The 72,089-nt window shown below is 43.8% G+C and overlaps 2 protein-coding genes across 2 annotated transcripts in view; both read left to right on the top strand.

The window, feature by feature from the left end:
* The window catches only part of ASB12 (ankyrin repeat and SOCS box containing 12), a 6,644-nt gene extending 3,144 nt beyond the window's left edge, over positions 1 to 3,500 (top strand). The window contains exons 2-3 of the mRNA XM_082681864.1: positions 1,969 to 2,818; positions 3,243 to 3,500. Of these exons, the coding sequence (XP_082537990.1) occupies positions 1,993 to 2,818; positions 3,243 to 3,376 (960 nt within the window). The 5' untranslated portion in view covers positions 1,969 to 1,992 and the 3' untranslated portion in view covers positions 3,377 to 3,500. The remainder of the gene's footprint in view (positions 1 to 1,968; positions 2,819 to 3,242) is intronic.
* Positions 3,501 to 20,906: 17,406 nt separating this feature from the next.
* On the top strand, positions 20,907 to 36,632 carry AMER1 (APC membrane recruitment protein 1; the record flags this gene model as incomplete). The annotated part of the gene is made up of 2 exons (XM_082680853.1): positions 20,907 to 21,059; positions 33,158 to 36,632. The coding sequence occupies exon 2, from the start codon at positions 33,258 to 33,260 to the stop codon at positions 36,630 to 36,632; it is 3,375 nt and encodes a 1,124-aa protein (XP_082536979.1). The 5' UTR covers positions 20,907 to 21,059; positions 33,158 to 33,257.
* Positions 36,633 to 72,089: the final 35,457 nt, after the last annotated feature.

The following is a 72,089-nucleotide window of genomic DNA, read 5'->3' as shown; positions in this document are numbered from 1 at the left end:
ACCATAGAAGTGTTTTGTTTCCAAAGATGATTGAGGGGGAGGAGCCAGGGGAGAGGTTGAAGGCACATAGGAAGCTCACCCTTGAAGATCTAGTATATGGTAGCTTTCTTTCTCTTAACAGCCCCATGAGGCAGGGACTATCATTTCTGTCTTATAAATGAGGAAACTGAATCCCAAAGAAGGGAATAGACTTTCCCAAAGCTTACTCAGATAGGAAATGGGGGTGCTGAGTTGCAAACTTAGGCCTGCCTGATTTCTAAAATTATCTTCTTATAATTGTACCCCAAAAGTGAGTAAATAAAAGACCATATATGGAGTTGATGCTGACTTGTGGCAGGGGGGCTAAAGTTGAGGGAGACCCCACCCACCCACCTCAAAGTTTATTCTATGAGGTGTGTATTTGAGGTCCCAGGCTAACAAAGAGGGGTGGAGGTGGACAGTGAATAAAAGGAGGTGTGAGGTCCTGAGCCCAGGGCTGCAGGGTATGGGAGAAGAGGGAGACTCAACCTCTGAAAACCCTACCAGCTTACCCTGATGACATTACCAACTGAGATGAGTGACTGATTTTGGAGCATTAGGAACAGGACTAGAAATGCCAAGGGTTTAGGTTGAGTCAGTCATTGGGCCATGGGTGATTTTGTAGGGCCTGGGGATAATGAGGAGAGAAGAGTTGAGGGTTGAGGCAAGGCTCCAGGCTGGGTGGAACAGAGAGGATGGGAAAAGGCTTGACTCGGAGAGACTGGGAAGCCATAGTTTCCAAAAATATGCTGGCAATCAAAGGGACTCCTGGATTGAAATGGTCCTGGTGGAAAAACTAGTTGTCAACAGAGAGGAGGACTTGTCCTGGAAACCTCAACTATTTCCTACTATCTCTTTGACTATGTTTTACTTGACGTCCCTTTTACTTTTACTTTTAATGTCACCTCTTTATTTAATCAGTGAATGCCATTCAACATCCATTTCCTGAGCAACCCTGTTGCCTGAAGCATGGGGCCTGCGTCTGAGGGGAGGTCACATACGAGGGGCTCTGAAGAGGCTGAATCTCATCTAAAAGGTTGAGAGGTAGAGTTGAGGGCCTGCCCCATGAGACTGATGTCAGAATGCTCAGGGATGACAGCTTGACACCACAAAACACCATTCTGTTGGCTTAGCAATTACCAGACCAGAACCACCTCATTAGTCCACACATTCTGAACCAAGGAAGATGTATCTACCAACACCCCAGCCATGATGTAGGTTCTACTGGGAGTGGAGGAATAATAAGATGGAGACAGTGGCTTCCCTGGTGGCACAGTGGTTGAGAGTCTGCCTGCTAATGCAGGGGACACGGGTTCGAGCCTTGGTCTGGGAGGATCCCACATGCCACGGAGCAACTAGGCCCGTGACCCACAACTACTGAGCCTGCGTGTCTGGAGCCTGTGCTCCGCAACAAGAGAGGCCGCCATAGTGAGAGGCCCGTGCACCACAATGAAGAGTGGCCCCCGCTTGCCACAACTAGAGAAAGCCCTCGCACAGAAACAAAGACGCAACACAGCAAAAATAAATAAATTAATTAATAAACTCCTACCCCCAACATCTTCTTTAAAAAAAAAAAATAAGATGGAGACAGGAGTCCTCACCCTGGAGTTTATGCACTGATGAAGCACAGATAAGTGGAAATGTGATGTGAAAATTCATAGCTAAAGCCTAGTTGTAATCCTTTGGAATCCCTGAGCAGAGTAGGAGGAGATTATGGAAGGTTTCCCAGAAGTAGGAGTTTGAAGGGAAGGCAGAAGAGCATATGCAAAGGCATCAGGCTGTGAAATGGCCTGATCTATTTTGGCAGCCATCTCTGGGGTCTGAAATAAGATGGAGTAGGAGTTAGAAGCAAGGGACCCATGATTGAAGAGCCTGATGGTGAAAGATGGGGGCCAAGCATCCAGGCTTTTGATGGGAGCCCTCAGTCTCTCCTGTTTTTGTCATCCACAGATCTGGCATATCCTCCTGCTCATAATGAGAATAGTTCTGCTCCAATTAGCCAAGGTGAACCTCATGGACATCACCAAAATCTTCTCCCTCCTGCAGCCCGATAAGGAGGAGGAGGACACCGACACGGGGGAGAAGCAGGCTCTCAATCAAGCAGTGTACAACAATGACTCTTATACCTTGGACCAGCTTTTGCGCCAGGAGCGTTATAAACGATTCATCAACAGTAGAAGTGGCTGGGGCATCCCTGGGACACCCTTGCGCTTGGCTGCTTCTTATGGCCACCTTAGCTGCTTGCAGGTCCTCCTGGCACATGGTGCTGATGTTGACAGCTTGGACGTCAAGGCACAGACACCACTTTTTACCGCCGTCAGTCATGGCCATCTGGACTGTGTGCGTGTGCTTTTGGAAGCTGGTGCTTGTCCTGGTGGTAGCATCTACAACAACTGCTCTCCTGTGCTCACAGCTGCCCGTGATGGTGCTGTTGCCATCCTGCAGGAGCTCCTGGGTCATGGTGCAGAGGCCAACGTTAAGGCAAAACTACCAGTCTGGGCATCGAACATAGCTTCATGTTCTGGACCCCTCTATTTGGCTGCAGTCTACGGTCACCTTGATTGTTTCCGCCTGCTTTTGCTCCATGGGGCAGACCCTGACTACAACTGTACTGACCAGCACCTACTGACTCGAGTCCCACGGTCCCGCACCCTCCTCGAAATCTGCCTGCACCATAATTGTGAGCCAGAGTACATCCGGCTGTTAATTGATTTTGGTGCTAACATCTACCTTCCATCTCTCTCCCTGGACCTGAACTCACAATATGATAAGGGCACTGCATTGCTGCTACAGGCCCGAGGTGAGTGTCATGCAGCCCAGCTCTAATAGGCCTCCTGGCTTGGAGGGCCGAGGGCCCCAAATCACCCCCCAAGCTAATCCTTCTGGGATGAGTTGGAGAAAACATCATCTTCTTCCCTGGGGCCCCAGTGGAGAAGAGGTTACAGATTCCTTTTTAGGGAAGGGATCACTAAGATGAGGTAGGGGATAGCACTAGTCCAGTTTCTTCTTCTGGCATTGCCCATGACTGTTTTGTGGCCTTGAACATGCCCTCTCTAGGCCTCAGTGTGTCCCCATAGGTACCATGCATTGAGGGAAGGGAGGGGACATTTCTTAGAAGGGAGAGAGCAATTAGGGCTGCAGTAGCCAGGGCAGGATGGATGTAAGCTTGGGTGGGAGAACTACACTGAGAATTGCTTCTCATGACCTGTTTTTCCTTCCTGTAGCCACTCCACGGTCACTACTATCACAGGCTCGTTTAGTCATCCGCAGAGCCCTGCGCCACGCCAGCCAGCCACAAGCCATCGACCAGCTGGATATTCCTCCTGTGTTGATTAGCTATCTTAAACACCAACTGTAACCTTGCAGCCTGCCCAGAAACACACAATGCCTCCAAAAAACCACCTGGGGACCCAGGTAGCTTGAGGGCACTACAGCTCTACCCACTCGTCTGAAGCTGCTCTCCTGTATTATCCTCCACAATAAAATCCTCAACAAAATAAATCCTGGGGGCTGTTGTGTTGATGTGTGTGTGGGGTGGGGAAGTTCACCGGGGGAACGGGTCTGGTTGGCCATGGGGAAGGATTAGAGTGATCTGGCATTCAACAGGCATAGGAGCCTAGCCACTGAAAGAGAAAACTAACCCAATGGCCTATACATCCCCACTAAGATCCTTGAGAGAATTTGGAGCTGTAATGTCCTAGAAGCAAGTCCTGAAGAATTCAGGTAGGTATAAGGGTAGCATCATCTTGCTCAGCCCTGTATCTCCATTGAATCTCTGGCTGCTATTGTCACCAAACCAAACTTGGGTCCACAGCCAATCTACTGACACCGGGTTGTGGCGAAGTAAAGGGGCTTCACCCTTTTCAGGGGCTGTTGCCCAATACCCTATTTGAGTCAAGTGACCAAGGAGTCTCCCATTCACTCACCTTGAATCATAGGCTGCAATTACACTAGTCTATTTTATATAGGAAACTAGGAAAACAAACTACCAAATATTTGTCACAACGAATTTAACACAGAGAATAATTGGTTACATAGGTGATAGGCAGAGAATCTAAGAAGGACAGGAAGTTACATAGGTGATAGGCAGAGAATCTAAGAAGGACAGGAAGTTAACTCAGAGTTTAGTGACAGCAGGAGGCCAACATCACCCTTAGGTTGGAGGGGTGAGGGAGGAGGTATGGCCAGACTCTAGGGACAGGGGTCACCTGATAGAAAGTAGAATCACAGGCTTATCATGGGTATCCAAACAAGAGAAAAGGAAGAAATACCCTCTCCTTTCCCTCATTCTTGTCCTTCAATCTGCTTTCAATGTCTGTTTCACTGAGGAAAACTAGAAGTCAACTAATATGAGAGCCTGGGAAACACAGCCTGCAGTGCTTAGTCCTCCTAACTGGTCCAGGCAACCAGGGCCTCAATCAGCACATATAACCACCCAAATCCAGATCCAGGCACCTTCAATTTTGCTAAATCTTCATCTTTCCACAGTACCTTCTTTTATATCTCCTAAACCACTATGGGTGAGGATGTGTATGAGCAGTGAAAAAGACACAAGGTGAAGGGGTAGAGGATGCAAGCCCAGATAATCTGTATATGGGGAGTACTTTAGATGTTTGGAGCTTTTCCTGGGAGCTGCCTTGACAGACCCACCCCCCACACCCCTACATAAATATCTCCCATCATGCAGGAAGGGAGGCAGGGAATGGGGTCTTGAACTGACTTGCCTCTCCCCATTCTTACCTCTCCCACTCTCCCTAGCTCCTAGTGCCTAAGAGACTTTAGGAAGGAAGGCAAGAATACTGGACATCTATCCCCATGGTCCTGCCCCACTCAGCTTCCAGACTTTCAAATGCATAAAGCATTTTGGAGAGCAGTGCAACTGTTTTTCTCCAAGGGGCAAGAGAACTGAAGGACTGGACTGTAAACACAGACTTTAGGGCAGTGAGCTGCAGGTCTCTTCTACCTTTCTTTCAATCTGGGTTCCTGAGGGTGAGTTATCTGGGATTGCACTCCTCACTTTGCTCCCCATCCCCTTAGTCAGGGTTTAGGAGATTAGGAGTCAAGCTCAGCAGCTCCATCTACTTTAGGACCCCAGGAAAGTACACCCTTCAAATGGGGCCTGGCCAGGGTGGCCTCCCTTGTGCCATCTGGAACACCAATTCTCTGGTTGACACTTGAAAGTATGTAGATAACTCTGGGCATATCAAAAGAATTGCATTTGACTAGGATGTAGGAGTATACCAAATTCTAGGCAGAGGAAGAGCTGAAACTCTTTGCCCCATTTCCCAGATGAGCAGACTGAGAAACTTTCAAAGTTAAGTGCCCATGTTATTGGCAGCTCAGCTCTCCAGACCTCTCTGAGCTGTTGTTCTTCCAGTTGCCTGTGCTGCTGTGGGCAGAAACTTTAAGGCCCGCTGCCTTGGTTTCTTCCCCATCCAGACAACAGGCCTGGAGTGAAAATGGATCATCTCAAATTCTGATGATGAATCTTCTGAGGCAAATTTCCCTAGGAGGTGCGAGGAGGAGGTTCCTAGAATGAAATGTCACCCTTGGCCTTTAGTCTCTTATTGGCATTGCCCCCAGATAATAACCTAGCCTCCCCAAACCCTCCATTACAACCACCAGTTTCCAGGTAATTTGTTTTCCCAGTTAGATCTTGACTGTAAACTGAACAAGTGGGAATGCAGCTTCCAAGAAAGCTGAATCTTAACCCTTCTCTCCCTCTCTCCCTGTCTCCTCCTAACTTCCCTTTTTTCCTTCTTTCTTCTCTCCCTCTCTCCTTCCCTCCCTCCCTTCCTGGAATTGCCATTAGCCTAGGGCTGGATCTGCTCTGCACATGCCACTGACCAGTCTGCATTCTTTCCTGCAATGGGAAAATTCTTTCCCTTTATTCAGAAAGGTGGCCCACAAAGACAAGATCCAAAGTGCAAATGGTCCACTGTACTGCAGAAACCACAGAGTTCCCCTTCAGCTGCTAACTTGAGGGAAAGGATAATGGAAGAGGTAGTGTTTGATCTTGGCCTTGAAGGGTGTAAAGTGTTTTAATTAGTAGAAAGGAAAGAAAAGGTATTAGTGGAGGGAACTCAGTGAGCAAAGACATAGAAGTGGGAAAAAGCAGGGCAGTTTGGGTAACCAATTTAGTCTGGTTCAAGTTCAATGTGTTTCAACAAGAGCTAGGCTGGGGACTAGACTGGAGAGGGCCCTGAATATCCTGGTCTTTCGGACTTGAAGATTTCAGTCCTTAGAATGGGGCATGCATAGTCATAGGAATGACTTACTGAATGCATAGAGAACATGTTCCCTGATTTCCCAGGGCAAATCTGGCACAATTACATTTTTTACTGAAATATAACTGACATACAACATTATATTAGTTCCAAGTGTACAACATAAGAATTCAATATTTGTGTATATTGTGAAATAATCACCACAACAAATCTAGTTAACATCTATCACCACACAGTTACAATTTTTTTCTTGTGATGAGAACTTTTAAGATCTATTCTCTTAGCAACTTTCAGATAGGCAATACAGTATTATTAACTATATTCACCATGTTGTACATTACATCCTCATGACTTATTTATTTTATAACTGAAAGTTTGTCCCTTTTGACACCCTTCACCCATTTTGTCCACCTCCAACCCCTGCTCTGGCAACCACCAATCTGTTCTCTGTGTGTATAAGCTCGCTTTTTTTTTTTAATTTTAGATTCTACATATAAGTGAAATCATATAGTATTTGTCTTTCTCTGAATTATTCACTTAGCAAAATGCCCTCCAGTTCAATCCATATTGTTGCAAATGACAAGATTTCATTATTTTCTATGGCCAAATGATATTCCAGTGTGTGTGTGTGTGTGTGTGTGTGTGTGTGTGTGTGTGTGTGTGTGTGCGCACATCACATTTTCTTTACCCATTCATCCATTCTTGAACACTTGGGTTGCTTCCATGTCTTGGCTATTGTAAATAATGCTGCAGTGAACATGGAACAGTGAACACATATCTAGTGTGCACATATGCAGTGAACACATATCTAGTGTCTTTGTTTTCTTTGGATAAATACACATAAGCAGGATTGCTTGATCATATGGGAGTTCTATTTTTAATTTTGAGGCACCTCCATACTTTTTTACATAGTGACTGCATCAATTTACATTCCCATGAGCTGTTCGCAAGGGTTCCATTTGTTCCACATCCTTGCCAGCATTTGATATTTCTTATCTTTTTGATAACAGCCATTTTAACAGGGGTGAGGTCATATCTCATTTTGGTTTTAATTTGCATTTCCCTGATGATTAGTGATATTGAACACCTTTCCATGTACCTGTTGTGCACCTGTATCTTCTTTGAAAAAATGTCTATTCAGGTCCTCTGCCCATTTTTTAATCAGGTTGTTTGTTTTTTTGATGTTGAGTTGTATGAGTTCTTTTGATATTTTATATTAACCCCTTATAGGATATATTGTTTGCAAGTATCTCCTCCCATTTGGTAGGTTGCTTTTTCATTTTGTTGATAGTTTCCTTTGCTGTGCAGAAGCTTTTTAGTTTGATGTAGTCCCACTTGTTTATTTTTGCTTTTGTTGCCTTTGCTTTTGTTGTCAAACCCAAAAAAATCACTGCCAAGACTGATGTCAAGGAGCTTACCACCTATGTTTTCTTTAAGGAGTTTTATGGCTTCAGGTCTTATGTTCAAGTCTTTAATCCATTTTGAGTTAATTTTTGTGTATGGTGTAAAATAGAGGTCCAGTTTCATTTTTTTGCATGTGACTCTCCAGTTTCATTTTTTTGCATGTGACATTTTTTTGCATGTGACTTTTTTTGCATGTGCCTTCCACTTCCCAGAGCAGGTAGAGGTCATTAGATGTGATATCATCAACTTTCCATAAATGGTCATCCCAACACCATTTATTGAAGAGACTGTCCTGTCCTCATTGTATATCTTGGCTCTTTGTCATAAATTAATTGACCATATATGCTTAGGTTTATTCCGGCAGCATTAATTTAACCACTCTCTTGTGGGCCCAGAGCATTTGACTGCTTACAAAACATTTACACATCCATTATTTCATTTACTTCTATTATAACTCTGAGGTAGGCAGAACAGTTTTTGTACAGATGTGGAAACTAAGGCCCAGAGAAGGGAAGAAAGTTGCCCAAGGTCACACAGTGAGGCAATGGTAGAGCCAGAACTAGAACCCATGAGGCTTCTTGTCTAAGACAGGGCTTTCACAGGATACCATGTTCTGCCTCATATGTGAGTGGGAGCACTGGGGAAGACGGGGGCAAGCCCTGACTTCATTTCATAGGCCTGGGCAGTGGATATACAGGGCTCTCTCTTACTGAGAATGGTGGCAGCCCTTTAGTTGTCAGAGGCCCCAGCCCTTATCCCCATGATAGAATGGGCACTCAGGAGTAATGCAGCAAGCAAGGAACAGTGGCGGTCCCAGGCACTGAGGATAGGCTAAAGGGTTTGGGGCAAGTCCAAAGTGAGGGTCTGGACATATGGGAGGAGCAGAGCTCTCCCTCTCCCTGCTCTATTTTTTTGGTTATTTCCAAACTCTAAAGGGGTTTCATTGCTCTCCTAGCCTCAGGGAACCCTGCTCTTCCATGTTCAAGCCATCTTCTTGATGAAGATGTAAGACGAACAACCATCTGTTTCATCCTGGTACCTTCTGAGTTACAGTCACAGTCGACATTGGCTTCCAGAAACTAGTCTACTTGCTAGCTCCTACTTTGCCAGTCTCCTCCCAGTAGAGGTTGCCTCCTCCCAGTAGAAAAGTGGAGCCTGGGCTGATGGCAAGGTCTGCTCAAGTGACTCATCCAATGCCTTCACCTGCAGTTCCTTCACCTCCTTGACTCTCACAACATCATCTACCCTCCATTTTACCACCTGCTCCCTTGGTTTCACCTGGAAATGCTGGTCCTCCTTTCTAGCTAGAATTGCCTGTTTCCAGAAGTTACATTCCTGGAAACTTATGGTTTGACCCCACAGAATCTCCCATTCTTTCACACAACAAATATTTACTGAGATCTACTCTGTGCCAGGCTCTGTGTTTTAAGGACTATGTTATCTCCTACCTTCTCTTCATTTGTTTCCCTCCCCTGTCTTCACTTCCTTCTCTGTCTATCTTTGACCCTGTGTTCATTAAATCACTTCAATCTCTCATCCAGTAACACACAAACTTTTGATCAAGCCATTGTACTCTCCTAAGCCTGGACTGATGAACACTATAGAAGAAATAATAATAACAAAAAGGTCTTTATCAACTTTCCCATTCTCTACAGTAACTATTTCAAACTTTGTCCAATAATAGCAAGTTTCCTTGAACCTCCCCAGTTACTGCTTTTCCTCTCACTTTGGGGACTTTGCCTTCCACTTCCCAGAGCAGGTAGAGGTCATTAGATGTGATATCATCAACTTTCCATAACAACACATTCTATGGCATCCACACATCCTTCCCTCTTGTCTTAGTCTTTCCTCCCAGCCAAGGCCCACTCATCTGTAGGGGCTCTGGTTCCCATCCCCAACCACATCCAGGGCCTCCCACCCATCAATTATCCTGTTTCCTATATCTTCACCTTGATTGGTTTTCCCCCTCAGCATATAAACAAGCTCATATCTTTCCATCTTGTAAAAACAACCTGAACCCAAGAACCCCCTCTACCTACTATCTCTTTGCAGACAAACTTCTAGAGCAAGGAAGCTGCATACATTCTCCCTTTCCTTGCAGACCAAATTCTTGACACTCCACTGCAGTCTGGCATACACCCTCATGTCTGCTCCAAACTGGCCTTGCCCACATCACCAGTGACTACTCAGATCCATATCCAATGGCACCTTTTCTACTTTTATCTTGCTGTGCTTCTGGGCAGCATCTGACACATACACTCTTGGTAATATTACCTTTTATAAAACCCCTGTGTCTCCCCTGGCTTCTGGGAGAGTCAGCTCTCCTGGTTCTGGTCTCACCTTGCCAATCCCTCCCTCTCAGAGTTCTGAAAGCTCCTATTCCTTACTCTTCTCTTTCTCTCACACCCTTCATCACCAAGTCTGGCCAGTTCTATTTTCCAAATACATCTAGAACTCAACTACTTCTCACTGCCTCTAGTGCCTCTACCCTCCTCTCACCTGGATCACTGTAGGGGCCTCTGTCCTGATCTCACTGCTTCCTCCTTCCTTGCTGCTACAGCTCCCTAGACATTTCACTAAGACCATGCCAACTCCTCAGCTCAAAATCTGCAAAGTTTAAAGTCTTTAAAATAATGCAAAAAGTCATATGCCATCTGCCTCCCATGTTCTCTCTGACCCCCTCTCCCACCACTTTTCTCCACAATCACTCTACTCTAGCTATACTGCCTGCCTTCTTTTTCCTCTAATATTCCAGCATGTTCCCACCTCTGGATCTTTGTACTTGTTGTTCTTTCCGCCTGGGATGCTTCTCCTCCAGATAGTCTCATAGTTTGCTCCCTCAGTTCCCTCAGATCTTTGTTTGACTTTCACCTTTTCAGTGAGGCCTACCCCAACTGCCCTGTTTAAAGCAGCACCCTCCCACCAATACTCCTTCTACCCCTTTCCTGCTCTATTTTTCTTCATAACATTTATTGCCATCTGACATACTATATACTTTACTTATGTATTTTGTTCATTGTCAGCCCTCATGGAGCTTTCATTATAATGATGGGAAATAGAAAGTTAAAAAGTGACAATAAAAACAAATAAATAACAATAAAAATAATATACCAGAAAGTGGTAAATGCTATGGGTAAGAAAAAGAGGCCAATTAAGGGATTGGAGAGTAAAGGGGTTAGGAATGGGGATTGCTATTTTATATTCAAGTATCCAGGGAAGGTTTCACTAATAAGGTGACATTTGAGAGACATTTGAAGGAAATGAGGCACAAACTATGTCAGTAACTATGTCAGAGCCCCCAGAGCATCTGGCTTTGAAGGCCAGGGGAGGTTGAGTGAAGGAGCTCCACAGAACTGGGGGAGACAGAGAATCCATTCTTGGAGGGTGCACACAAGGTCTCATGCACACCAGGACCCAGAGCAAAAGCAGTGACTTCATAGAAGCCTGGGCCAGACCTACCTGTGGGTCTTGGAGTGTCTCCTCGGGAGGCAGGGGTGAGTTATGGTTCACTGTGGGGACAAGAAAACTGGAGGCAGGGGTACCAGGGTATATTCATCAGTGTGAGTTCTCCTGGAGGTTGCCATTTGGCACTAAAACCTGGCCCCACCCAACAGCCTGTTGGTTCCAGCCCTGGGATGCCAGAGGCCAAAAAACCAATAGGGTGGGAACACAGCCCCACCCATCAGCAGACAGGCTGGCTAAAGACTTTCCAAGCCCAAAGCTGACTCTAGACATGCCCCTCGACACAGCCCTGCCCACTAGAGGGCCAAGGACCAACTCCACACACCAGTGGGCAGGCATCAGCCAATCCTGCCAAGAAGTCTGCACAAACATCTAGACCAGCCTCACCCACCAGAGGCAAACACAAGAAGCAAGAAAGCTACTATCCAGGACACTGCAGAACTGAATCCGCAAATACAGATTAGAACCTGCTCTGGGACCAGTTGTTTCCTGGCCCATGGGTGACAAGAGGGGAGTGTACTGTTGGGATACATAGGACATACTCTACAAAGGGCCACTTCTCTAGGGTCGAGAAACATAACTAACCTTCCACACATAAAAATACAAAAATAAATCGAGACAAAATGAGATGGCAGAGGATGGGATAAAACCCCAGAAGAATAACTAACATGGAGTTACGCAATATGCCCAAGAAAGAGTTCAGAGTAATGACCATAAAGATGATCCAATAACTCGGGAAAAGAATGGATGCACAGAGTGATAAGTTACAATAAAATTTTCACAAAGAGTTAGAAAATATAAAGAACAACCAAACAAAGTTGAAGAATACAATAACTGAAATGAAAAACAAACTAGAAGAAATCAATAGCAGAATAAATGACGCAGAAGAATGGATAAGTGAGCTGGAAGACAGAGTGGTGGAAATCACTGCTATGAAATAGAAGAAAGAAGAAAGAATGGAAAGAAATGAGGACACTTTAAAAGACCTCTGGGACAATGTCAAATGCACCAACATTCGCATTATAGGCATCCCAGAAGAAGAGAGAGAAAGGGCCTGAGAAGATATCTGAAGAGATGATAGCTGAAAACTTCCCTAACATGGGAAAGGAAACAGTCAACCAAGTTCAGGAAGCACAGAGAGTTCCATATAGGATTAACCCAAGGAGGAACCCACCAAGACACATACTAATCAAATGAACAAAAATTAAAGATAAAGAGAAAATATTAAAAGAAACAAGGGAACAGCTACAAATAACATACAAGGGAATCTCTATGAGGTTATCACCTGATTTTTCAGCAGGAGCACTGCAAGCCAGAAGGGAGTGGCACAATGTATTTAAAGTGATGAAAGGGGAAAACCTAAAACCAAGAATACTCTATGCAGCAAGGCTCTTGTTCAGATTTGACAGAGAAATCAAAAGCTTTGCAGACTAGCAAAAGCTAAAGAATTCAGCTTGACAAGAAATGTTAAATTAACTTCTCTAGGAGGAAAAGAAAAGGGCAAAATTAGAAATAAGAAAATTACAAAATGGGAAAGCTCAATGGTAAAGGCAAACATACAGTAAAAGTAGGAAATCATCCACACACAAATATATCTAAACCAGCAATTGTGAGAGGAGGCGAGTACAAATGCAGGATATTTGAAATGTATTTGAAATTAAGAGATCAGCAACTTAAAACAATCATGAATCTATATAGACTGCTATAACAAAACCTCAGAAACCTATAACCAAAACTCTACAATGGATATACACACAAAAAAGAAAAAGGAATGCAAATGCAACACTAAAGATAGTCAACAAATCATAAGAGAGGAGAACAAAAGAAGAAAGGAAGAAAAAAGACTTACAAAAAAATCCAGAACAATGGACACAATGGCAGTAAGAACATACATATTGATAATTACCTTAAATGTAAATGGATTAAATGCTCCAACAAATGACATAGACTGGCTGAATGGATACAAAAACAAGACCCATATATATGCTGACTACAAGAGACCCACTTCAGATCTAGAGACACATACAGACTGAAAATGAGGGGACAGAAAAAGGTATTCCATGCAAATAGAAATCAAAAGAAAGCTGGAGTAGCAGTTCTCATATCAGACAAAACAGACTTTAAAATAAAACTGTGGGCTTCCCTGGTGGTGCAATGGTTGAGAGTCTGCCTGCCGATGCAGGGGACACGGGTTCATGCCCCGGTCTGGGAAGATCCCACATGCTGCGGAGCGGCTGGGCCCATGAGCCATGGCTGCTGAGCCTGCACGTCTGGAGCCTGTGCTCGGCAATGGGAGAGGCCACGACAGTGAGAGGCCCGCGTACCACAAAATAAATAAATAAATAAATAAAGACTGTTACAAGAGACAAGGAAGGATAGTACATAATGATCAAGGAATCAACCTAAAAAGAAGATATAACAATTGTAAATATATATGCACCAAATATAGGAGCATACCATATATAAGGCAAATTCTAACAGCCATAAAAGGTGAAATCAACAGTAACACAATAATATTGGGGGACTTTAACACCCCACCTACATCAATGGACAGATATTTCAGACAGAAAATCAATAAGGAAACACAGGCCTTAAATGACATATTAGACCATATTGACTTAATTGATATTTATAGAGCATTCCATACAAAAGCAGCAGAATACACCTTCTAATAAAGTACACATGGATTCTCCAGGATAGATCACATGCTGACCCACAAAGCAAGGCTCAGTAAATTTAAGAAAATTGAAATCATATGAAGAAACTTTCTCAACCACAACACTATGAGATTAGAAATCAACTACATGAGAAAAACTGCAAAAGACACAAAACATGTGGAGGCTAAACAATATGCTACTAAATAACCAATGGATCACTGAAGAAATCAAAGAATAATAATAAAAAAATACCTAGACACAAATGAAAACAAAAGCACAATGATCCAAAACCTACAGGATACAACAAAAGCAGTTCTAAGAGGGAAGTTTATAGTGATACGAGCTTACATCAAGAAACAAAAAAATCTCAAATACACGACATAACCTTACACCTAAAGCAACTAGAGAAAGAAGAACAAACAAAACCGAAAGTTAGTAGATGGATAATCATAAATAGCAGAGCAAAAATAAATGAAATAGAGATGAAGAATACAATAGCAAAGATCAATGAAACTAAAAGCTGTTTCTTTGAGAAGATAGACAAAATTGATAAACCATTAGCCAGACTCATCAAGAAAAAAAGGGATAGGGCTCAAATCAATAAAATTAGAAATGAAAAAGGAGAAGTTACAAACAACACCACATATATACAAAGGACCATAAAAAAACTATTACAGGCAGCTATATGCCAATTAATTGTACAACCTAGAAGAAATGGACAAATTCTTAGAAAGGTATAATCTTCTAAGACTGAACCAGGAAGAAACAGAAAATATGAACAGAATGATTACAAGTACTGAAATTGAATCTATATTTTAAAACTCCCAATAAACAAAACACCAGGACCAGATGACTTCACAGGCAAATTCTACCAAACATCTAGAGAAGAGTTAACACCTATCCTTCTGAAACTGTTCCAAAAAATTGTAGGGGAAGGAACACTTCCAAACTCATTCTATGGAGCCACCATCACCCTGACACCAAAACCAGACAAAGATACCACAGGAAAAAAAGATTACAGGCCAATATCATTGATGAACACAGATGCAAAAATCCCCACAAAATACTAGCAAACCAAATGCAGTAATCCATTAAAAGGATCATACACCATGATCAACTGGGATTTATACCAGAGATGCAAGGAAATTTCAATATCCACAAATCAATCAGTGTGATACACCACACTAACAAACTGAAGAATAAAAACCATATGATCATGTCAAAAGATGCAGGAAAAGCTTTTGATAAAATTAAACATCAATTTATGATAAAAACGCTCCAAAAAGTGGTCATAGAGGGAATGTATCTAAACATAATGAAGGTCATATATAACAAACCCACAGCTAACACCACACTCAATGTTGAAAAATTGAAAACATTTCCTCTAAGATCAGGAACAAGACAAGTATTTCCACTATCATCACTTTTATTCAACATAGTTCCAGAAGTCTTAGCCATGGCAATTAGAGAAGAAAAAGAAATAAAAGGAATCCAAATTGGAAAAGATGAAGTAAAACTGTCACTGTTTTCAGATGACATTACACATAGAAAATCCTAAAGAGGCTACCAGAAAACTACTAGAGTTCATCAATGAATTTCATAAAGTTTCAGGATACAAAATTAATACACAGAAATCTGATGCATTTCTATACACTCACAATGAAAGATCAGAAAGAGAAATTAAGGAAACAATCCCATTTACCATTGCATCAAAAAGAATAAAATACCTAGGAATAAACCAACCTAAGGAGGCACAAGAACTACACTACAAAAACTATAAGATGCTGATGAAAGAAATCGAAGATTACTCAAACAGATGGAAAGATATACCATGTTCTTATATTGGAAGAATCAATATTGTTAAAATGACTATACTACCCAATGCGATCTACAGATTCAAAGCAATCCCTATCAAATTACCAATGGCATTTTTCACAGAACTAGCATAAAATACTTTTTTAAATTCGTATGGAAACACAGAAGACCCCAAATAACAAAGCATTCTTGACAAAGAAAAAGGGAGCTGGAGGAATCGGGTTCCCTGACTTCAGACTATACTACAAAGCTACCGTAATCAATACAGTATGGTATTGGCACAAAAAACAGAAATATAGATCAATGTCACAGGATAGAAATCCCAGAAATAAACCCATGTGCCAAGGTCAATTAATCTATGACAAAGGAGGCAAGAATGCACAATGGAGAAAAGACAGTCTCTTCAATAAGTGGTGCTGGGAAAACTGTACAGTTACATGTAAGAGAATGAAATTAGAGCATTCTCTAACACCATACACAAAAATAAACTCATAATGGATTAAAGACCTAAATGTAAGACTGTATGCTGTAAAACTCTTAGAGGAAAATATAGGCAGAATACTCTTTGACATAAATCATGGCAATATCTTTTTGGATCTGTCTCCTAGAGTAATGGAAATAAAAACAAAAATAAGCAAATGGGACTAATTAAACTTAAAAGGTTTTGCACAGCATAGGAAACCATAAACAAAACCAAAAGACAACCTACAGAATGGGAGAAAATATTTGAAAATCATTCAACCGACAAGAGTTTAACCTCCAAAATATACAAACAGTTCATGTAGCTCTATATCAAAAAAACAAACAACCCAATCAAAAAATGGGCAGAAGATCTAAATAGACATTTCTCCAAGGAAGACACACAGATGGCCAAAAGGCACATGAAAATATGCTCAACATCACTAATTATTAGAGAAATGACTACAGTGAGGTATCACCTCACACCCGTCAGAATGGCCATCATCAAAAAGTCTACAAACAATAAATGCTGGAGAGGGTGTGGAGAAAAGGGAACTCTCCTACACTGGTGATGGTAATGTGAATTGGTGCAACCATTATGGAGAAGAGTATGGAGGTTCCTTAAAAAAAAAAAAAAAAAAACTACCATGTGATACAGCAATCCCACACCTGGCATACATCCAGAGAAAACCATAATTCGAAAAGATACATGTAGTCCAATGTTCATTGCAGCACTATTTACAATAGCCAAGGCATGGAAGCAACCTAAATGTCCATCAACAGATGAATGGATAAAGAAGATGTGGTATATTTATATAATGGAATATTACTCAGCCATATAAAAGAATGAAGTAATGCCATTTGCAACAATACAGATGGACCTAGAGATTATCATACTAAGTGAAATAAGCCAGACAGAGAAAGACTAATATCATATGATATCGCTTATATGTGGAACCTTAAAAAAAATAAAGATACAGATGAACTTATATACAAAACCGAAACAGATCTACAGACATAGAAAACAAACTTATAGTTACCTAAGGAGAAAGTTGGGGGGAGGGATAAATTAGGAGTTTGGGATTAACTACTATATATAAAATAGATAACCATCAAGGACCTACTGTATAGCACAGGGACCTAGAGTCAGCATTTTGCAATAATCTATAAGGGAAAAGAAGCTGGGAAAAAAAAGATATATATGTTGTATAACTGAATCACTTTGCTAAACACCTGAAACTAACCCAACATTGTATATCAAGTATATTTCAATAAAATAAGCAAGTTTAAAAAAATCTCTGTATAAAGAGTCACAGGCTCTTGTGTGTTTATATGAAAAAATGGTTTCAAAATTAGTTCTATAACTTTGAAGAGCTGTACACTGAATCAGAAGTAGACCAACAATAATAATACAGTAGCAGCAGCTAACATTTATTGAGAGTTTTTGTATGTATCAGGCTCTGTACTGAGTACTTACGTGTAATACTCATTTAATTCTTACCACAACTCTGTGACATGGGCACTCCTATTATTACTTTTTTTCAGAAGAGAAAACTGAAACTCAGAGAGGGGAATTAACCTGCCCAGTTCACACTGCTCCAAAGTGGTATGGCCAGCATCCCAGCCCAGGCAGTCTGGTAGCAGTGCCACTACACTATTTAGCTTGCTTCCATGGGAAGGACAAACTTAGCTAGCTGAGCCTCAATTTAGCCAGACAGCCATGGTCTTTTACACTTTCATTCCAGACCTATCTTTCCAGCCCAGTTTCCAGCTCTTCCTCTCTCTATATACAAATACTCAGCCCCAGATGTCCAGAATCCTAGCTTTTGCTTAACCCACCATACTCTCTCAGACTGATGGGCTTTGTATTGGGCAGGAATCCTTTCCCTACTTTTCTGACTTGACATAATCCTCAAGGCCATCCTCCATGGAACTTTTCTCTGATGCCCTTCCCTACCCTGGAGGGAAGGAACCTCTTCATCTGCAATGCTCCAGATCACCTTTGCCAGACGTCTAGCTTTCAGCTCCTCTCAGAACTCCATCGCCAGAGTCCCCTTTCTCCCAGAATGTTACCACTGTACCCACTCCTCCCAATGCCTATCACCAGGCCTGGCATAGAGGAGGTGCCCATGGAACATTTGGTGAAGAAAGAAATGAGCAGTGTAGTCATGTGAATCAGTCTGTCTACCTGAGTTTATAGAGTTGCCTCCACACAGCCTGCACATCTGTTCTCATGGGCTTTTCACCACAGAAACAAGGTATTAAGCAGCAGAGTGATTATCTCCACTTTGTAGGTGAATAAACTTAAGACGAGAAAGTATTCTTGCTCCCCACCACCAGCCCCTGTAGTGACCAAACAAGTTGATCACGTATCACTCAGCATGTGTAATGGGGGCCTGGAGGGTACCCTCTTCAAGAAGGCAGTTTGAGGTACAAGTTTATGCCCATACTTGGTCTTGCCATACATTGTCCCTGGGGAGGAGTGGGCTATACAAACAAGGAGCTGTGCCACCCCCCCCCAATATCCCTCCTACCTTAATGTGTACATACACAATCTCTACCTGAGACTTAGAAATATCAGGACCAAGAAGAAGGGCACCCAGCTGAGACCTCTTTAGCATGTCAAAGACTACTTTCATTTTCATCAATCCCTATTTATTTTGGGCCCAGCCCAACATCAAATATCTATCAGTCCCAAATCTGACTGGTGTGGCAGAATGTTTGGTAGCTGGACAGAGGATATGGAGGACTAGCTCCTGTGACAGGAGCCGTGCAACAGTGCCCCCTCACCTCAGGGTTATTTCAAGCCCACCACTTGACTACTTTGTACGTCTCTTCTCCCTGTTACCACAGCTGAGACTGTCCTGGCCCTGTGTTTACCTGGGCTCCAGATTTGGAAACTGTCTTCTCCAAATTGTAATCTTTGGTCTACTCCAGTGAATCAAGGTTCTGGGTGAAAAGGGAACAGATGGCAGGCAACCAGAGGCACGAGGCAGTGAGAAAGCCTATGAAGGAGGTGCTGGGAAAAAAAAAAAAGACACCTCCAAATCAGGTCCAATAAATGAGAATCAGGACTTTGCAAAGCAGGAAAGCACAGCACCAGGGAAACATTATAGTCCAGCCATTCTGATGGGGAAACTGAGGCTAGGGAGAAGAAGGCACTTGCCCAACAAAGTTGCACAATGAGTTAGCCACAGCCCCCTCCTCCCTGACATTTATTTGGACCTAGGACTAGGAGAGGAGGTCTGATGTTCAAATACTGATTTTTGTTGGCCATGTATAGAATGTCATGGAAAGTCACATAATATTATAAAAAGAATTGAGTTGAACTGTCCGAGTTGGAAGACATCAATGAGCTTGAACAGTCTTACTCCCTCCTTGTGGAGATGGGGTAATGGACTGGCCCAGAGAAGAAAACGGACTGGCCAAGGTCATACAGCAACTCTGAGGCAGAGTAGGAGCCAGATCCCAGCTCTAGCAGCCATGTCACTTCCTGTGCCCCACACATGCAGGGGCAGCAGTCCTCCTCTTACTAGTTTAGCAGCTGGATCTTTTCAAGGCAGACAGGACCCAATAGAGCAGCAGAGAACACTCCTCCTGCAATGCAAAAATGGCAAGCATTGTTCTCTAACCCCTCCCCTCTCCTCAACTTTACCACCTCCACCCCCAACCCCCTGCTTTTTAGACTTTCACAGCGTTTTAGGGCTGGGCCTTCTGGATATTCTTGAGCTAGTGGTAGAACTGGATTCTTTGTTTCCTCTGCTCACCTGACCCTGGCAGCCACCAATGCCACTTAATGCCCTCAGGCTAGTTAGAGACCACCGAAGTTCAAGGCTGGCCCCCTGCCACATCTGACACATCAGCGGCAAAGCTAGTACAGGCCTCCTCACTCCACCTTCAACTTTGACCTCCAGTCTGGGCCCAGACAAGATTTTTCTCTAAATATCCATATTTTTCAGGGACAGGAAACTGCACAAAGCCTAGCTCACCATTAAAAGGTTGAGGAGGCCACTAGAGACTTTGGGGATCCCCTCAAGTTCCGTAAAAGTTGGGAAATTTGGGTGAGGGTCAATCATGAAAACAGGTCTTTACAGAGAAAAGTGAAAGCAGCCCTGGACTGGGAGCCTGGGTTCTGAACTCCAAATCTGCCCCAGTCGCTGGCAGGGTAGGTGACCTTGGGGAAGCACTTTCTCTTCTCTGGGCAGCAGCAGGCCCTTCAGTAACTGGTGGAAGCTGGACTCTATGGTCTCTTAAGGCTCCAGCGTGCCAAAGAGGCGGAGGAAGCTGGGACGCGGGCGCTGCAATTCGCTTTCCTGGCAGGTGAGTCCCTCGGCGCGGCCCAGGGGCGCGTGCCCCGGGGCCCTGTTTCTATGCCTAAGGATGGGCCCGGCAAGGTGCCAAGGGGCTTTGTAGTCCCCAACCTCTCCGCCCCCGCCTCTCCCCGCCGGCCTCTTGCTCTGGAATAAACTGCCGGGTGGCGGCCAGGGCGCCGCAGCGCTATTGCACCGCGGCCACGGAAATGGGAACGCATGCAAAATCGAAACCGAGCTCCAAGGCTCCAGCGAGCCCCATCCGGGCGGGACCGGCCCCTAGAGCTTGCGGTGTCGCCAAGCAGCGACCAGCCCGGCGTGGAGGGGGGAGTGGGGAGTCCCAGCGAGGGGCTCTGCAGCCTCTACGTCCCCTGCCAACACCACGCCCGCGCTTATTTGCATTTAAAGAGAAACGCACCAAGGAAAACAGTGGGCGAGTCGGGAAACGCCTTCTCACCGTGGCGATTGGGCCATACGCCTGCCAATCAGGGCGCCGATGCCCCACCCTGTGGCTGTGGAGTCCGGGGGGAAGGGTATGGGGGAGCTGCCCAGAGCTTGGGGTAGGGGAGCCGGTGCAGGAGGTGACTGGAGCTGCGGCGGCGGCAGGGGTGGCTGTGGCGACACTCTCAGCCGTGGCAGCCAAGGTTCCAGCCCCGGCCAGGGAGGCGCAAAAGACAATAAGCGGGCTGGAAACCGGACCGGGCCGGGTAAGCATTGCGCGCGGCCAGGAGCCTCCGCCTGCCCGCCGTCCAATGCAGTCTCGCGTGCTCCGCTCTGGCCGCCTGGAGAGGAGCTCTAAGGGCTGGGCTGGTCGGCATCCGGACCGCTCTGCGCTCCCCTTTGAAACCCGCTTTGAGGACTGTCCGGTGAGGGCCAGAGCAGTGTCCCCTGGGCGCAAGCGACCGCGGCTAGAGGCGGAGAAGAGGTGGGCAGGCCGGCGGGCTATCCTGGGCCATGCCTTGGGGCTCTCGGGGGAGGCGGGGATGGGGCCCGCACGTGCTGCCCTGCGGTCTCGGGAGGGGAGCAGCCAACCAGCACTCCCAGCGGTGCATTTGTAGGCCAGGAGCTTTACAGCTTTGTTGTAGCACATTAGCTGGAACAGCTGTGTTACGCGGGTATTGCTCACCCCAGCGGCTCGTCTGCCGCCCCGCCCCGCCCCTCCCCTCCCCTCCCCTCCCCTCCCCTCCCCTGCCCTGCGCATCTCCTGCCTCTCCCTGTCCTCTAGGGACGAAGCCAGCGCGCTAGGCTGGGCCCGACGGGTACTTACTTTGGCGTGGATTGGGGTATCTACATTGTCTGCCTCCTCCCTAGGGGAACTCAGTTGGGCCTGTGGTCTGCTCACTTCCCTTTGGAACGTCGGCCTTGAGGCCCCAACAGCCGCGCCCCCTGCTCCTGGGCCTCCAGGCGCATCTGGCGCCCCCCCCCCGCCTCCGCGGGCAGGCGGGCTGGCAACCCGGCTCTCGCTGTACCTTGCGTTAGTGCAGCAGCTCAAGCTAGTCCTTGGGTTAGAGCTGCAAGGCCGCTTTGTGTCCCCCACCTACCCCGCCCCCCGCCCCTCGCCTCCTCTCCCCTTGGAGGGCACTGGCCGCGTTTTTCTCTCCAGTCAACGGTTTAAAAATAGCGATAAGCATGGTGGGGTGTGTGTGTGTATGTGGGGGGGAGGGTGTTCTGTGCCAGAGGCCGAGGGAGCAATTATTGTAGTAGGGAACGAACCGTTTGGGTGTGTGTGAGAGAGCTAGAGAGGCAGCCAAACCCTCCAACTTCGCAGTTACTTAAAATACCCAGGCTGCCAGGCTGCTGTCATTGTCTGCTGCAGACACCTTTGACACTGGTGACCGCTGGACTTTGCCTAGGCTTTCAGGTGGTGAGGGTTTGTGCCCTCCAGGCGCGCCACAGCCCAGGCGGCAGCTGGACTGGCTCCACAGAGCCGGCCTCGGTTTGGCCAGACTTGTCTTGGCACGGGCCGCGGGGTCAAGGTGAGCCTTTGCCCCTCACACACTAACATCTCCCTCTGCAGCTTTGCCTGCCTGCTGCATTCATCTGGGCTGGGTGGAGGGTGCTGCGCTGTTGGACTCTGCACCCCACCCCTTGGGGATTCCAGCAGAGCCCCCTCCCCGAGTGCAGCTCCGCTCATTCGGCCCCATCCACCGCTGTGTGCCTCTGGCAATAGACTCTAGGCCTTTCTGAGGAACAAGAGGGAGGGAGCTACCTAGGGGCTTGAAAGGCTCTTCTTGGACATTTGACCCACCTCTGAGGGTGGAGAACTCTGTGGGCTGCAGGGCCCAGGCAAAGCCTAGGCACCTTTGAGAGGAGACAGTGAGATCCAATAAATCACTCACTTAAGGGAAGGCTAGCTGGGGACCTTTGTGACACTAGCCAGGACTGCAGATACTACACTACAGTCACCTCCTCTCACTTTGACCAAGCACCAGTACAGTCCCCCTACTTGCAGCTGCGCATCCCCGGCCCAGAGCTGGACATGTCCTCTGCACTGCCTCAAACCAACAGCCATCTAACATACCTGCCCTATATAACTCCCTCCCCACACCCAAACCCACTCACCCTGCACTGTCCAAATTCTCTTCCCTCTCAGCTCTGGGCCTATCTCCTTAGTGCCTTTCCTGCCTGTCTCTTGCAGTCCATGATGACCTCTTCTTTCTCAGAACTCAGAACTCCTCCAGGCTGCCTGCATCCCTTGGGCATTTTGGGGCTTAAATTATAATAGGAGACAAATAATAATTGAGTTTCCCTGCCTCTACTTTGTCTCCCTGATATCATGGATGTTTGGGTTCTTTTGGAACCTCTCAGGGGGGTAAAGGAAACCTGGATCTCAGCCACAATCCCCTCAAAGCCTAGCAATGCATAGCAGTTAATGAATGCTCCGGAAGGACTTGCCATCTGTAAAGCTTTGGAGACCTTTACCTCTCCACTGGCACTTGTCCTGGTTCATATGAAAATGATTAGAAAAATGATACTGAAGGCTCAGATATTTATTGAGTATACTTAATGAAGATTGAGAAGGGGGTGGGTTACATCTAAAATTAAAAGTAAATAAATCATGATGTCTCCCTTCAATAAGCTCAGGACCTGGACTGCCCAGTCCCCAGACTACACTACCTTTGGTTGCTGATTCATGAGTCTAGAGGCAAACTACTATGGAGAGAGATGAGAGATCTGTATATATAGGGGAATTGTCCTGGGAAGCCTCCAGAAATTAGAGGGGTTTGGTTAGGCAAAGGATAGTGGTATAAGCAAAATTACGAGTAGGAGCGGGTGGCTTGCAAGCAGGCTGAGTGCAGTGACAGTCTTTTCTGGTTGATACTGTAAGGTAGAAAGGAGGTTGGGGCCCAGTGGTGGTGGTGTTCCCAAATGCCAGGTTGTGGAATGAGGATCTGATCTTGGGGGAATGGAGGAAGGGGCCATCAAAGAATGGGGAATTGGGAGGTTTTGATATTTTTGGTGTGCAGACATGCCACAATAAAATGGGATTTTAGAAAGGGTTTTAGAATGGGGTCTTAGAAAGGGATAGGAAGAGCACCATAAATTGGGCAGGTAAGAGGCCACCTTTGGATCTGAAAGAACTGGGGGGCAGGCTATCTCTAGAGGGAAACTGTATCTTGTCAGCCTCTCTTTGGCCTTGCAGGGGGTTGGGGGAAAGGAGGGAGCCTGGAGCCTACATACCAACATGGTGGAGGCTAAGTGTCCCTCAGGCCTCTGCTGATCCTTTTTCTCCCAGCTGGACAGGCCTTCACGGAGCACCAGTTTGGACACCTGTGTTTACAGATGGGAATCCTGAGGCATTGGAAAGCAGCAGGGACTTGCTTAACGTCACACAGCATTTAGGGAGAGGCTGCTGCCTCCTGTGCAGTGACTCCACTGTATCCCACTGTCTCCAGCAGCCTCCATTCAACACAAATCAGCACAAATTGCATTAACTAACCCCTCATCTTACCTCACCCATTCATCAAGAGTGAAGGGATGCTAAGTTAGCTTGCTAGGAACTCCTCCCCTGGCATGTCTCTTGCGTTTTAGTCTTGGTCTACAGCCTGTCAGGGGCTGAAAGTTTCAGGAAGGGAGGTAATTGAAAGAAGTTGGCAGTCCAGTGATTCTCTCCTAGTATAGTGGAGGTTTTAAAAATTCCTCAAGAACTGTTACATTTACAATCTCTGAACCAGGGGATGAAGGGAATGAGAGAAATAGCAACAAGTCTGGCTTGCTTGTAGAATCAAAGAGGGAGAAGGGCTTCCAGCCCCCTCATTTACAGATGGGCTATAAGAGGGCATGCCCAGTGTTATTTCATCAGTGCCCCTGCCTCAAATCCTGACCTGGCAGATAGACTAGGTGATAAAAGTAAAGCCCTCGGAGGAGGCGTTTCATAGCCTTCCTGTGTCATTCATTCCTGAGTTACCCATCTCATTGCCAGGAAGTTCTTTCTCAGATCTAACCTGAGCCTCTCATGCTATGCTTAAACCAACTGTGTGTGTGTGTGTGTGTGTGTGTGTGTGTGTGTGTGTGTGTGTGTGTGTGTGTGTGTGTGTGTGTGTGTGTGTGTGTGTGTGTTGGGGGGTGGGGTTGAGAGCAGCTGGCCACCATTGCTCTTCTGCTTAACAATTCATTGGAGATTTCATGGGCATTAAACCATCTCTTCCACCTCCAACTTCTGTTCTCTGAATTAAATAATCACAGTCTTTTCACCTCTCCTTGGTCTATTTTTCAAACCTGTGCGTGTGTAAGTATATCGCGAGCAAGGCAGGCAGGGAAACCAGAACCACTGCAGAGGTGCAGGTGCCAGCCGAGTGAGGGTGCATTGCTCCCCTGCACCTCCCCTTTTGGGATTAGGAGATAATATGAACAATGGAGGAAATGGCCCAAGGGAGCTTGGTGGAGTCAGAGGCAGCCATGGTGGTGCTGCAGGGGGTGGGGGTGGGGGAGCTTTGCAACCTTTTGATCTACATTTCTTGCTGCAGAGCGTTCATTGCTCTCATCTCCTACAGGGTTTTTTTTCCCCTTGCTGGGTTTCGAAGCAGATACTAACCCCTCTTCTCTAGCCAGTACTCCTCAGCCCTCCCTTTCGGGGGGCTGCAGCTCCTTCCGGAGAGAGAGGGCTAGGCCCAGACAGTTGTGGTCCCCCTCCTCTCTGTATATGTATGAAATATTCATAGGCTAGGCCTCCTGCATTCAGAAAGAGTAAAGTGCTGGGTGGGCTTGTAGGGGGTAGAAGTGAGAGGCATGAGGAGTGAGGCTGGGCCACAGTACACCTCTGTTCTGCAGTGGATCCAACCAGCTAGGCGTCCAGGCCTCCCAGTGAAGCCTAAGATACCCAACATCCCATTCCCTCAACATGCCTCCTGACTCAGCAGCCACTAGAAAACTGGACACAGGACCGCCCTTTCCCCAGCTTCTCATGCATCCTGGGGGAAGCAGATCCCCGGTCCAATCTCCCATTTCTACATGGGAAAACAGAGGCCCAGAACAGGGAAGGGATTTATTTGCCCAAGGTTACATGAGAGCACAAAGCTCCTGCCCCCCAATTCTAGGCTTCTTTCTCTAAGCACACTGATCCTGATTCCCCGCCCCCTCCGCCAAACCTCAGTTTCCTTACCTGGTCTCTCACATAGGGTATGGTGCATACAGAGGGGTGGATACATAGGAAAGTCAGGAGTCTCTATTGTTCACTCCACCCAGCTGCTCCTCTGCAGGCTTTCCTCGGCTTCCTTGTCACATCTGTTTCCCTGGGGTTAACTCCTCTCTTGTTCTTCATCTGAACAGGGATGGAAGGAGGTAGTGCCTGTCTTTGATCTCACCCTTGCTGGGTTAGTACTGACATAGTGGAAGCCTTATGATGCAGGCATGACACCTTCCTTGGATACATTCCTCTCTAAGGGGGTTGGGAGCCTGAGAGGGTAGTGGCAAGTAGGTGGCTCCCAGAGCCCCCACCGTTCCAGGCAAGTTGGGTAGGCAGCCTCAGCAGCCTGAGGAGAAAGACAGAGCATCAAGAACATTCACCAGGAAGGCCTGTTTCTAGGGAGAGGCAGTGTCTGGGTGACCACACCTCCCAGACTGGAGAAGCCCCTGTATATTTGAGGCTGAAGCTAAGGGGCAGAGAAATGAGCCTAGGAAACCTGCAAAGGGCATGCAGAGAGCAAGTCTTGAAAGTCAGGCAAAGGGGTTTGGCCTTGATCCTGTAGGCAATGCGGAATATTTGGTAAGTAGAGGAGTGATGTGCTGAAATCAGGATTGTAAGAAAATGAATCTGGCAAGGGTGTGCAGGATGGATGAGATGGAAGTGGGGAGACACGGGGTGGGATTTCAGTGTCATGGCAGGGAGGAACCAGAGGAAACTCTGCTAAGACGCTTTTGTCATCCTCATAGGACCGGGAGGAGTGGGGGGGAATCTGACGAGCTGGAGTGGAGAAGGTAGCTGCAAGAGGCCCTATCACAAGGGCACGTTATTGAACATCTGCTTGGTACATGGCAAATAATCTGTCTTTTACATTTATCATCTCTAATCCTTACTGCAATTCTAGATGGTAGGTAGCATTTTCTTCATTTTATAGATAAGGCGTTTGAGTTTCAGAAAGGTTAGGCCACTTTCTCATATCCCACAGCCTGAAAGAGATGAAGCTGGCATTTTAGTTCTGGGCTGACAAACTCCAGCTAAATTAGAATTCAGTTGAACCAACGTTGTTTGAGCTCCTGCTCTGTGCTAGATATGGTGACTACTGTATAAGATGAAGGAGGGTGCATTGAGAGAAATGAAAAGGCAGACTGAGGCCTGCCAGAATGAATTGCCCAAGGCTGAGTATGTTAATTCATTTAACAGACTAGTGGTGGGGGAATAGGAGCAGGGGCTAGAGGGCCCAGTTTGGGGTCTGTGCTGCATCTAGAGTTGGTGGGATGCCCCCTTGAGAAGAGGTGCCCTTCAGGAAGCCTGCACATTAGGAGAGGAGTGGTTTCAGGGATAGCTTGGGTGGGGCTCTGCCAGCAGCTTTTACAGCTCCACCAAAGAATACCAAGCTAGACAGCCCTTCCTTCAGGTCCTGGAAAAAATGGTTTTGAGAGTAGACTTTGGCTATGGGCTTTAGAAATGGTTGATTCAAATTCCAAATCTCAAAGATCATTTTCCTTAAATAATAGCTCAAATTCTTTGTCCCCGTTTTATCTTTACCTTTATCTTTGTCCCCACTGGCAGGTTTCTGTTTGGACCTTTTTTTTTTGGCCCCTCAAACTTATCTCCCAAGGAAAAGAGGAGTAGAGGAACATATTCCACGGTTTGGGAGTAGTGATGATGGGGTTGCTGATGAGGAGAACAGCCACAGGCTGGGTTGGCAGCTCTTGGATTCTGAAGTCAGCAGGCTTTCTGGAATGTGCTAGGTGGAGCCAAAATAGTGGCAGCCAGTGAGGACTGGAAATGCTTCAGAGAAGGCTCAGCTGGGTTGGGACAGGAGTGTGATGGGAGGGGGAGATGATGGCTCTTGCAGGTGTGAGGGGAACCTGCACAGTCCTTACTCTCAGTCTTCTTCCTTTGATTAGGGGCCAGAATGGTACAGCAGAATGGCATAGAATTGGGACTCAAAGAGGCCTGGAAACTGGTGTGGCTCTGTCATCATCCCACTGTGTGACCTTAGGCAAGTCTTTTCCCAAGCCTAGGCAGTTTCCTTTTCTGTGACAAGGAGTTACCATCCCCTACCAGGCCTGATTAATGGATTTCTGGGAAGGAGAAATGGGGAGTGAGGAAGTAGGGAACACTTTGTAAGCTGGTAAGTACCGTGAGTGGATAAAGGACATCCGTTGATTTGCATTTCCTTTGATGCTGGTACTTTAGCTGAGTTTGAATTGTTGACCTTTCTGGCTTGGGCTAGAGAACCTGGCTACCTGAAATTCCCAGATAATCCAGAGCTGTTAGCCAGTAGCTGATTTGAGGCAACATTTTGAGTTCCTGAATGTCAAAGGTTGGCTAAAAGAACAAGTAAAGCCTCCTGTGAGATAACTGTACAGTCACTCTCATTTACCATTTGGGTAAACTGAGGCCCAAGGAGGTTTGGTGACATACCCTTAGAGCACTGGGGAGCACTTTAGTCAACCCTGACTGAGGTAGTTTTGCTGCTAGAAACTGTCCAACTATAGTTTGAATAAAATACATATAAAACTAGTCGCCATGTTTTTGAGCCTCTGTTATATAATGTATTTTATTTGGTACTTTATATACATCGGTTTTGTTCCTTAAAATAGCTTTAAGAGGTAGGCACTTTCAATAGCATCATTTACCAGTTGGGGAAACTGAAAGAACTTGCTGGATTTCCCCCAGGTAGGCAGAGCTGATTACAGTGCAGAACTGGCTGACTCTCAGGGAGTGGGGGGCTGGGCTTCCTGTCCTTACTACTCCTTCCTTAGACCACCCTCCTCTACATACATGAGGGCAGGATGGGCCCAGAGTTGGCTTGCTCCCAGGAAAACTTCTTGGAGGAGGTCTGGGAAACTATGACTGGTTGAGGCCATGCCTCTGGAGCTACTGCGTAAATCCACACACTTCTTCCCTGAACTCAGCCTTCTCTAAGTTGGCTGAGCTGGCCCCAGGAAATAGGGCTGGGAGCAGAATGTTTAAGACTTGGTGGAGCTGTTACCTCCTTATGGAGAAGGATTCCTGGGGCAGGTTTGTGACTGGTCTCCTGCCTGTATTTTGAGAGGAGGGGAGAAGGAAGAAGCTCTGCCCTAGCTCTGCCCTAGCCTTTCACTGGTCCGAGAATGGCCTGAGGCTGGCCTTGGGAGCAGGGATGCCCACAGCCCAATTCTGGCCATGCTAGCAACAGCTGTAGCAAGTGGCCCCTGCCAGGGACCACAGAGTAGCCTTAGAGGGTTCCCTCACCCACCAGTCCACCTGAAACTTAGACAGCCATACAGGTTGAGGAACCTAAGGGTGGAGGGGCTGTGCATTTAGCAGGACCACTTTCTTGGCAGGAACCATGAAGGGAGCCAGCCTCAGCCTGGGGGAGCTGCAGAATCTGTCCCTTTGCTGTCCCCTTCGCCTTCTGCCCCACCTCACTCTCCTGACCAGTGTACTCTGTGGCCCCGAGTAACGGCAGCATAGCCCACTGGGGAAGGACAGCATTGGGACCTGGTGAGGTAGTAAGGTGTATGGAGAAGGGGCCTGGGCCAGAAGTGGCTAGGTGGGGCTGGGCTAGGGGGCTACTAGCTATGGGTGATTCCTGCCACCTCCTGTCCTACTGTCTTGCAGGGGGATACAGGGAAGAGACACTATGAGTGGGGTACATGGCTCTGGGAGGGACAAGGCAGGGAGGTAGGAGACAGCATAGTTTCAAGGCTGGTCCTTGCCAGCAAAGATAACCCTGGGCCTAGTTAGGAGGAAAGCCTGAAGCTGGAGGAAGAGAATTTCATTCCCAGGGATACAACCTTGCCTAGTTCACCCACTCCCACCACATACACAGAGGGCTTTTTAAACTGCCCTTAATGGAGGACTTTGTATAAATCCAGGAACATGTCTTTAAAATCCCCTCACACCTGGCTCTTCCTCAGCATGAGCCAAGGCAGCTAGTCCCTTGGACTTCCTGTAGTGAATGGCTTTCTCAAATGAGTGGCCTTTTACACATGGTCTACTACTTTCTAAGAAACTGGGATCTGACCTGAAATAATGGTAATGCCAACCTTTCTCATTTGCTTTGCACTTTACAGTTTACAAAGTGCTTTTGGTGTCTATTATCCCATCTAACCTCACATTACTGCAGTGGACTGGGGAGATAGAGGGGGTAGATAGAGGAGATATTTTGATCTCCATTTCACAAGCACCCAAGGCTCAGAGGAGTGCCTTGGCCTGGTCAGGGTCCCTTGGCATGGTATGCAACACAGCCCTGTGGCCCATGGCTCCTTCCACAACATACTGCAGATCCCTGTGACAGGGAAGGGGACAATGTAGAGAGCAGTGGGCTGGCCTCTACTCCAATGGAGCACAGAAGCAATGGCAAGAGAAAGCCCAAAGGGACTACCCTCAAGCCAAGGCATCAAGGTTCTGGAAAGCAGCCCTCTTTGAGATTCAGTCTGCCTAATTCTTCTGTTCACAAGAATTCCAGCTCCAAAACCAGTAGGACAATTAAGCCTTTGATTCACAAGGATGGGTAAGCCCATAAGGTTTTTCACTTAGCCCTTGGTCTTCCTTGATGACTAGTCTTGCCCATCCTTTCCCCTAAATAATTGCTGTTTTTACTCACTCCTGTCTAACAAGGCCCAGATTGAATGCCTCCTTACCAAGGCAGCTTTTCTGAGCCCAGGAGCTATCTTTCTGCCTTTCAAGTTTATCCTGGGATATGATCACAAGGTCTGAAGAATGATACTTCAACACTCTGCTTAAGCAATAATGGGGACTCTTCTCTAAGGCCTGCATCATATTGTGCCTTCAGACTATTATATATAGGTTTTTCTACCTGTTAGCCTAGGGGATCCCCAAAAGCAAGGACTGGGGTTTCCCCTTCTGGCAGCACTGAGCTTAATAACTATCATTTAACCAAATGTTCTGGAGAGGTTCATTTCATGAATTCCACAGAGGGGAGTAGAATTTCACAAATAACTCCATTTATTGCCACCCCATCTCCTCAATGCCCAGCACCATAATGACAACACTGTCAGTAATTTCTGGGCTGAGGTAAAAACATCTGTGCTCTGGAAAATGAGCGATTCAGATAGATGATAGGGCCCTTATTCCCATACGACCCTGGTGCAGAGGACTCTGAGTGTATGTGTGTATGATTGTGTATTTGAGGGGTAGCACTGTCTATTGTGGGCCTATCAGTTACAGGGCTGAGCTGGAACAATGCCATGTTAAAGTATGTCACACAGAATCAAAAAAACAAAAACCTAACTTGAGCAAATGGCAATACAGATCTCTGCAGAGAGGGGATCAGATGAGGTTTTTTTTTTCTCTTATTTTCTGGATAACCAGCCATTATCTTGCTCCTAGTTTAATATTCAGTTCTGCAGAGCCCCTGATGGAAGCCTGGATCACATTGATGATTCAAGTGTCAGGCCAAACAAGGCACAAGGCACAAAGTTAATATTTGCTAGACAAGATCAGGGACTCCAGCAAGGTTCCTCTAATGAGGTCAGAGGTCAGAGGCCAGAGTGTAGCTGCCAGGCTCTCTCCACCTCCAGTGCTGATCCTTAGTTTCACTGCAGGTGAATGTGTGAGTGTTATTACCGTGGCAACCAATCACAGGGCTGATGTGCTGGCTAGCTGCTCTTAGGACAACAGTGTTGCTTGCCTCTCCTTCTCTCTCTCTGGCTCCCAGCAGCTGTTCTGCCTCCCTGCCCTACCCAAGCTCCTTATCTGCTGGCGGCTACCCTACAGAGAGGGGACAGTGGTGAGGGACTTTCCAGGGAAGTGTCATTGGGTTTTAGCAGGCTGGTCACTGATCCAGCTGTCAATCAGTTGTAGTCACTGGAATCAATACATCAGACAATGGGGTTGGGGAGGGGGATATGTTGGGGTAGGTGCTGGCTAGCTCTTCTTTTTATTCCATCTCTGTGACATTTGGATATTTAGAGGATTGGGAGCTTAGACCAGAAGGGTGTGTCTTGCACCAGGTTTGTTTATTTATTTATTTATTAATTAAAAAAAATTATTGGAGTATAGTTACTTTACTATATGTTAGCATATAGAAACTAATGTTTTGTTAGTTTCTGTTGTATAGCAAAGTGAATCAGCTATACGTATACATATATCCCCTCTTTTTTGGATTTCCTTCCCATTTAGGTCACCACAGAGCATTGAGTAGAGTGCCCTGTTGCACCAGGTTTATTTATTTAAATAGCTGTTGAGAGCCTAACTCCCAGACCAGGGACATGAATCATGTGGAGTTGTGCCTTCAAGGAGTTCCCTTTCTAGATAGGGAGCTAGATGGGGGCCAAAGTAACGAAAGGAGCAGAGAAGAAACAGTCTGACTCATGGTTCTAAAGTGGAACTTGGAGGTTTCAGTTGCTGAGGGCCACATTAAAATCTGTTCCGAGCAGGACAATCACTAGAGAGTCTGACCTAGACCTACCCCTCACATAACCACTATGACAGGGAGGTATTTCCAGGTGTCTTGGACAGAGGATACTGAATCCCAGCGAGTACCTTGCCCCAAGGCTACCATGCCATCTTAGCTGATCCTGGATTGCAGCTCTGGAATGTGGGTATGCAAGGCTTCTACTCTGAGCTTTTGCAGGTATGAGCATGGTCCTACAGGCAATTTAGGGAGCCTGGGGAAGAAGGTGAAACTTCAGGTCTACTTTTCTACCCAGCCCAAGGCAAAATGTCAGTGAGAGCCCTGGCTTATGTGAAATTGAGGCCTGGATGTTGCAGAACCCAGTGAATACTTAGTAGGCTATTTTGCCAGATGCTTTTCAAAAATTCTGTATCATAAGAGTTGACTTCCCTTCTGCCTTTCCTGCCTCTCTACTCCACCCCCTTTGATAATCCCTCTCATGACCAATAGTACCATGGGCCTTTTTCATATCTGCAGTTCCCCCTGCCCAGTGCTCCCCTGAGCTTAAGGTGACCTGAAGTGAGTGGACCCAGCAAGTGGGGTAGGGGTGATGGCTGCCTGTTGCTCAGTGTAGGGTTTTGCTGCCTTGGGGCCCAGAGGAGGCTGGCCCAGCAAGTCAAGCATATGGAGTGCATTAAGGTTTTCCCTACATTTTCTCTTACTTTCTGGTTCCACTCAAGCCTGAAACCACAGACACCTGTGAAAACAAACCCAGCCTGGTTGCTTGCTCACCAGTACTGTCTCTCTGTCTTTGTCTCTCTCATCTTCAGCCCCAACTGTGATGCTTCCTGAGTGATGATGTTATAACAGTGCCCAGAAGCCAGAAGGCTGCATTTTTCAGCTGAACATACCTGAGTTGTCCCCACCATCATGGAGACCCAAAAGGATGAAGCTGCTCAGGCCAAGGGAACAGCAGTCTCTGTGGATACCCAGGACCAATGGGCAGAGAAAGGAGCCAAGAGCAAGGCAGCTGAGATGACAGAAGGGCCAGCATCAGAGCAACCCTCATCTGGCCCAGGTAGGCTGAAGAAAACTGCCATGAAACTCTTTGGTGGCAAGAAGAGCATCTGTACCCTGCCTAGTTTCTTTGGAGGGGGACGAAGCAAAGGTTCTGGGAAAGGCAGCTCTAAGAAGGGTCTTAGCAAGAGCAAGACCCACGATGGCCTGAGTGAAGCAGTCCATGGCCCTGAAGACATTGTCAGTGAAGGAGATGGCCTCTCCTTACCTTTGCCTGAGTCATCCTGCCGACTTCCCGGCTCTCAGAGTGCCCATGGATCTTTGGAGGCAGACTCCAGACGCAAGACGTCTGTGGCTGGAGCCACAGAGAAAGCTAGGGCTGAGAAGGCTCCCTTTGTGCCCAAGCCAAAAAAAGGCCTGAAAGGTTTTTTCAGCAGTATCCGCCGTCACCGGAAGAGCAAGGTCTCTGGGGCTGAGCAAAGTGATCCAAGAGCCAAGGAGCCTGAGGGGGCCAGAGACAGGCCTCATGAGCATGTGAGCTCAGCCCTTCTGTCCCACACTGAGAACCTCCAAGCCCCAAGAAAGGAAAATGCCAAATCCCAAGATGTCCCTGGGCCAAAAGTTTCTTCAGTACCAGAGACTTCTCCAGCAGCCACTGGGCAGACAGCCTGCAAAGATCCAGAAAAAACCATGGAGGCCTGTGCCTCAGCACTCCTGCAGCCCAAACCTGCCCCTGAAGCCAGTGGCCCAGAGGAGCCCCATAGCCCAGAAACAGGGGAGAAGGTTGTGTCAGGAAAGGTAAATCCACCCAATGGCCCTGTGGGGGACCAGCTGAGCCTCCTCTTTGGGGATGTCACATCCCTGAAAAGTTTTGACTCACTGACAGGTTGTGGTGACATAATAGCAGAACAGGACATGGACAGTATGACAGACAGCATGGCCTCTGGAGGCCAGAGGGCCAACCGAGATGGGACCAAACGAAGTTCCTGCCTGGTGACCTACCAAGGAGGGGGCGAGGAGATGGCCTTGGCTGATGATGATGACGAGGAAGAAGAGGAAGAGGAGGTGGAATTAGAGGAGGAAGAAGAGGAAGTCAAGGAGGAAGAAGACGATGACTTAGAATATCTGTGGACAAGTTCCCAGGTGTACCCAAGGCCCATTCTAAATCCAGGCTACCATCCCACCACATCCTCAGGCCACCTTGGTTACATGCTCCTTGACCCAGTTAGGTCTTATCCTGGCCTAGCCCCTGGGGACCTTTTGACTCCTCAGAGCGATCAGCAAGAGTCTGCCCCCAATAGTGATGAGGGTTATTATGACTCCACCACACCTGGACTTGAGGATGATTCAGGTGAGGCCCTGGGGATTGTCCGCAGGGATTGCTTGCCCCGAGACAGCTATAGTGGCGATGCCCTCTATGAGTTCTATGAGCCAGATGATAGTCTTGAGAACTCCCCACCTGGGGATGACTGCCTTTATGACCTCCATGGTCACAGCTCTGAGATGTTTGACCCCTTCTTGAACTTTGAGCCCTTTTCTTCCTCTCGGCCACCTGGGGCAATGGAGACAGAGGAAGAACGGCTAGTGACCATCCAGAAACAGTTGCTGTATTGGGAGCTTCGGCGGGAGCAGCGAGAGGCCCGCGAGGCATGTGCCCGAGAGGCTCACACCAGGGAGGCCTACACCCAAGAAACTCACACCAGGGAGGCCCATGCTCGAGAGGCCCACACCCGGGAAGCTTATGTCAGAGAGGCCCGAGCTCGAGAGGCCTGTGGCCGAGAGGTCCGTGCTCGAGAGGCTCAAGTCCGAGAGGTCCAAGTCCGGCAGGAGAAACCCATCATGGAGTATCAGATGAGGCCTTTAGGGCCATCAGTGATGGGCCTGGTGGAAGGGGCATCAGGGGCCTCTCAGACTTCCCACAGAGGAACCACCTCAGCTTTCCCTGCCACTGCAAGCAGTGAGCCAGACTGGAGGGACTTCCGTCCTTTGGAGAAGCGTTTCGAGGGAACCTGCTCCAAGAAAGATCAAAGTACTTGCCTGATGCAGCTCTTCCAGAGTGATGCTATGTTTGAGCCAGACATGCAAGAAGCAAATTTTGGAGGATCTCCCAGGAGGGCTTACCCTACTTATTCACCCCCTGAGGAGCCAGAGGAAGAGGAGGTTGAGAAGGAAGGGAATGTCACTGTGAGTTTCTCTCAGGCCCTTGTGGAGTTCACCAGCAATGGGAACCTCTTCTCCAGCATGTCTTGCAGCTCTGACTCTGACTCATCCTTCACTCAAAACCTCCCTGAGCTGCCCCCCATGGTGACCTTTGACATTGCTGATGTGGAACGGGATGGGGAAGGCAAGTGTGAAGAAAATCCTGAGTTCCACAATGATGAAGACCTTGCAGCCTCCTTGGAAGCTTTTGAACTGGGCTACTACCAGAAACGCGCCTTCAACAGCTACCACAGCCGATTCTACCAAGGCCTACCCTGGGGTGTGAGCAGTCTCCCTCGATACTTGGGACTGCCTGGCATGCACCCTCGTCCTCCACCTGCTGCCATGGCCCTCAACAGGAGGAGCCGCTCCCTCGACACTGCTGAGACCCTGGAGCTGGAGCTCTCCAATTCTCACCTGGGCCAGGGCTACATGGAGTCTGATGAGCTTCAGGCTCAGCAAGAAGATTCAGATGAAGAAGAGGAGGAAGAATGGGGCCGAGACAGTCCCCTGTCCCTCTATACTGAACCTCCAGGGACCTACGACTGGCCTGCCTGGGCTCCCTGTCCTCTCGCAGTGGGGTCAGGCCCTGCAGGAATAAGTCCTAGCCAGTTGGGTGGGCCTTCCAGCCAGTCTCTATATGGACAGGCAGTCTGTTGCATATCTCCTGTCGCCATGTCAATGTTGCTGTCAGTATCAGGGCCAGAGCCAAGGGCACCTGGGGAAGCCAAGTCTCAGCTAGCTCGACCTTCGCACCTACCCCTGCCCATGGGCCCTTGTTATAACCTTCAGCGGAAGGCCTCCCAGAGTCCGAGGGCCAGGCCTCGAGATGTGCTGCTGCCTGTTGATGAACCCAGTTGCTCCTCCATTCCTGGAGGCTTCAGCCCCAGCCCTCTGCCCCAGGCCAAGCCTGTAGGCATTACCCATGGCATCCCTCAGCTGCCCAGGGTCCGGCCTGAGCCCCCAGAGCCTCAGCCCATTCACTATGGGGCTTCCAGCCTTGACCTGTCAAAGGAGAGGGCTGAGCAAGGTGCCTCTCTCCCCACCAGCTACTCCTCCACTGCCATGAATGGAAACCTAGCTGAGTAGTCATCATCAGTTCTGGAGTGGGGGGCGTGGGGCCTGAGCATGTGAATGGGGATCAGGGTTGGGCAGAGGGGTGGGGGGTGGGGGTTGCTGTTTAACTTGAAAATCCTTTTGGCCAAGGAAAGCTCCTATGAGTTTTCACCTTTTTTTTTCCCCACTTCCCTTGTCTGCCATCTGTGGCCACATTCAGCTCAAGTACATCTGCCCTGGGAGATTGCTGCTGCTGCTGCTGTGCTTCAATTTTCGCTTTTGGGTTTTTTTCTTGTGACCCGTGCAGGGTTTGGGATGCTGTAATTTTGTGCCTATTCCAGTTGCCAAGGTAGTGATTTTATATATATATATAGCATGCATCCTTGACACAGACTGAACCCTTAGCACCCTCCGCAACTTCTCCACCCAGTGAATGATGAACCACTGATGAGCAGCCGCATCTACACTGCCTCCCACTTGGGGACAGGGAGCTTGTTTGCTGTTAGCAATGTGAAATTACGGTACAGATCCCCCTACCCCTACTTCCTTTGGTCTTGGCATAGCTGCCACCATTACATCAGATGATATAATCTATTAGCCCCAGCTAGCTGTCCTCAGAGAGGATCAAGTAGCATGTGTCTCACTGCCTATTGCTGTGGACTTTGGCATCATAACCAGATGAGGGCCTTTTATCCTGGCCTGCTACAGCTTGGGTTGAAGACAAAAACGTTAATTCCCTTAATGGAGTGATCAAATTCATCTCGTTGCAAACAGAAGACAAAATAGCGTTCTATTGTAGACACTGCCATAAGTCTTGAGCTCTGGAATGATAGGATTTTTTCCTTCTTTGTTTCTTCAAGCTTGTAACTGCCTGAATTGCAGATGCTTTTGAATTTTGGTTCTTTTTTCCTCCAAAGGAAATTTTTATTATCTCATTACAAGGAACACATTCTTTTAATTGATATACAGGAAGAGAAGTGGCCTAAATTAGGTTTGGCTGTAGGGGCTGGGGTTTTTGCAGGTTGCAAGAGGATAGAAAAAGGAGGTTCATTTGTCCAGCCATCAGGAGAGAGGATTTCATACATTGCAGAGCTCATGGCAACTCAGCTTCTTTTGGGAAAATTTCTTCCCCCTTAAAGACAAAAACTTCCTTAAGCCTTGCCTACCCCTTCACTGGATTCAGTAAAGAGGCTCCATGCTAGCATTCCCAAGAGACAGGACACCAAGGGCATTTAGGCTGCTGTTCCAGGCTCTCTAAAGACCTTTCATTTTCCAATTAGCCAAGTTCTTAGCATCATCAAAGGACCGTGCTTCTTGAGAGAAAAGACTGTGACCTGCCCTTACTCTGCCAAGCTGAAGGACTGATTTGTGTGGTAATTGCAGCCCTTTATGGAATGAATGGCACCCTCCCTTCTGCATTCACACAGTTTTCATGTTAAACTAGCTTGGAAATATTTGTGGGGAAGAGTTGCTGTCAGGAAAACATCGCAACAGGCTAATCTTGCTAGGCTCTACCTCATTAATCACCAACATGAGAGGGGTCCTTTTAAATTTCTTTATTGGAAATGGTTATGGAACATTTTTTACCTGGATATGTTGACCCAAATTATGATCCTTGCTCCCCTGACCCTGTCCCTATCCCCCACCCATCTCCATGCCAGTTAAGAGAAGTGGTAAACAGGGCTCTTGCTATTCCCAAGATATGGCAACTTAGCTTAGGAACAGATGCTGTTGGCCCCCCAAGTCAAGATGACTGTGGGCAAACCGCCACCTGGACAAGGGATGTGTCTGTGTTGGTCTTTGTCACCATTTCTCAGATTGGGGTTGGCCCAGTGCCCCTCACCACAAAGAGCAAACCTGGATGGTAGAAGCTGTACCCCTGGAAGCACCACATGAATTTGCATGGCACTGACACCAACACTCAAGGGACCCAGACCATCTCTCCAGGCTGACTTTGTCTGCATTGTGAAGAAATGCATTAGTCATGGAGCTGGAGAATCAAAGAGGGTGAGGAAGGCCCTCCTCACCCCTAGCACAGCATTCCAGGAGAGAAGTGCCCAAATTCTGGCCTCTCACCAAAGCTGACCTATGAGAGTGGGGCTGAAATTGGCCTGGCTGTTTGGCAGGCAGGAAACACTCACCAAATGCCTTTACAACAGGGGAAAACCCACCACTTGCCTCTTCTGCCTCTGCTTGTCCTTCATGGCAGCCTAAGCTGCTGTTTATATGTGGACTGTGCCAGCCACAGCAGGTAGTAGAGCCATCACCAACCTCCAGAGCCTGCTGAGTCTATCTGAGAAGAGAAAAAGTAGGTTGTCAGCCTTTGGCCAAGGGCTGAGAGCTGCCCTCTGTAACAAGAGGGCAGCAAGAGGTGCCACCTCTGCAGGGGGCAGTCATAGCCTTGACATACTTTGCTGGGCTTTGGAAGGTCGCATATCACAGTAAGTTTTAGGACTGAGCATCAGCTCATGGTTTGAACATTGTTGCCTGCAAGTCCTTTCACTGTCCCGGCCAGCCCAGAGACAGGATCCTCACCAGCAAAAGTAAGGCAGTCAGGGTGCATGGCTGCAGAAGCAGGCTCCTCTGAGTCTCACTCTAGATCCAAGCAGTTCATGGCTGAATCCCAGCTGCAGCCTAGAAGAGGAAGGAAGACTGGCTGGGGACTCATGATGACAGAACAGGGTGACACTGGGAGAGCCAGTCAAGCTCCAGGCCTCTCCCCAAGCATATGCCAGTGTTTGCTTAGCTAACACCAAATATGTCCCGGACTACTAAATGTGTAGATGTAAAGTCCACAAATGAACACCATTTCTGCACTGCAAGGTCATGGGATAATGCTTTTGGATATGACTTCAAGGGAAGATATGACTTGAGAGAAGGTGACTGCTCTTATCTTGCTACCCAGCAAGCAGGCTTATGTAGTGTCAGCTCTGATCCTGAGAATTCTCAAATGAGACTGGTCTTCAGGGGACCAGTGACTGGATAGAGAAGGCCACCTAAAAGGTCTCTCCCAGGGCTGTCAGTTTCTTAGTGCTTTAACACCTTCAAGGAAGTCCTGCCTTGGGGCTCAGTTAGGGCCTGCCCCAATCGTCTGGACTCAGCTTGGGCACCAGTCCATGAGCCTCCTGGGCCAAAGGCTTTGGTCAAAACCAGTCTTTCTCCCTCAGTACTGTGCCAAGGAGGGAAGTAGCTTCCCACACCCAGGGTGCATTCCCCTCATCCTGCTGCCAGTGACTTTCCCACCCTTGCCAGTGCTACCACCCCACCTACCCTCGGCCCCTGGGCCCAATAGCTAGAGGGAGGCATAGGGGGGTTAGCAGGGAGACTTCAAGTTTACCCATGTGTATGTTGCATCCAAGTTGTTTTTAATATATATATATATATATATATATCAAAAGTCAATTATCTATTTTTGTATTGTTTGCATTTTATATTCATGGAAAACAATGTTTATCAATTGTTCTTTTCTGATATATTTTATTTTTAAGCGGTGCTGTTTACAGTTTTAGACAAAACGAAGATGACACAAAAATTGCTGCTTGTGCAGAGGGCTGGCATCTCAATTGCCCAGGACTCTCGCTCTTTCCCCTCTCCCCATCCCTGATGTATCGTACTGTCCATACCCTCCCTCCATGATAGGGACAGCAGAAGATGCCCAGGTACTAAGACAAATGCCAGGTGACTCAGGCATGTGGAACCTGGTAGACAGTGTGTTGTTTATGGTTTATTTTTTTCTTTCAGACCTTGCCCTTACCCGTGTATAGACCTTCTGTCTCTCTTTCCTCTTTATGTTTTGTACTCTAGTTTTGAAACCAGAGTGCCCACGTTTTGCTATTTGTCGTGTTGAGTTTCTCCAAAGGAGCATTTTGGGGACATTCTCCGCCCAGTGAGGAGGGCAGGGGGTTTCAACTATTCCCCCTCTCCCCAAGAAGCTGGGGGAGATGGATGGAAGTGATGCTTGAATCATCAGGAATTGACCATCTCATTGAGGAAACCCTTACATGGGACTTTCCAGGAGCTCAGTTGATTGTGATATTCACCCAGAAGAGACGTTGGGGAATTCCTTGACCCCTCTTGCTGCTTTGGGGGAATCTCTTCCTCTGCCGCCATTCTTACTCCCCTGCCCTGCTCCAGCTCACACATGGATGGGACTTTGGGGAATAGTGACTGTTAGGGTGATGGCTTGCTGGCCTGATCCCTACTTTTCCATCCTATAGTCACTCCAAAGAAGAAAATCCACATGGCGTGTATATGTGTGAGGGTTGGGCCTACTGAGAGGCAGGGCTTTAATTATTATTCTTGTTACTATTGGTGCTTATTTTCCCTGATGTATATGGGGTGGGGGGGGGGAGAAACCAGGAATGTATATTTAGGTCATGTTAAATAAAACGGCTGGGGGACAAAGGGAAGAAATTAGAAACTGCAGTACATCCTCACCCCAGGTGTAAGAGTTCTTTCTCTCCCAGTGCAAAAAGGGGAGCATGGCCCCTGGATGTGCCCTAACTTCCCCTTCCCTATCCCTGAGACATCATGGAATTGCCTGGATTGTGATCTCTCCAATCCTAGTTCTCATTGACATCTGGATATCTTGATGCACTGCCTGTTTGTAACAAATATTTCTTTTGCTGAATGCTAATAAACTGGGTTCAAGAGGGACCCCCAGTCACTAAAGTGCATTCTTGTGGTTTGTTCCACAGCAACATGCCTGTGACCCATGGTTGTTGGGTTTGCCCTTGAAGGGAAATGAAAAAAAGCAAGGGGGTGTGTGGGAGTCAACAAGTAGGGGGAACAGAAGCCAGAGCTGAAACTGAAAGTAGAGGAAACTTCAGTTCATCCAAGCCATTCCCTGCATCTCAGTCTGATGATGTGTTGCTCTCCATCACACCATGCATGCCCTGAGACCTGCCTGGGGGCTGGCTAGCACTTCTGAAATTAGCCTCAGTTCATGTAAGTGTGCTGGCTTCCCCACCAGCCAGGAGGCAGAGGTGTGGACCTCCTACTGATGGCTCCAGCAAAAGGATGCATCTAATGGTGGGACTCTCAGACCAACCTGAAAGGAATAGCATCCTTTACCCAGGCCTGTGGGCAGAGATGCTGGCCAGGCAGCTGACTGCCCCACCTATTCAGCTGTGGGAATGATTGGGGAGCATGTGGCTTCTGCCCCTTATTGCAAGGCAGCTCATCTGTTGGCACCAGCAACAGATGTCACCTGGGTCAACAGATGTCACAGCAACAACTCAGTCACCTGTGTCATATCGTGATATCCAGGCCTGTCCAAGCCTAGGCAGTAATCACCTTCCCTTTTCTATTACCCACATAAAGGCCTACCTGTGCCATCAAACAGGAGAAGGTGATTGTGCTAATGGCTCAGGTTTCTCTAATCCAAACTCTTACCACTGGCTCCTGGTAAGCAAGGGCATCTGGCACCTGTTGATGGGCTTCCTTGAGTTCTGCCCAATTGCCATGTACCAGCCAGAAGGCCTGAAATAGCAGCTGCTTGAATGTGCAGTGGATAGTGTTGCTAGGCTCCCTGGGGCCCCTTTTCAGACTAGATAATAAGCTTGATGGCCCTCAGGACCTCGTGAATCAAGCAAAGCCAAAATAGAAGCAAATTCCAAGAGAGAAAAGAGAACATCCTGGGAGGGAAGTTGATACTGTGTAGAAATGGAATTGTCCGCCCTGGGCTGCTCATGAAAGGAAGAAGAGTGTTGTAGCTGCTCAGGGAGCTTTTGGAGCAAGAGTTTCTGGGAAGGCCTTATTACATCCATTGGAAATTCACGGGAGTCATGGAGTCAGGGAGGCTGGGCCTTCTGCCCTAATCTTTGCCCCTCATTAATCTATGAGGACTTGGGCAAATCCCTTCTCCTTCTGAGTCTCAGTTTCCCCAACAATAATATGCGGGTGGCATGGGCATAGATTTGACTAGACTAGTTTCCGTATGCAAGACAGAAGATTGGGCTACCTCAGAGTGACCAATGGAACTTTGTCAACTACATAAGTCCAGCACTTCCCACACTGATTCTAACTCAGTTGGCCTTGGGAGGAGTTCTTTTTGTGGTACCCGACATGACTGATATATTGCACCTCTTCCTGTTCTGCTGTGACTGATAGCTACCTTCACTGTGACCTCCTGGGGAGTCCTTTGCAATACTAGAGAGGGCCATTGGTGGAGGGAACCTCCTAAGATCTTCCTTAGATCATCAAGAAAACTGGCTCAGTCAGCTCTAGTGCTATTTTCTGGTCTGCTTGAGGGCTGGGGTTGTGCCTAGCAAATGGGCTTCCTTTGTTCTCAGTTTCTGTTTAGAGCAGATGGAAACCCTGCAGAGAAGAGAACTTTGTGCAAGACTTTTGGAGGATGCTGTGGGCAAGCTGCTAGCTCCCCACTGCCCCCACCCTGACTGGGCTCTGGGCCCTACTGACTGTGTTCCTCTTCTGGATAATTCCTAGACTTTGGCCTGCATGACTTTCAGGAGCCAAACCTAGCCAATAGGAGCAAGTGACCTGTGGTAGCACTTTCTAGTCTGCAAATTCCTTCTATCTCCATTTTCTTCTAAAAGGCCCCTGAAGCAGGTGGGCAGAACAGATTATTTTATACCCAGTTTACAGTTAAGGAAATGGAGGCATAGAGAAGTGAAATGACTTGCTCATGGTGATCTAGAACATTGACTGCAAATCAGGGTTGGAAAGAGGATGGGCAGGCTGGGGTGGAAGATGTGGTGGAAGAGAAAGATTAATAATAATAATTTTCCAAACACATAATAATATCATTGATGTGTGCCAGGCCATAGACACTTTACATTATCTTGTGTAATCCTTACCTTAACTGTATGAGGTCAACATTGTTGTTATCTGCATTTTCAGATAAGAAAACAGGACCTCAGAAACGTTAAGACCCTTGTCAAAGTTCACACAACCAGATAAATAGACTTCAAATCTCCTGCTATTTCTGTTGTAGTGAAGCTGCTGTTACAATGTACATTATGGGTGCTAGGGGTGAATCCCAGCAATGTTCCCAGCAGCAGGCCCAAAGTCAGAGCATCCTAAAGCTAAAAGGGACCTCTGGCTGCTTCCTTATCCCACTGAGCCCAGCCTAACTTCCCAGCTCCAAGCCCAGGTCAGAGGCCCTTGTGAGCCCAGGGAGCAACCCCTTTCCCCCACTCCCACCTGAAGCCTTGGATCTCTGGGAATTGTTCCCAGCCAGGTGGGCCCAACCCTCCTCCCACTTAAACCTGCTAATAAGCAGCCTGGGAAAAATGATGAATAGCAGAGTGAATCAATAGACATGAGCCTGGAGAACTGACCTCTGTCCACTCAGACCTTCACCATCAATTGGAGCATTGCCTCATGAAGAGTTACTTAATTGCAAATGACTTAATAGTCACAGTGGGAAAGTCTCATTCTCTGGAAGAATAGTTGCTGTCTGATGGGCTCTTGAAGGCTGCTCCTTCAGTTTCTCTCCTGCTTTTCCACTTCCTCCTGGATGCCTGAGCATATTTTCTAAGTGGTTCTCCCAGCCCATCAAGAACCTCATGAGGTTTCCCACAATTTCTTGTGGGCAAGAAATAGTCCTTGTTTGTTTTATTTAAAGTAACTGAATTCTGACTCCAAACCTCCCATCCTAGCAGGGAAGCAGAAAATTCCATGTTTGTCATGACTGGGGACCCACTCAAGGGTGGCACTGGAATCCAAGGGGTACTTCGATTACCCAGAAATTAAGGCAAGGACAACTAATCTCTAATCTATTCCAGTCACCACTGATACCCTCATTTTCCATGCCAGCAGTGAGGGAAGGGAAGGTGAGAGCTCTGAGGTCCTAGGTCCTGCCTCCTTCTGGGTACCTTAGAGCCATCTCCTCCCCATCTTTGAGGCACTGCCCTAATCAGTGCTTGTGTTTCTCTACTGCCCCAGACTCAGGAGCTCTCCCTTTCCAGGTGGGGCTGGGAGTGGTAGGGATCTCTGTTCTTTTATTTTTTTCTCTCTCTGGGCTTTTCCTTCTCCTTTATGACTATATATCTTCAATGGGATTGTCATACTTTTATAAAAGAATGATAGATTCGGTGACTTCAGTCTGCTTTGGCTTTCTATACTGTGAAATCCATCTTGCAAGAGGTCTTTCAAAGGCCTGATTACCTCCATGGAGCAGGAGAATGGGGAGTGGGGACATAGAGGGACAACACACAAACAAACACAAATATTTCCAGAAAGTACCCTGCCACAAAATACTGCCTTATTGAAGAAAAAAATTATTCCACTGTCCTAGAATTTAGAACACCAAGATTTTAGTCCCTTTAGTTCGCCTGCAACTGATAGAAACTTGATTGCTCAGAGCCTCAGTTTCTACATCCTTAAATGAGGGGTTGGAGAACACAGAATCTCAGGCTGTGGTCCTTTCCTTACCCTTTCCTTTTTGATGCTTAAATTTCTCCTACAACATCTGTCTTGTTCCTGCTCATATCCCCTAACATAGAATCCTGGGGCAATTTTAATACCTAAGATGTCCCTACATATATTGAGCTGGAATAGGCCTAGCTTAGTCCCTGGGAGCCACACAGATCCCGTTTGCTATCTACTCTCTTTGCCCTGTAACAGTCCTTCCAGATCGGAAGTCACAGATGGTGTTCTTTGGTTCAACAAATATTGAGTACCTATTATATGCCAGGTTCTGTTCTAGGTTCTGAGGGTGTGACAGTGAATAAGCAAGATAAAAATAAAATCCCTGTCCTTTTGGGGCTTACTTATTTCCACAGGTGGGCAGAGAATAAAACAAAATAAATAAACAAAAGTTATAGTATGTCAGATGGTGATAGGTACAATGGAGAAAAATAAAGGAAAGATAGGAGGTTGCAATTTAAAATAGAGTGGTCGTATGGTAGTTCTATTTGTAGTTTTTAAAGGAACCTCCATACTGTTCTCCATAGTGGCTGTATCAATTTACATTCCCACCAGCAGTGCAAGAGTGTTCCCTTTTCTCCACACCCTCTCCAGCATTTATTGTTTCTAGATTTTTTGATGATGGCCATTCTGACTGGTGTGAGATGATATCTCATTGTAGCTTTGATTTGCATTTCTCTAATGATTAATGATGTTGAGCATTCTTTCATGTGTTTGTTGGCAATCTGTATATCTTCTTTGGAGAAATGTCTATTTAGGTCTTCTGCCCATTTTTGGATTGGGTTGTTTGTTTTTTTTGTTATTGAGCTGCATGTGCTGCTTGTAAATTTTGGAGATTAATCCTTTGTCAGTTGCTTCATTTGCAAATATTTTCTCCCATTCCCACTACTGGGCATATACCCTGAGAAAACCATAATTCAAAAGGAGTCATGTACCAAAATGTTCATTGCAGCTCTATTTACAATAGCCAGGAGATGGAAGCAACCTAAGTGTCCATCATCGGATGAATGGATAAAGATGTGGCACATATATACAATGGAATATTACTCAGCCATAAAAAGAAACGAAACTGAGTTATTTGTAGTGAGGTGGATGGACCTAGAGTCTGTCATACAGAGTGAAGTAAGTCAGAAAGAGAAAAACAAATACCATATGCTAACACATATATATGGAATCTAAGAAAAAAAAAAAGGTCATGAAGAACCTAGGGGTAAGATGGGAAAAAAGACACAGACCTACTAGAGAATGGACTTGAGGATATGGGGGGAAGGGGTAAGCTGTGACAGGGTGGGAGAGTGGCATGGACGTATATACACTACTGGGCGTGAGGTGGATAACTGGTGGGAGGCAGCCGCGTGGCGCGGGGAGATCAGCTCGGTGCTTTGTGACCGCCTGGGGGCGTGGGATAGGGAGGGTGGGAGGGAGGGAGACGCAGGATAGAGTAGATATGGGAACGTATGTATATGTATGGCTGATTCACTTTTTTATAAAGCAGAAACTAACACACCATTGTGAAGCAATTATACTCCAATAAAGATGTTAAAAAATTAAATAAATAAAATAGAGTGGTCAAGAGAGGACTCACTGAGCAGGTGACATTTGAGAGAAGAACTAAAACCTTGAGGTGAGAGCAGATAATAAATACCAGGAGCAATCAGGAGTCCAGTGTGCCTGAATTGGAGTGAGTGAAGGGGGCAGTAATAGGAAATGAGATCACAGAGATAATGTTGGAGTAGGGGAGGTGGGAAGACCATTGTAAAGTCTTTGACTCTTGTCCTTAGTTAGATGGGAGCAAAGAATGACATGACCTGATTCATGTTACCTGGAGTTGTCTCTTTTCCAGGCTAAACAGCCCTAGGTCCTTCCAACCTTTCCTCATATGTCCTTGATCTAAGCCCCTTCCCCAGCCTTCTCAATCCCTCCTGGACGCACTCCAGTATTAGTGGCCCTCTTCAAGTTTGGGTCCCAGAACAAGACTCTTTAGACAAATTCACCTGGGTCCATTTTCATTACTCCTGGACACCTACAAGAAGCTAAGTGGTATGAGTTTTGGAGTCAAACAGACCTGGATACTCTTCTTGGCTCCACGACCTTCCAGCTATGTGAGCTTGGATAAGTGAGACCTTCTCTAAGCCTCAACATCTTCATCTGTAAAATGGAAGAAATAATCTGTATCTTGTGGGGATTAGTGATGGTGTGTATAAAGCTTCTCTGTACAGTGCCTGGCCCATGTGAGCCCTACCCAGATGATGGTCAATCTCAGTTGTCATTGTGGCTTGTATCCTTGGCACATAGACAGCCTCACTTTGGATCCTTGGTAGGTGTGGACCTGTAGTGAGAGAGAATCTAGTCAACCTGGTCACCCTCTGTGAAGGCCTAAGCTGCTGGGGAAGTGAGAGTATGGGCCTATCATGTTTCTCCCATTGAGTTCTGTGAGTGCCTGTTGATGGCTGGACTTGGGGCTCCCAGAAAAGCCAGGGCTGTCAGTATCTAGGATCAAGGTCCCATGTCCTACCCCAAGGGAAGGTAGGATTGGAGACTTCAAGGAGAATGCATGACAAGTTTGACTTCTTTTATCAGAAATTGGAGGTGCCTGAAAGCTGTAGTGGGCTGTACCTGGAAGAGCATGCTAAGGTCTGAGCTGTATAATCAGGATTAAAACCATCATCTAAGTAAGGAGCTTAAAGTAGGCATGAGAAGCCCAGGTACAAAGGGAGGAAGAAAGTGAGGAACAGGAGGACCAAACAGGTGAGTGTGAAGAAGATAACAGTGGCTGGTGCTTGGTGTCAAGGCTGGGCTTTTATGAGTTCCCAACAACTGTTTGTGTAAGCATGTGAGCTGTATCTACATACAGGGTGCAAACAGAGGACTAACCAAAATGCTTTCCTCAGGGTCCCTACCTTGAGGGCTGCCTTCAGGCCTTAAAGCCAAGTACTTGTAGGGTATTTATAATGCCACTTCTGGGGCTGGGCTTAGTGGTAGGCCAGTCTGAAGAAGGACTCTACTCACCTGGAAGCTGAAAAAATGTCTTGAGGCAGCCCTGTGCTGGGAGCAGCCAGAGTGTGTAACAGGCAAGTCCTTGAGATTCTGAATAGGTCTGTCATCAGCCTTGAGCATGTTTTCTCACCTGCTAAATGGGGCCATTAATGCCTACTCAGCCTCCCTCCCACCAATCCTGTACTTCAGCAGAGACCACCTTCATTTTCCTACTGGAAAATGCAGTAGACACTAAATGTGAAAGTACTTTATAAAAAATTGTAAAAGGCTACAGAAATGCAAGGTGATAGTAGTACTCAAATGCTTTGGCACTGGTTGTCTGCCCTCTATGAGCTCATCTCTCTCACAAAGCCAGGGCCCTATGAAAAGCCAGTAGCCACATCCTACATTGTAACAACCCAGTCATTGGATACAGTGACTTTAAAATCTTATTTTTGACGTGTATGTGGGGGGGTATGTTTTCTTTTTTTTAATTTTGAAAAATTGCTGTAACTAAAGGAATTCACTTTCTTGATTCTCCCAACTCCTCAATCTCAGTTTATCCCCAACTTCCTCATCCATCAGGTAAGAATATGAATTCCTGTCCTGTCTCCCTCCTGTCTTCCTCCTGAAATGGATATACAAGTTATTTGGAAAACTGTAAAGCAAGGTGCCAAATGGTTGTCATTATTATTTTTTTTATTTTTATTTTTTTGCGGTACGCGGGCCTCTCACTGTTGTGGCCTCTCCCGTACAGAGCACAGGCTCCGGACGCGCAGGCTCAGCAGCCATGGCTCACAGGCCCAGCCGCTCCGCGGCATGTGGGATCTTCCCAGACCGGGGCACGAACCCGTGTCCCCTGCATTGGCAGGTGGACTCTCAACCACTGTGCCACCAGGGAAGCCCCTTGTTGTCATTATTACTGGCATTATCTGTGCAGCTTGGGTTCTTCTGGAGGAGGCTGCATCTTCAAACTGACAATTACTGCCCTCATACTAAGTCTGAGGTCTTGTGCTAAGTGTTATAAATGGATGTAGAGATAAGCAGTGGTGTATTACAGCCAGCTTGTACCAGCTCTCAAGAACCGATTGTGCACATTTCTTTCCAACTCCACATTCAATGATATCACATTGGTAGATGAAATTGGCAGCGGTGAGAGTAATTACCACCATGGAAATTGGCAAACACTACAAATACGGAACTTTTTTTTCAGAGATCTAGAACTGTTTCAATCATAAAGGAGCTTCCAATTTAGTGATTGTGTGTATGTGTGTATTTCTGTGTGTGTATGTCTGTGACTGCACATGCATACATACTGTGGGAAAGTGGTAAGGCAAGCAGGCATATGATGACAATAGAGGAAAGTACTAAGTTGAACCATGTGATATTGCTGTTTGTGCCAGTCAAAACTAGGTGAGTACTGGCAATTTCATGTAGTTCAACCTAATAGAATGTCATCTTTAGCAGAGGGGAGTACCTGGAATGGAAAAGGATTTCTCAAGTCCCCTCAGATGACCTAAGGCTGAGCTGGAGTTAGGCCCCGGGACTCCTAGTTCCTTGTCTTAACACTGAAGGCTCCATTACCATTTTATTTTCCTCTGATTCCTTGTCAAAATGGACAAGGCTCTGACATGAAAACAACAGTACTGATTGGGTAAGATAACCACAGGCCTTTTACCTCATTGCCTTCTCTAAGTTAAGGTTAGAATTCAGGTCATATCCTTATTCCGTAGCCTCATTGTCCCAAACACACACTTACTCTTTCACTCACTCTTTCTCTTCACCCCCACCCTCACCAGTCTGCCTGTGTCTTGCATCCTAAGAGTGCAAGAAATTAGAGTATGTCCAGAGGAGAGCAAAGGAAAGTTATTATAACAGTTGGAAATAGGATCTATGAGGAAAGGTGAAAGGAAGTTTGCCTTGAGAAAAGAAATTTGCCTGTCAACAGAATAATAATGTCCACATCTCAAAATACAGATATACTGGGGACGCTATACTGCTTTTTTCCATTTCCTGAAGCCAGAAGAATTCAACATTTCACTTAATGGCATTACCAGCCAGTCAGACTCCTAAAAAGAGTCATCATTGACTCCTTTCTTATGCTCAGTTGCCATATCTAATTGTTCACTAAATTCTGTTGACTCTACCCCTTAAATATTTCTTGAATCCATCACCTCTTCTCCATCTCAGCTGCCATGGTCCTAGGTCAGGCCTTCAACCCTAGTCTCCACTGAGCTCCATGCATCTACTCTCAGCTGCTGCCACCAGAATGTTCTTTAAAATCACCCAACTGTTCAGGCCATGCCTCTTGTGAAGTCACTATTGCCTATGAAATTAATACTGACTTCCTCAACCTGGCATTCAAAACCTTCTATCTTACAGCTCCAAACATTTTTGTAGTCCTAACTCTCACCACTCTATATACTAGATGCTTTAGCTGATTCCTCAATAGGCCCCCACTGTTACCACCACAGGACCTTTATACATGCTCTTCCCTCTAACTAGACTTCCACCACCTTCACCCATTGAAATCCTACTTATCCTTCATTACACTTCCTAAATGCCACCTCCTCCTGTTTTCCACATCACAGGAGGTTCATTTGGTGTTCTGAACCCTATTCATTTGCCTTTCTGTGTTGTTAACCAACTTAGTATAGTGGTAAGAGTAGTAGCTTTTAAGCCGGACTGCTTAGGTCCCAGTCCTGACTTTGCTACCTACTAGCTGTGTCACATTGAGCAAGTTGCTTAAGTTTTCTTGTGCATATTTAAAATGGCAACATATTAGTACCTCCCTCAGAGGTTGTTATAAAATGTTAAACATTTATTAACTTAATGTTTGTTAACTGTAAACTGAAACATAATAAATGCTGCTGTTATATTTATATTCTTGTCTTATCTCTCTGACTAGCCTATTGTTCCCTAAGGGCAGAAGTAATACATTACTCATCTTTATGACAGGTAATAATGACTTTTAAAAAATGTTTTACAGGGTCTTCTGGTCCAGAAGTACTTCCCCTAAAGTACAATTATAAATTCTGGAAATAACATAAGACACAACCAAAGGAGAACTTTATAAGTGGAAAGAAGAGGTGAGCTGGCTAGGGATCATAGAATTGGAGGAAAATAGCACAACAGCAGGACATCATGCATCCTCCAACCCATGAAAAAATGGTGACATGGACCTGGCATTTCCTGACCCCAAACCTAACAACAGAAAGCAGCCAAGGAAAGTTTAACCCTCTCCCAGAAGGAACAGATGTCCCTCTGACAACATCATGTGATTCCAACAGCACCAGCAAAGAGGATTGACTGGGAATCCTGCTAATAATAAGCAGTAAAAGGAATCATTCTCTTTCTCTGCTAGGCTTCAAATTCCTCTCTACTATTAAGAGACATCAGTTAACTATGTGGTACCCGCAAGGGTTATCCTAGCAAAACAAGTGGCCCAGCTTGGGATATGCTCATCCTCCTTGCAGGACAGTGACTATTTTCCCCTTAACCTAGGTTCACCAGGTAGCCTGGCCTGGGGGATTCTCTCCACCCCTCAGGCAGCAACATCAGAAACAAATGGGAATTCCATCAGCACCAGATAGACCAAGAAGAGTAAAATAGTACCATAAAGACCACAAAGAAAACTAAATTGCCATTGAAGCCACAGCCCACAAAAGTAGTCCAGGACCTGCATGTTAAACCTAAACAGGGTGACTGCCTGCTAACATAAAACATTTATATAGGATGCAGAGTCTCCTAACATACTATGCAAAATATCCATGATAAAATAAAAAATCACCCATCATACAAGAGCAAGGAAAATCAAACTTTAACTAATACGACATTTCTGTTGAGAAATGACAATCAACAGATGCCAACACTGAGATAAATCACATGTTGGGAATAATCCGATAAGGATTTTAAAGCAGCCATCATAAAAATGCCTCAGCAGCCAATAACAAATTCTCCTGAAGCAAATGAAAAATTAGAAAATCTCAACAATGAATTAGAAGTCATCAAAAAGAACTGAATGATAATTTTAAAACTAAAAAAAAAAAACAACAATAACTGAATTTTTTTTAAATGCTGGATAGACTCAAAATTGAAGGATATAACAGAGGATAGAATCAGTGAACTTGAGGACAGATTAGTGGAATTTATGCAATCTGAACAATAGAGGGAAGATAGGTTGAAAACAATGAACAAAACCATAATACCACTGGGACAAAAACAGAAGATATAACATTTGTATCATTTGAGTCACAGAAGGAGAGAAAAGAGAATGGAGGTGAAAGAGTATATGAGAAAATGATGGATGAAAACTTCCAAATTTTGGTGAAAGATATAAACTTACATATTCAAGGAACTGAGTGAACCTCAAATAGGACCAATACAAACAATCATAATTAAAACTTGAAAACTAAAGAAAAGAAAAAAACCTTGAAAGGATCCAGAGGGAACCAATATATTACTTATAGGGGAACAAGAATTTGATTTTATTTTAATAATTATTAAAGAAAGTTACAATTTTATTCAATTTATTTTTTCTGGTTTTATTAGATAAATAAAAAATTTTCAATGGTTCAGAAATAATTCTTTTCATATTGAAATATAGTTGGATTATAATATATTAGTTTCAGGTGTACAGCATAGTGCTTTATTATTTTTAGATTATACTCCATTAAAAGATGTTACAGAATAATGGTGATAAGTCCCTGTGCTGCACAATATATTCTTGGTTGCTTATCTATTTTATACATAGTAGTTTGTATCTCATAATCCTGTACCTCTGCCCTTCCCTCTCCCCACTGGGAACCATTAGTTTGTTTCCTATATCAATGAATCTGTTTCTATTTTACTATATATATTAGTTTGTTAAATAAAACAAACTATTTATTGGATTCCGCATATAAGTGATATATCTGACTTAAATCACTAAGCATAATATTCTCTATGTCCATTCACGTTGTTGCAAATGGCAGAATTACATTCTTTTGTATGGCTGAGTATTCCGTTGTACATACATAACACATCTTCTTAATCCATTCTTCTGTTGATGGGCACTTGGGATGCTTCCACATATTGGTTATTGTAGATAGTGCTGCTATGAACATTGGGGTGCATGTATCTTTTCGAATTATTGTTTTCATTTTTTCCAGGTGTATACCCAAGAGTGGAATTGCTGAATCATATGGTAGTTCCATTTATAGTTTTCTAAAGAACCTCTGTACTGTTTTCCACAGTGGCTGCACCAATTTACATTCCCACCAGCTGTGTACAAGTGTTTTCTTTGCTCTACGACCTCGCCAAAATTTGTTATTTGTAGACTTTTTGATGATAGCCATTCTGACAGGTGTGAGGTGATATCTCATTGTGGCTTTAATTTGAATTTCTCTGATTATTAATGATGTTGAACATCTTTTCATGTGCCTGTTAGTCATCTGTGTATCTTCTTTGGAAAAATGTCTATTCAAGTCTTCTGCCCATTTTTTGATTGGATTTTTTTGATATGCAGTAGTATGAGCTGTTTATATATTTTGGATATTAACCCCTTGGCAGTGATATCAATTACAAATATTTCCTCCCATTCCATAGGTTGTCTTTTCATTTTGTTGATGGTTTCCTTTGCTATGCAAAAGCCTTTAAGTTTAATTAGGTCCCATTTGTTTATTTATTTATTTTTGGCTGTGTTGGGTCTTCGTTGCTGTGCACAGGCTTTCTCTAGTTGCAGCGAGCGGGGGCTACTCTTCGTTGCAGTGAGCGGGCTTCTCATTGTCATGGCTTCTCTTGTTGTGGAGCACGGGCTCTAGGCACACGGGCTCAGTAGTTGTGGTTTGCGGGCTCTAGAGTTCAGGCTCAGTAGTTGTGGTGCATGGGCTTCGTTGTTCCATGGCATGTGGGATCTTCCTGGGCCAGGGATCGAATCCTTGTCCCCTACTTTGGCAGGCGGATTCTTGACCACTGCACCACCAGGGAAGCCCTCCCATTTGTTTAATTTTGCTTTTATATCTTTTGCCTGAGGAGACAGATCCAAAAAAAATATTGCTATGATTTATGTCAAAGAATGTTCTGCCTATGTTCTCTTCTAGGAGTTTTAAGCTTTCAGGTCTTATATTTCAGCCTTTAATCCATTTGAGTTTACTTTTGTATGGTATGAGGAAATGATCTAATTTCATTCTTTTACATGTAGTTGTCCAGTTTTCCTGGCACCACTTATTGAAGAGACTGTTCTTCCCTGTTGTATATTCTTCCCACCTTTGTTATAGATTAATTGGCCATAGGTGTGTGGGTTTACTTCTGGGCTGTCTATTCTGTCCCATTGTTCTATGTGTCTGTTTTTGTGCCAGTATCGCACTCTTTTGATTACTGTAGCTTTGTAATTCAGAGAGGGTGATACTTCCGGCTTTGTATTTTTTTTTTCAAGACTGCTTTGGCAATTTGGGATCTTTTGTTGTCCCATATAAATTTTAGGATTATTATTCTAATTCTGTGAAAAATGTCATGAGTGTTTTGACAGGAATTACATAAAATCTGTAGATTGCTTTGGGAAGTTTGGCCATTTTAACAATATTAATTCTTCTAATACAAGAGCACCAGATATCTTTACATTTCTTTGTATCATCTTTAATTTTCTTCCTCAGTGTTTTATAGTTTTCAGAGTATAAATCTTTCAACTCCTTGGTTAGGTTTATTCCTAGGTATGTTATTCTTTATGATGTGATTTTTAAATACGATTATTTTTTTAACTTTCTCATTCTGATAGTTTCTTATTAGTGTATAGAAAAGTAACAAATTTCTGTATGTTTATCTTGTATCCTGCAATGTTACTAAATTCACTTATTGGTTCTAATAGTTATTTGGTGGAGACTTTAGGGTTTTCTATATAAAGTATCATGTAGATGACAGTAGTGAGAGTTTTACTTCTTCCCTCCCAATTTGGATGCCATCTATTTCTTTTTCTTGTCTGAATGCTATGGCTAGGATTTCCAATACTACGTTAAATAGAAGTGGTGAGAATGGGCATCCTTGTCTTTTCCCTCAATTTAGAGGAAAGCCTTTCAGGTTTTCACCAATGAGTATGATGTTAACTGTGGATTTGTCATAAATGGTCTTGCTAATGTCAAGATATGTTCCCTCTATATTAACTTTGGTGAGAGTTTTTATCATGAATAGATATTGAATTGTGTCAAATACTTTTTCTAAATCTATTGAGGTGATCATATGATTTTTATCCTTCCTTTTGTTACTGTGGTATATTACATTGACTGATTTGTGAATGTTGAACCATCCTTGAGTCCCTGGAATAAATCCTCCTTGATTATGGTGTATGACCACTTTATATATTGTTGGATTCATTTCATTAATATTTTGTTGAGGATATTTGCATGTATATTCATCAAAGATATTGTCCTGAAATTTTCTTTTTTGGTAGGGTCTTTGTCTGGTATTGGTATCAGGATAATGGTGATCTTGTAGAATGAATTTAGGATTGGTGCATCCTTTTCAATTTTTTGGAGTAGTTTTAGAAGGATAGGAATTATTTCTTCATTCTGTGCTTGGTAGTATTCCCCTGTGATGCCATTCAGTCTTGGACTTTTGCTTTCTGGGAGTTTTTTTAATTATTATTACAAATTCAATTTCACTTCTACTGATTGGTCTTTTCAAATTATCTGTTTCTTCTTGATTCATTCTTGGCAGGTTGTATGCTCCTAGAAATTTGTCCATTTCTTCTATGTTGTCCAATTTGTTGTGATATAGCTCATAGTATTCTCTTATGATTTTTTGTATCTCTGTGGTATTGGTTGCTATTTTCCCTTTTTCATTTCTTATTTTGTTTATTTGCATCCCCTCTTTTTTCTTCTTGGTTAGTCTGGCTAAAGGTTTATCAATTTTGTTTATCTTTAAAAAAATAGCTCTTGGTTTCATTGATTTTTTTTTTTTTGGTTTCTATGTCATTTATTTTCTCTCTGACCTTTATTATTTTCTTCCTTTTGCCAATTCCAGGCTTTTTTTTTCTTGTTTTTCTAACTGTTGAATATGGTAGTTTAGGTTGTTTATTTGAGATTTTTCTTGTTTCTTGAAGGAGGCCTGTATCACTATAAAATTCCATTTTAGAACTGCTTTTGCTGGAATCCATATATTTTGGAGAGCTGTGATTCCATTTTCATTTGACTTGAGGTATTTTCTGATTCCCTCTTTGATTTCCTCCTTTACCCCTTTGGTTTTTAGTAGCATGTTGTCTCATCTTCACGTGTTTGCTCTTTTCCCATTTTTCTTACTGTAATTGAGTTCTAGTTTCATAACATTGTGATCAGAGAAAATGCTTGATATATTTTCTATCCTCTTAAATTTGTTAAGCCTTGTTTTGTGACCTAACATGTGACATACCCTGGAGAATGTTCTATGTGCACTTGAAAAGAATGTGTATTCCACTGTTTTTGGTTAGAATATCCTGTAGGTATCTATTAATTCCAACTGGTCTATTGTGTCATTTAATACCACTGTTGCCTTATTGATTTTCTGCCTGGATGATCTGTCCATTGATGTCAGTTGGGTGTTAAAGTCACCTACTATTATTGTATTATTATATATTTCTCCCTTTATATCTGTTAGTATTAGCTTTATATACTTAGGTGCTCCTGTATTGGGTTCATATATCTTAAGAGTATAATATTCTCTACTTGTATTGATCCCTTCATCATTATATAATGCCCTTCTTCATATTTTGTTTTAGCCTTTGTTCTAAAGTCTATTTTGTCTGATTTGAGTATTGCTACCTCTGCTTGCATGTCCTTTCTGTTTGCATGAAATGTCTTTTCCCATCCCCTCACTTTCAGTCTGTGTGTGTCTTTAGGTCTGAGGTCTTTAGGTCTCTTGTAGGCAGTATATAGATGAGTCTTGCTTTTTTATCCAGTCACCCTATGTCTTTTGATTGGAGCATTTATTCCATTGACATTTAAAGTAGTTATTCATAGATATGTACTTATTGCCAATTTAATACTTGTTTTCAGGTTGTCTTTTTAGTTCTGCTCTGACCATTACTTCTTTTTGTTTCTTTCCTTATGGTTTGCTGCTTTTCTTTAGTTTTATGTTTGTGTTCCTTTATTTTTAGTCTTTGTGTATCTATTGTAGGTTTCTGGTTACCATGGGTTTCATATATGTTGACCTATATCTTCTTGTTTTAAACTGGTAGTTATTTAAGTTCAAACACATTCTAAAATATCTATGTTTTTTCTCCCTTCCTCATATCTTGTGTTTTTGATGTCATATTTTTAATCTTCATGTTAATCCTTTAACTGTTTATCATAGTTTTAGTTCATTTTACATGGTTTTCCCTTTTTGTATAGATTCTTACTTCTCCTCCACTCAGAGAAGGCCCTTCAGCATTTATTTTAATACAGATTTAGTATTGATGAACTTTTAAAATTTTGCTTGCCTGAGAAGATCTTTTTCTCTCCTTCAATTCTAAATGATAATCTTGCTGGGTACCGTATCCTAGGTTGCAGGCTTTTCCCTTTCATCACTCTGAATATATCATTTCCACTACCTCCTGATCTACAAATTACATGCAGAAAAATCAGCCTTATGGGAGTTCCCTTGTATATGACTCTTTTTCTCTTGCTGCCTTTAGAATTCTTTCTTCATCTTTAACTTTTGCCATTTTAATTATGATATGTCTTAGTGTAGGTCTTTTTGAGTTCAACTTGTTTGGGACCCTCTGTGCTTTTGTACCTGGATCTGTTTCCTTCTTAAGATTTGGGAATTTTTCAGCCATAATTTCATCACATACTTTTTGATCTCCTTCCCTCTCCCTTCTCCTTCTTTGACCCTATAATGCGAATGTTAATATGCTTATTGTTATCACAGAGATCTCTTAAACTGTTCTCATTTTAAAAATTTGTTTTTTTAATTTTCTGTTCTGACAGTTGATTTCCATTATTCTATTTTCCAGATCACTTATGTGTTCTTCTGTAACACTTAGTCTGCTATTCATTCCTTCTAGTGTGCTTTTCATTTCAGTTATTGAATTCTTCCTTTATGATTGGGTTTTAAAAAATATTTTCCAGTTCATTGTCAAAATTCTCACTGTATTCATATATTATTTTCCCTAATCCAATTAACATTCTTATTACCAATGTTTTGAATTCTTTATCTGGTAAATTGTTTATTTCTGTTTCATTATTTTTTCAGGGTTTTTCTCTCACTCTTTCAATTGTGATGAGTTCTTTTGCCTTTTCCTTTTGCTTAACTTCCTTTGATTTAATGAATTTAGGTGAAACTGTTGCCTATTGTGATCTTGAAGGTGTATTCTGATGTGGGAGCATCTCTATACAGACTGTGTGTGCCTAGTGCTTTTGGTAGGAGAGCTGAATTTGACATGGATACAAGTCACATCTTTCCTCAAGATGTGCTGGGAGCTATCACCTTCATAAGGGGTGGGGCTGGAGATGGAAGGGCTACAGCTGGAGCCAGGTGTTAGATAGGATTTCTCCTCTGCTCAATGGCTATCACCACCTGATTGGGCTGAGGTCTGATCCCAAGTTGCTGGAGCAGCCCTGAGGGTTGGCCTGAGATGGCTCAGTTTCCTTTAAGTGTATGCTTTCCCCTCCCCAGCACTGGGACCCTTGCCCCAGAGAGGGAGAGTGCTGAGGCAAGGAGAACCCATGTAAGCTCTCAGCTCATGTTGATCACAGAGAGAGTTCTGAGCTGTCTCTGATGTGTTGCCTGTGCCAGCACCAGCAATTGTTTCCTTTGCTTTGCTCAGACACAGCCCTGGGTCCAAGTCTCCTTTGTCCCCCACAGCTGGCAACTCCTTACAGCCTCTGCAGCCCCCACCCTCTTGTTGGACGGGGCAGGCAATCCTGTGTGGACTCTTGGTGTATATTGGCATGTGAGCTGTGGTGGAGTGGCTGCAGTCACAGTTCTGGGCTGTTTCTGAGGCAGTGCTTGAATAAGTGCCAACAACGGCTGTTGCTGCACCACCCAGGGTCTTCTCTGGGACCAGGTCACCTATCTGTCCCATGGTCGAGTTTTCTCTTAAGTTGTGGAAGCCCTAGATCCAGTGCTACACTGTGACATGGAGTAAGTGGGGCTGGAGTATTTGCTTGGCTCAGGCTAGGGCACAGGGCTAGATGGTCATCAGGAAGGAGTCAGCCAGACATGTGGTTTCAATCTACCCTTTCTGCCCTGCCTGGAGGGCAAACCAGGGTTCACATGCTCCTCAAGAGCAGAATCCAGGCTTCCCTCAGCCTTCTTTTAAGTCCCAGCTCTCCAACAGGCCAAGCAGGCTCATCTCCCCTGTGTAAGACCCCAAGACTGGGGCACCCAATCTATGGCTCAAATCACTTACTCCCCAGGGTAGATCTCCACCCATGTATTCTCTCTTTTCCTCTGAGTCTCTTCCCAGGTGCACCAGTCCTGACCTGATCACTTTCATTCCCTTCCTACCCAATTACATGTGGATCTATCTTGCAACCTTGGTTGTACAGAAGTCTTTCTGCCAGTTTCCAGTTAGTTTATAGTGAGAATTGTTCCACATGTAGGTGTAATTTTGATGTGTGCATGGAGGGAGGTGAATACCACATCCTCCTATGCTGCCATCTTGATCTATCCCCCAGGGGAACAAGAATTTAAATGGCAGCAGATTTCTCATCAAAAACCATGAAGGATGGGGCTTCCCTGGTGGTGCAGTGGTTGAGAGTCTGCCTGCCAATGCAGGGGATGCGGGTTCGTGCCCCAGTCCAGGAGGATCCCACATGCCACGGAGCGACTAGGCCCGTGAGCCAAGCCTGCACGTCCGGAGCCTGTGCTCTGCAGCGGGAGATGCCACAGCAGTGAGAGGCCCGTGTACCGCAAAAAACAAAACAAAACAAAACAAAAAAACATGAAGGACAAAGGGAAGTGGCAGAATATTTTTCAAATGCTGAAATAAAAGAATGAACTGTGAATTCAGTGTCCTGTGAATAAAGGGAAATAAATAAAAGCATTCTTGGAAAACCAAGACTAGAAAGTTCAGCAAGGTTGAGAATATAAGATCAATACACAAAAGTTAATTGCAACCCTATATAATAACAATGAACATGTGTAAAGCAAAAATTAAAGACCCAATATCATTTACAACTCAAAGCAGATCAGGTACTTAAAAGTGAAATGTAAAACTATAACACTTAAAAAATAGAAGAAAATTTGGAGAGATCTAGAGCTAGGCCATGAGTTCTTAGACTTGATAACAAAAGTGTGATATATAAAAGGAAAAACTATTAAATTGGATCTTCGGAAAATTAAAAAACTTTATTTTTTATTTTTATTTTTACAAGAGATGAATAAACTGACCCAAGCATTATAAATGGATGACCACAACAAAAGCAACAATGATTGCAATTACCAAACACGAAACACACTCATACTATGTCATAATATTGACATTCAGTCCAGTAATCCTCCACTGTAACAGCTCCTTTACTTTGCAGTGAAAATTGATTTGTATATTTTTTGCCTCTTAGTCCTTGTGGGATTTTTTATTTCTTATTCAAACAGAAAGTCACAAAAATTATAATCATGCTCATCAGTTCACTCAGTCCCATGTAATTAATTATTTTTTCATCTTGGTCTTTTGTTAGCACTTCTATGAATTCATCAGTTTTCCATTAGAGTTCTGAAAATGCTTATTCATTCAGTTCAGCAATATAGTCAGTTACCAGAAACCTGTACTTGTCAGAGTTTTTTCCATGAATTCCTTGAAGATGAAACCCTTTTATAGGAACATTTTTGCAAAAGTATCAGAGTACACCCGGAACTGTCTGTGAATGACAAGACTTAAAAATGACCACAGTTAAACATTTGATGAAAGTTCATAATAATGAAATTGACAAGAAAATTTAGTTATTTCTGAGATATACACTTAAACTAATAACTAGAATTATGACTTATAACATTATACCAGAACATATAAGACTTTTAGAAATTTCATGTAATGTCTGATAACATTTATATTAACATATTTCCATACAAATAACCCAAAGAAAGTTTAGTATTATCTTTTTATTGTTTGTTTTTTTATACTGCAGGTTCTTATTAGTCATCAGTTTTACACACATCAGTGTATACATGTCAATCCCAATTGCCCAATTAAGCACACCATCATCCCCACCCCACCGTGGTTTTCTCCCCTTGGTGTCCATACGTTTGTTCTATACATGTGTCTAAACTTCTACCCTGCAAACCAGTTCATATGTACCATTTTTCTAGGTTCCGCATACATGCATTAATATATGGTATTTGTTTTTCTCTTTCTGACTTACTTCACTCTGTATGACAGTCTCTAGATCCATCCATGTCTCAACAAATGAGTCAATTTCGTTCCTTTCTATGGCTGAGTAATATTCCATTGTATATATGTACCACAAATTCTTTATCCATTCATCTGTTGATGGGCATTTAGGTTGCTTCCATGACCTGGCTATTGTAAATAGTGCTGCAATGAATATTGGGGTGCATGTGTCTTTTTGAATTATGGTTTTCTCTGGATATATGCCCAGTAGTGAGATTGCTGGATCAAATGGTAATTCTATTTTTAGTTTTCTAATGAACCTCCATACTGTTCTCCATAGTGGCTGTATCAATTTACATTCCCACCAAGACTGCAAGAGGGTTCCCTTTTCTCCACACCCTCTCCAGCATTTGTTGTTGGTAGATTTTCTAATGATGCTCATTCTAACTGGTGTGAGGTGATACCTCATTGTAGTTTTGATTTGCATTTCTCTAATAATTAGTGATGTTGAGCAGCTTTTCATGAGCTTCTTGGCCATCTGTATGTCTTCTTTGGAGAAATATCTATTTAGGTCTTCTGACCATTTTTGGATTGGGTTGTTTGTTTCTTTAATATTGAGCTGCATGATCTTTTTATATATTTTGGAGATTAATCCTTTGTCCGTTGATTCATTTGCAAATATTTTCTCCCACTTTGAGTGTTGTCTTTTCGTCTTGTTTATGGTCTCCTTTGCTGTGTAAAAGCTTTGAAGTTTCATTAGGTCCCATTTGTTTAATTTTGTTTTGATTTCCATTACTCTAGGAGGTGGATCAAAAAAGATCTTGCGGGCTTCCCTGGTGGCGCAGTGGTTGAGAGTCCACCTGCCGATGCAGGGGACACGGGTTCGTGCCCCAGTCCAGGAAGATCCCACATGCCGCGGAGCAGCTGGGCCCGTGAGCCATGGCCGCTGAGCCTGCGCTTCCGGAGCCTGCGCTTCCGGAGCCTGTGCTCCGCAACGGGAGAGGCCACAACAGTGAGAGGCCCGCATACCGCAAAAAAAAAAAAAGATCTTGCTGTGATTTATGTCAAAGAGTGTTCTTCCTATGTTTTCCTCTAAGAGTTTTATAGTGGCTGATCTTACATTTAGGTCTCTAATCCATTTTGAGTTTATTTTTGTGTATGGTGTTAAGGAGTGTTCTAATTTCATTCTTTTACATGTAGCTGTCCAGTTTTCCCAGCAACACTTATTGAAGAGACTGTCTTTTCTCCATTATATATCTTTGCCTCCTTTGTCATTGATTAGTTGACCATAGGTGCGTGGGTTTATCTCTGGGGTTTCTATCTTGTTCCATTGATATATGTTTCTGTTTTTGTTCCAGTACCATATTGTCTTGATTATTGTAGCTTTGTAGTATAGTCTGAAGACAGGGAGACTGATTCCTCCAGCTCTGTTTTTTCCCTTCAAGACTGCTTTGGCAATTAGGGGTCTTTTGGGTCTCCATACAAATTTTAAGATTTTTTGCTCTAGTTCTGTAAAACATGCCATTGGTAATTTGATAGGGATTACATTGAATCTGTAGATTGCTTTGGGTAGTACAGTCATTTTCACAATATTGATTTTTCCAATCCAAGAACATGGTATATCGCTCCATCTGTTGGTATCATCTTTAATTTATTTCATCAGTGTCTTATAGTTTTCTGCTTGCAGGTCTTTTGTTTCCTTAGGTAGGTTTATTCCTAGGTATTTTATTCTTTTGTTGCAATGGTAAATTGGAGTGTTTCCATTATTTCTCTTTCAGATTTTTCATCATTAGTTTATAGGAATGCAAGAGATTTCTGGGCATTAATTTTGTATCCTGCAACTTTACCAAATTCATTGATTAGCTCTAGTAGTTTTCTCATGGCATTTTTAGGATTTTATAGGTGTAGTATCATGTCATCTGCAAACAGTGACAGTTTTACTTCTTCTTTTCCAATTTGTATTCCTTTTATTTATTTTTCTTCTCTGATTGCCATGGCTAAGACTTCCAAAATTATGTTGAATAATAGTTGTGAGAGTGGACATCCTTGTCTTGTTCCTGATCTTAGACAAAGTGCTTTCAGCTTTTCACCATTGAGAATGATGTTTGCTGTGGGTTTGTCATATATGGCCTTTATTATGTTGAGGTAGGTTCCGTCTATGCCCACTTTCTGGAGAGTTTTTATCATAAATCGGTGTTGAATTTTGTCAAAAGCTTTTTCTGAATCTATTGAGATGATCACATGGTTTTTATTCTTCAATTTGTTAATATGGTGTATCACATTGACTGATTTGCATATATTGAAGAATCCTTACATCCCTGGGATAAATCCCACTTGATCATAGTGTATGATCCTTTTAATGTGTTGTTGCATTCTATTTGCGAGTATTTTGTTGAGGATCCTTGCATCTATATTCATCAGTGACGTTGGTCTGTAATTTTCTTTTTATGTAGTATCTTTGTCTGGTTTTGGTTTCAGGGTGATGGTGGCCTCATAGAATGAGTTTGGTGGTGTTCCTTCCTCTGCAATTTTTTGGAAGAGTTTGAGAAGGATAAGTGTTAGCTCTTCTCTAAAAGTTTCATAGAATTCACCTGTGAAGCCATCTGGTCCTGGACTTTTGTTTGTTGGAAGATTTTTAATCACAGTTTCAATTTCATTACTTGTGATTGGTCTGTTCATATTTTCTGTTTATTCCTGGTTCAGTCTTGGAAGGCTATACCTTTCTAAGAATTTGTCCATTTCTTCCAGGTTGTCCATTTTATTGGCATAGAGTTCCTTGTAGTAGTCAGTTAGGATGCTTTGTATTCCTGCGGTGTCTGTTGTAACTTCTCCTTTTTCATTTCTAATATTATTGAGTTGAGTCCTCTCCCTCTTTTCCTTCATGAATCTGGCTAATGGTTTATCTATTTTGTTTATCTTCTCAAAGAACCAGCTTTTAGTTTTATTGATCTTTGCTACTGTTTTCTTTGTTTCTATTTCATTTATTTCTAGTATGGTCTTTATGGTTTCTTTCCTTCTGCTAACATTGGGTTTTGTTTGTTCTTCTTTCTCTAGTTCCTTTAGGTGTAAGGTTAGATTGTTTACTTGAGATTTTTCTAGTTTCTTGAGGTAGACTTGTATAGCTATAAACTTCCCTCTAAGAATGGCTTTTGCTGCATCCCAGAGGTTTTGGATCGTCATTTGTCTCTAGCTATTTTTTTTTCCTCTTTGATTTCTTCAGTGTTCTCTTGGTTATTTAGTAACGTATTGTTTAGCTTCCATGCATTTGTGTTTTTTACGTTTTTTTTCCTGTAATTCATTTCTAATCTCATAGCGTTGTGGTCAGAAAAGATGCTTGATATGATTTCAATTTTCTTAAATTTACTGAGGCTTGATTTGTGACCCAAGATGTGATCTATCCTGAGAACACTTGAGAAGAAAGTGTAATCTGCTGTTTTTGAATGGAATGTCCTATAAATATCAGTTAAATCGATCTGGTCTATTGTGTCAGTTAAAGCTTCTGTTTCCCTATTTGTTTTCATTTTGGATGATCTGTCTATTGGTGTAAGTGAGGTGTTAAATTCCCCCACTATTATTGTGTTACTTTTGATTTCCTCTTTTATAGCTGTTAGCAGTTGCCTTATGTATTGAGGTGCTCCCATGTTGGGTGCATATATATTTATAATTGTTATATCTTGTTCTTAGATTGATCCCTTGATCATTATGTAGTGTCTTTCCTTGTCTCTTATAACATTCTTTATGTTAAAGTCTATTTTATCTGAAATGAGTATAGGTACTCTTGATATCTTTTGATTTCCATTTGCATGGAATATCTTTTTCCATCCCCTCACTTTCAGTCTGTTTGTGTTCCTAGGTCTGAAGTGGGTCTCTTGTAGACAGCATATATATGGGTCTTGTTTTTGTATCCATTCAACCACTCTATATCTTTTGGTTGGAGCATTTAATCCTTTTACATTTAAGGTAATTATCAATATGTATGTTCCTATGACAATTTTCTTAGTTGTTTTGGGATTGTTTTTGTAGGTCCTTTTCTTCTCTTGTGTTTCCCACTTAGAGAAGTTCCTTTAGCATTTGTTGTAGAGTTGGTTTGGTGGTGCTGAATTCTCTTAGCTTTTGCTTGTCTGTAAAGCTTTTGATTTCTCCATCGAATCTGAATGAGATCCTCGCTGGTTAGAGTAATCTTGGTTGTAGGTTCTTCCCTTTCATCACTTTAAGTACATCACGCCACTGCCTTCTGGTTTGTAGAGTTTCTGCTGAGAAATCAGCTGTTAACCTTATGGGAGTTCCCTTGTATGTTATTTTTCGTTTTTCCCTTGCTGCTTTCAATAATTTTTCTTTGTCTTTAATTTTTGCCAATTTGATTAGTATGTGTCTCAGCGTGTTTCTCCTTGGGTTTATCCTGTATGGGACTTGCTGTGCCTCCTGGACTTGGGTGGCTATTTCCTTTCCCATGTTAGGGAACTTTTAGACTGTAACCTCTTCAAATATTTTCTCTGGTCCTTTCTCTCTCTCTTCTCCTTCTTTGACACCTATAATGCAAATGTTCTTGGGTTTAATGTTGTCCCAGAGGTCTCTTATCTGCCTTCATTTCTTTTCATTCTTTTTTCTTTATTCTGTTCCTCAGCAGTGAATTCCACCATCCTGTCTTCCAGGTCACTTATCCGTTCTTCTGCCTCAGTTATTCTGCTATTGATTCCTTCTAGTGTAGTTTTCATTTCAGTTATTGTATTGTTCATTCCTGTTTGTTTTTTCTTCAATTCTTCTAGGTCTTTGTTAAACATTTCTTGCATCTTCTTGATCTTTGCCTCCATTCTCTTTTGGAGGTCTTGGATCATCTTCACTATCATTATTCTGAATTATTTTTCTGGAAGGTTGCCTATCTCCACTTCATTTAGTTGTTTTTCTGGGGTTTATCTTGTTCCTGCATCTGGTACATAGCCCTATGCCTTTTCATCTTGTCTGTCTTTCTGTGAATGTGGTTTTTGTTCCACAGGCTGTAGGATTGTAGTTCTTCTTGCTTCTGCTGTCTGCCCTCTGGTGGATGAGTCTATCTAAGAGTGTTGATGGGAAGGACTGGTGGTGGGTAGAGCTGACTGTTCCTCTGGTGGGCAGAGCTCAGTAAAACTTTAACCCACTTGACTGTTGATGGGTGGGGCTGGGTCCCTCCCTGTTGGTTGTTTGGCCTGAGGCAACCCAACACTGGATCCTCCCTGGGCTCTTTGGTGGTGCTAATGACAGACTCTGGGAGGGCTCATGCCAAGGAGTACTTCTGAGAACTTCTGCTGCCAGTGTCCTTGTCCCCACGGTGAGCCACAGCCACCCCCTACCCTGTGCAGGAGACCCTCCAACACTAGCAGGTAGGTCTGGTTCAGTCTCCCCTGGGGTCACTTCTCCTTCCCCTGGGTCCCGATGCACACACTACTTTTTGTGTGCCCTCCAAGAGTGGAGTCTCTGTTTCCACCTGTCCTGTTGAAGTCCTGTAATCAATTCCCACTAAGCTTCAAAGTTTGATTCTCTAGGAATTCCTCCTTCTGTTGCCCGATCCCCAGGTTGGGAAGCCTGACATGGGGCTCAGTACCTTCACTCCAGTGGGTGAACTTCTGTGGTGTAAGTGTTCTCCAGTCTGGGAGTCACCCACCCTCCAGTTATGGGATTTGATTTTACTGTGATTGCGCCCCTCCTACCATCTCATTGTGGCTTCTCCTTTGTCTTTGGATGTGGGGTATCTTTTTTGGTGAGTTCCAGTGTCTTCCTGTCAATGATTGTCCAGCAGCTAGTTGTGATTTTGGTGTTCTTGCAAGAGGGAGTGAGAGCACGTCCTTCTATTCCACCCTCTTGGTTCCTCTCTAAAAAACTTTTGATTTGCAAAAGACTAGCAAGAGGATGAAAAGATAAGTTACATAAAGGGAGAAACTTTTTTGCTGTTGTTACTGTCATAACTGTAGGTGTGAAGTGGCATTGCATTGCACTTTTTGAATTGTGTTTTCCTAATAAAGAATGATGCTGAGCATTTTTCTTGTGCTTATTTACCACTGTATACTTCTTTGGAGGAACATCTATTTAAATCCTCTGCCCATTTTTAATTAGATTATTTACCTTTTTTTCTGGTTGTGCTGTAATTTATTCATATATTCTAAATACTATGCTCTTATCAGATATACGATTTCCAAATATTTTCTCCATCTGTGGGTTATTTTTAACTTTCTTGATAGAGTCCTTTGATTCACAAAATTTAAAAATTTTGATGAAGTCCAATTTTTCTGTATTTTTCTTTTGTCACTAATTCTTTTGCTTTCATATGTAAGAAAACATTGCTTGACTTAAGGTCATGAAGATTTACTCCTATGTTTATGTATTAGTATACTTGGGATGTTGTAAAAAAGCACCACAAATTGGGTGGCTTAAACTTCAGAAATGTATTGTCCCACAGTTCTGGAAGCTAGAAGTCCATGATCAAGGTGTCAGTAGGATTGGTTCATTCTGAGATCTATGAGAAAAATTCCATTCCATGCCCCTTGCCTAGCTTCTGGTGGTTTGCTGGCAATTGTTGGAATTCCTCAGCTCATAGAGGCATCCTTTGATCTCAGTTGTCATCTTCATGTGACATCATCTCTGTGTGTGTATGTCTCTGTGTCCAAATTTCCCCTTTCTATAAGGAGACCAGTCATGTTGGGTTAGGGCACACCTTAATAGCCTCATTTTAACTACTATCTCTGTAAATACCTTATCTTCAAATATGGTCACATGCTGAGGTTTAGAAGTGCAACGTATTTTGGGGGGTAAATGCAATTTAACCCATAACAGTTTTTCTCTAGAAATTTTATAATTTTAATTTAGTTTTAGCTCTTACATGTAGTTTTCTGTTCCATTTTGAGTTAATTTTTGTATATGGCAGGAGGTAAGCATCCAAATTCCCTCTTTTGCATGTGGATATCCAGTTGTCCCAGGACCGTTTGTTGAAAAGATTAATCTTTCCCCCATTGAAATATCTTGGCATCTTTGTCAAAAATCAATTGACAAATAATGTAAGAGCATGTTTACGGACTCTCAATTCTATTTTATTGATCTAGGTGTGTATCTTTTTGCTAGTGCCACACAATCTTGATTAATATAGGTTTGTAGTAAGAATTGAAATTAGGAATATGAGTCTTCCAAATTTGTTCTTCTCTTTCAATATTATTTTGACTTTTCTGGGTCCTTTGAATTTCAATATGAATTTTAGGATCTACTTGTTAATTTATGCAAAAAGTTGGAATTTTATTAGACTGCATTCAATCTGTAGATCAGTTTGGAAAGTATTGCAATCTTAACGTTAAGTCTTTCAGTCCAGGAACATGGGGTTACTTTCCGTTTATTTAGGTATTAAGTTCTTTTAACAATGTTTTGCCGTGTCCCTATAATAAAAGCTTTTCATTAAGATGGCAAACCTTGCACTTCTTTTGTTGAGTCTGTACCCACTTATTTTATTCTTTTTGATTTAATTATAAATTGAATTACTATTTTTTAGTTTTCAGATTGTTCATGGCTAGTGTATTCAATTGAGTTTTGTATATTAACCTTGTATCCTCCAACATTGCTGAATTAATTTGTCAACTCTAATGTTTACTTTTTGGGGGTATATTTATTAAGATGATGTCATCTACAATAGAAATACTTTTATTATTTCCTTCCTAATATGCAAAACTTTTATTTTTCCTTGTCTAATTGCTCTGACTAGAATCTCAACTACAACGTTGAATAAAAGTGGCCAGAATGAATATCATTGTCTTGTTCCAGATCTTAAGGGGAAAGATATCACTATTTCACCATTGAGTATGATGTTAGCTGTGGGTTTTTTGTAGACACGCTTTATCAGATTGAGGGAGTCCCTTTCTATTCTTAATTTGTTGAATATTTTTATTATGAAAGGGTCTTGGATTTTGTCAGATGCTTTCTTTTTATCTATTGAGATGACCATTTGATAGTTTTTTTCTTTATTATGTGGTGATTTGCACTGACTGATTTTCATATGTTGAACCAACCTCTCATTTCTGTAATAAATTCCACTTCTGTCATGATGTGTGATCCTTTTTATAAGCTGCTATATTTTGTTTGCTAGTATTTTGTTGAGGATTTTTACATCATATTCATAAGGGACATTAGTCTGTAGTCCCATATTCTTATGATGTCTTCATCTAATTTTTATATCAGAGTAATACTGGCCTCATAAAATGAGTTGGAAAGTGGTCCTTTCTCTTCTACTATTTTGGAAGAGTTTAGGAAGTATTTATGTTAATTCCTCTTTAAAACTGTAGTAGAATTCAATAAGGAAATCATCTTATCCTTGGCTTCTCTTAGTAAGATTTTGGATTACTAAATCAATCTCTTTATATGTAATATGTCTATTCAAGTTTTCTATTTTTTATTGAATAATTTTCAATAATTTGTGTTTTCATGGGAATTTGTCCATTTCATCTAGGATAACTAATTTGTTGCAATACAATTGTTAATAGTATTCCCTTATAATTCTTTTTATTTCTGTAAAATTGCTATTAATACACCCTCTTTTATCCCTGATTTTAGTAATCTGAGTTTTCTCTCTCTTTTTTTCTTCATCATGAGGTAAAAGTTTGCCAGTTTTTTACCTATTCAAAGAACAAAGGTTTTTTTTGTTTTTGTTTTTTTGCAGATTTTCTTTATTTTTTTTAATATTCTCTATTTCATTTATTTATGCTCTTTTCCTTATTTGAATGGAAAGACACTAAAAGGTCTTAATCTCTCACTTCTGGCTGACTTTGAGGCACTTCACTATGAACATGAAAGCTAAGGCAGAGTTGAAAACTGCCTGACTGAATTTTGAAGCCTTGCTCCAACGTATACACTGAGCTCCTTGGCAACAGTTGGAAAATGTACTGGTTCCAGGCATTTAAGGACATTTTTATCCATTTATTAGTTGATCATTAAGTTATCCAAGCAGGGACTTCAGTGGCCACATATGTTAAAGAATACAGACTTTACAGAGTTAGATGAGGAGAGCCACTAAGCAAAAAAACAACAACAAAAATAAGAGCAACAAAAACAAACCCTGTGGAAGACAGCAACTGATTTCATGAGTTGCCACATTATATTAGTTAAAAGGTTATTTTTTCACCAAAAATTATGGCACATGTAAAGAAAACATTTCTAAAGAACTAAAGAAAATTATTAGAACAATGTCTCACTAAATATAGACTTAATAAAGAGAAAGTCTTAAGAAGAACTGAATAAAACTTCTGGAATCGAAAAGTTAACTGAAATAAAAAATTCATTAAAGGTGCTCAATGGAAGATTTAAACTGATAAAAGAAAGAAACAATAAACTTGAAGGATAGATAAATTGGCATTATCCAGTCTGAGGAACAGGAAGAAAAAAAGAATGAGAAAGAATAAAGAGGCACGTGGGACACCATCAAGGGTATATACACACAGTGGGAGTCCCAGAAGGCAATAAGAGAGAGAAAGGGAAAGAAAGAATACTTGAAGAAATATTAGTTGAGATCATCCCAATTTTGATGACAAAACAGTAATCTATACATCCAAGATGCTCAATGAACTTCATGTAGGATAAATTCAAAAATATCCACGTCTAACCACAATTAAACTGCCAAAAACAAAGATGAAGAAAGACTCTTGAAAAGAGCAAGAGAAAGATTTATTTAGAACCGTCTCCTCCTCCCTCCTCATAGGAAAATTCCCTCTTTATTGAAGATAATTTTCCATGAGGGAGTTCACTGTCCAGGCCTAGAAAATGGAATTATTGTACCATTTTTCAAATCTACATTAAGGAGCCCTATAATAAAAGCTTTTCATTAAGATGGCAACTGATGGAAGCCTTTTGATTAAAGAGGCAGAATGGTAGGGCAGAAACAGTCCCATACTGAGTAAAAAGATACCTAGGGGTCCAGCCTTAGCTTGGCCATTTAAAAATCATGTGGCACTTGGAAAATCCTTTCCCCTCTCTGGGTCTCAGTTTCCCTGTTCATAAAATGTAGGGTCCAGTCTCTCATTTCTCTATGGAGATTTTCGGTTCTGACTCACAGTGACTTGGCTGACATGACAAATGTGATGATCAGCCTGTCACCAGCACCTGCCATTGAGGTCTGGGAGCATTTTGTGACCCAAAGCCTCCTGTTTAGAATAAGGTCAGCCCTCCTGCTTCTGTCAGCCATAGGGCCACTCTGTGATGGTTCCTTTTTCCCCAGGAGAAGGTGAGGATAGGATGGGGGTTTCCTTGGAGTTGGAGGAGGAAAGGGGGTATATGAAAGTCTCTAACCACTAGTGACTTGATGTCAAGGATATACCCTCAGGTAGAGCCTAAAGATGACCTTTGTACTCCAAGCTTGTAGGAAGAGAGGGATGTGAACCACACTTGTCATTTTCTCACAGATGCTCTGTGAAACTGAGTATCTTCAGCAACATCTTTCAGTCAGTTGGTCAGTCAAGAAACATTTATCAAGTACAAGTACTTTCTATGTGCTGGGCACTGTGTTAGGTGCTGATCACATACAACACACACACACACACAAACACACACACACAGGCACAACCTATAATCTCAAGAAGCTCATAGTCTGTGGAGGAAATAAGACAGGAAGCTATGACACAGGAATTCAGTAGAGGGAGAAAGAGGTCTTCCATGGAAAGACCAGGTGACTCTCAAATGGAGGTGACATTTGAGCCCCTATGCAGAAGACTATAATAATTAAGCTCCTGGAACTTGGGTTTAGCCAGACTTGGCTTCCAAAGCCAGCACACCCACTCCTTAGCTATGTGCCCTTAGACAAGTTACTCAACCTTTTTAAACCTCAGTTCTTTCATCATAAAATGGAGATATCTTGACCCACT

This window comes from Grampus griseus (assembly GCF_964374135.1).
Source record: "Grampus griseus genome assembly, chromosome: X".
Lineage (NCBI taxonomy): Eukaryota > Metazoa > Chordata > Mammalia > Artiodactyla > Delphinidae > Grampus > Grampus griseus.
This window is presented reverse-complemented; position numbering and strand designations above follow the sequence as displayed.